The sequence below is a fragment of the Salvia splendens genome, chromosome 1 (genome assembly GCF_004379255.2).
Source record: "Salvia splendens isolate huo1 chromosome 1, SspV2, whole genome shotgun sequence".
Classification (NCBI taxonomy): domain Eukaryota; kingdom Viridiplantae; phylum Streptophyta; class Magnoliopsida; order Lamiales; family Lamiaceae; genus Salvia; species Salvia splendens.
The window spans coordinates 13,956,295-14,028,383 of record NC_056032.1 but is presented as its reverse complement, the minus strand read 5'-3'; the positions used below and the strand labels follow the sequence as shown (position 1 = coordinate 14,028,383).

The 72,089-nt window shown below is 38.6% G+C and overlaps 5 protein-coding genes across 5 annotated transcripts in view; 3 read left to right on the top strand and 2 right to left on the bottom strand.

The window, feature by feature from the left end:
• Positions 1-1,232: 1,232 nt before the first annotated feature.
• On the bottom strand, positions 1,233-2,008 carry LOC121800681. Its single transcript, XM_042200217.1, has 2 exons — positions 1,459-2,008; positions 1,233-1,267 (listed from the first exon to the last, which is right to left on the bottom strand). Exons 1-2 carry the CDS (start codon positions 2,006-2,008, stop codon positions 1,233-1,235), a joined length of 585 nt encoding a protein of 194 aa, XP_042056151.1.
• A 17,282-nt stretch (positions 2,009-19,290) lies between these two features.
• Positions 19,291-23,098, top strand: LOC121743403 (beta-glucosidase BoGH3B-like). Its single transcript, XM_042136706.1, has 10 exons — positions 19,291-19,413; positions 19,505-19,741; positions 19,855-20,059; positions 20,602-20,692; positions 20,779-20,924; positions 21,339-21,582; positions 21,670-21,774; positions 21,865-22,047; positions 22,139-22,343; positions 22,486-23,098. The coding sequence occupies exons 2-10, from the start codon at positions 19,531-19,533 to the stop codon at positions 22,968-22,970; spliced, it is 1,875 nt and encodes a 624-aa protein (XP_041992640.1). The 5' UTR covers positions 19,291-19,413; positions 19,505-19,530; the 3' UTR covers positions 22,971-23,098.
• A 14,928-nt stretch (positions 23,099-38,026) lies between these two features.
• LOC121800600 lies at positions 38,027-38,467 on the top strand. The gene has a single exon (XM_042200154.1). It carries the CDS (start codon positions 38,027-38,029, stop codon positions 38,465-38,467), a length of 441 nt encoding a protein of 146 aa, XP_042056088.1.
• A 29,291-nt stretch (positions 38,468-67,758) lies between these two features.
• On the top strand, positions 67,759-69,594 carry LOC121796318 (DNA-directed RNA polymerase II subunit 4). The gene is made up of 6 exons (XM_042195156.1): positions 67,759-67,933; positions 68,194-68,302; positions 68,563-68,640; positions 68,918-68,951; positions 69,030-69,098; positions 69,352-69,594. The coding sequence occupies exons 1-6, from the start codon at positions 67,885-67,887 to the stop codon at positions 69,427-69,429; spliced, it is 417 nt and encodes a 138-aa protein (XP_042051090.1). The 5' UTR covers positions 67,759-67,884; the 3' UTR covers positions 69,430-69,594.
• Positions 69,595-70,101: 507 nt separating this feature from the next.
• Positions 70,102-72,089, bottom strand: part of LOC121800509 (succinate dehydrogenase subunit 6, mitochondrial-like) — a 2,299-nt gene continuing 311 nt past the window's right edge. The window contains exons 2-4 of the mRNA XM_042200099.1: positions 71,881-71,987; positions 71,179-71,281; positions 70,102-70,514 (exon numbers count right to left, since the gene is read on the bottom strand). Of these exons, the coding sequence (XP_042056033.1) occupies positions 70,372-70,514; positions 71,179-71,281; positions 71,881-71,987 (353 nt within the window). The 3' untranslated portion in view covers positions 70,102-70,371. The remainder of the gene's footprint in view (positions 70,515-71,178; positions 71,282-71,880; positions 71,988-72,089) is intronic.

Genomic DNA, 72,089 nt, shown 5'->3' with positions numbered 1-72,089 from the left:
GGGAGGGGGTGGCAGGGGCCCTGAACCACTAGCGGACGATGTCTATCGGCCGGTTGTGGATACGCAGTCTACTGATACTCCTTCCACTTATGTTCCGGATACTCAGTTCAACGGCATAGAAACTTTCTCTTTTGAGGAGTTGGGGATATCTCCAGTCAGGCAGACGCCCGATGATGTGGGCGGGGGCAGGGGGAAGGGACGTGGCAAGGGCAAGGGGAAAGCCCCAGGGTCTTCCTCACGAACGGTGGCAGAGGAGGAGGATGAGGAGGAGACGGGAAAGAGGACGATCTGGAGCCAGTGGGAAAACGTCGCGCTTGCGAAGGCTTGGGTTGCAATAGTCGATGATCCCTATGTCGGTGCCAACCAGCATATTGACAGACTGTGGCATCGGATCGCTGAAGCCTACCACACACACAAACCGGCTGGGGCGAAGCGTCGCGTTCCCGAACAGTGCCGGAAACAGTGGGAGCGGTTGAGGCCTAAGCTTAGTCGATTTGCTGGCCTCTACCAAAACAACCTTCGCCAGGCAAGCAGCGGTATGTCCGAGGAGGATGTCCGGAACCGTGCCTTTGCTCAGTACCCTGACAGAGCCTTGAAACTCAAACAATTCGACCAGTGGGAGGCCTTTCTCGTGGTGAAGGATTCCCCAAAGTTTTGTGGGGGAGTCGAATCGGGCTGGGCGAAGCGGACGAAGATCAACGCTTCCGGTGAATACAGCAGCAGTTCTGGTTCGCACGAGCTCCCGGAAGCCGACGAAGTGTCCCCGCTACCGCAATCAGACTCTCGCCGTCGTCGTCGCCCGGTTGGGCAAAAGGCTGCGCAGCGGAGGGCTAGGGGAACCAGCAGCGGTAGCGGGTCGTTCGAGGTCGAATCGGAGGCCCCTGCTCCCCAAGAAAATATCGACCGCCTCGCCCGCGCGCAGTTAACGACAAGCTTGGTCCGGACCATGCATAGGTGGCATAGCACGACCGATCCGCTGTACAAGAGGATGCTGAAGGATGTCATCGATGGATGTCGGCGCGATTTGGGGATGCCCCCCATTGGAGATGATGGCGCCGAGATTAGCGGAGGGGAAAACGGGGGGGCACGGGCGACGGTGACGGCACGGGCGACGGGGGCGGCACGGGCGACGAGGACAGCGCGGAGTGAGCCGGGGATGTTGGATTATGTATTTTTCATTTTTTGAATGACTATGTATTTTGCTTTTTTTCTAACTATGTTTTTTTTATGTTTTATGAATATGTATTTTTGCTCGTATTTTTCTTTCCTGTATTCCGTGTCAAAATTATATTTTCATTTTTACGTAATTAAATTATTGTGATTTTTTTTATTGCGGGATGTCCTAGTGGGAAGGGCGGATTGTGCAGGGGATGTCCTAGTGACGTGACAGTGGGATGGGAAGTTCTAGTGACGTGGCAGGAGGTGTTTTTGGGATGTCCTAGTGGGATGTCCGCCCACTGGAGATGCTCTTATGAAACTCCCCTGCGTAGAAATCGTCATTGCTGTAAAACTCAACACCTTCCCGAACAATCTTCCTACTCTCCAATTCCTCCGATTCCGCCTCGCCGATGAACCATTGCACAGGCTTCGAGTGAGTTCTCGAAGCGAAATGCAAAAATCCTAACCTCTTCCCATACTCATCGCAGATTTGCTTGAAGAAATTGACATTCCTGCTCACTAAACATTTGTTTCTCGAGAGCAAACACAGAAAAATCTTGACGAAAATTAAAGCTGAGAGCAGACTCTCCGAGGTGGCTAAATCGTTCGAAGTGAAGAAGGCGAAGAGCGCGTAGAGGAGGAGGAAGGCGGCGGCCACAGGCGCCGCCACACCGGAGCGAACCGGTGATGGAAGCGGCCTGCTGTGGGGCTTCTGCTCCTCGAGATCCTCCGCGTCGGAATCGGGCGCGATCTCGCTCACCGAAGACAAGTTGTGGATGGATGAGCGGATGGTTGTGGATGAGCTGAGGAGTGAGGAATTCGTTCGAGTGAGCTTCGTCTGACCGTCCATTTTCTGATGAAATTCACTCTCCAGTTTCATCCTCGGAGTTTGATTTTTTTCTCCGACGTCGAACTAAAGCAGCCTCGAAAGGCGTATCGTCATTTGCTCCAGCACCGGTTTCATTTCCGGTGACGGAACCAGTGCAGAATGTTAGCAATTTTAATTTTTTATTTTGAGAGATGGGATGGGAGAGAAGAAGAGAGAGTAAATTTCTTTATTTTTTTAGTTAATTATGGATTAATATTCTAATTTTGTCAAAATTTGCTCAATCGTCCATTGAATATTAGTTTTTAACGGAACCATCCAAAATGGACTGATTTCGGCCAGAGTCGAAATATTTGTGATAAAAAATTTAAAAGATAATGTTTGGCATTTACTCTTTTAATAATACAATAGTATTAGATTTTATCTTCAACAACTTGATTTTCTATTCACACAGGAGTATAATCTTTGTTGAGAGAGTTGGGTTTAAATACGGTAGTCTCCATCACTTTCATTTTCCACTCAAGACTTGCAATTTCTGAAAGAAAAAATATTCGAAAACAGAACCTATGGCAGAACCTAAAAAGTGCGATGGTGAAGAGAGCGTAACGCTAGATCTTCTGAAGAAGAAAATGGATGATTTTGCAAAAGCAAGAGACTGGGAACAATACCACAGCCCAAAAATTCTGCTTCTCGCTCTAGTAAAATCCACTCACACCCACTCTTTTATATTGTGGGTCTCGATCGTTACATTTTTTATTTAATTAACGTCATGGAACTTTTGTTGTTTAATTTGCTCTTCGATATTTTGCCTTTTTAGAGCATCTCCAATAGGTTAGGATAAACGTCAAATAGCCTTCACACTGCCACATCAGCTTCTCACATCAACTGGACATCAAATAGCCCTCACATAGCCTTCACACTACCTATCCACATCACTAATAACAATTATATAATTTAATTTACACTCGTATCAACATACGGAATTTAATTTACGAGACAAATACGGAAAATTCGAATAATAATATTAAAATTTAAAAAGTACATTAATTTTTTTAAAAAAAGTACAATAATTAAAAAAATTACATTTAAAAAATTACATAAATTTGCATAAAAACTAACGCCTTGCAATCCTCCGCGCCCACAACTCTTCAACTAAATCCTTTTGCAGTCGAATATGAGCCTCCGTCTGACGCATGTCGGCATGTGCTTGGAGGAGGGCTTCTTCATCGTGCGGTACCCCCACCTCGTACGTTGGCGGTGGTGACGCCGTGGCTTGGACCTGCTTCATTATCGTCGGTGGCTCAATCAGTCAGTTGTACACCTTCATCTTCGACGATCATGTTGTGCATGATAATACAGGCGTACATTATATCAGCAATGCAGTCGACATGCTACAAACGCGTTGGTCCCTTAACTGCAGCCCATCGAGCTTGAAGCACACCAAATGCGCGCTCCACGTCCTTTTGAAAAACAAAAAAAAAATTTTAAATCCGACGCCGGTTTGGCGCCGATCCGGGACACACAATGGCGCCCGTGAGGATCGGTGTCGGAACCGGCGTCAGCGCGGGAATCGGCATGGCGACGCCGATTTCGCCGACGCCGGTTCCAATGGTTCGGCGTCAAACCGGCGTCGGCGAAAAATCGGCGTCGCGGTGGTGACGCCGGTTATTGGAGATGCTCTAACATCCCCTATCGGAGCATTTCGTGGGACACATAAACGGTAAAATTGAATCATCGGCTACAATATTTGTTACACTAAAGTCGAAAAGTGTGGCTTTAAATATATTATGACTTTGCTCAACATTATTATTCTTTGTACTCCCTCCGTCTCAATAAATATGCAACATTTGCTTTTTGGCACGGGATTTTATGTAGTGTTGTTTTGTGAGTTAATGAATAGAAAGTAAAGTAAGAGAGAAGAAAAAGTAGAGAGATTATTGTTTTCATTTTTAGAAACGTTTCATTTTTAATGGGACAGAACAAAAAGGAAAACGTTTCATTTCTAATGGGACAGAGGGAGTATCTCCTAAATATGAAATTGCTTCGTTTTGTGTATTTTTTTTATGGAGCTGTCAAAAATAAACATTCAATCCAAACTAATGTCTTTGACAGTGTTATTATAATAAATCGTGATTGATTAGAAAGAATTAATTAAAATTCAAAAATTCTTCGGTTGTTTTATGATTTTCTTCTAGAACCTTATGTTTTGAACATTCTTATCCCCTGGAAATGAAATTGGTCTGTTTTTGTTCTTTATTTACGGAGCCGTAAAAGATAAATGGTTAATCCAAATTAAATTTATGTTAGTGTAATTCAGCCTAACAAGTGGTCAACCCGGTCTACCCATTGAATCATGAATGGATAGTTTTGTTGGTTCGTTTACCGGTCTGATTTTTAAAACATTGCTATCAACCAACAATATCAACGGAGAAGAAACGAAGTGAGTGTGAGTGTGTGTTTTATCATTAGTGTGTTAGACCATCCACTACGCTGTCTCTATACCGTCCTTTAAGTACTATTTAACCACTATTTGAGGGCCCCACTGTACTTTATTCATCCATCCCTTAACTAAGGGACGGAACCTGCAACGCTCCGTCCCTTAACCGTCCCTTATTCCGTCCCTTAATTACTATTCATTCAATTTCATTTTTATTTTTTTTCCAACCCAATTCAATTAAAACAAACACACTTCATTAAAATTAAAATAACATTACAGCATAAAATAAAAATACAACTTAAAATTTTTTTAAAAAAATATAATTAAAATCTTAAAAAAATAAAAATGACATAATTTAAAATACAATTTTATATGGACATCCTTGAATGTTTTATGTTTCACTTTCGATGTGGGACAAAATCATTCTTGGATGTCTCTATAAAAGAGAAACAACCAAGAATGATTTTGTCCCACATCGAAAGTGAAACATAAAACATTTAAGGATGTCTCTATAAAAGAAGAACAACCAAGAATGATTTTATCCCACATCAAAAGTGAAACATAAAACATTCAAGGTTGTCTCTATAAAAGAGAAGCAACCATGAATTATTTTGTCCCACATCGAAAGTGGAACATAAAACATTCAAAGTTGTCTCTATAAAAGAGAAGCAACCAATAATGACTTTGTCCCACATCGAAAGTGGAACATAAAACATTCAAGGTTGTCTCTATAAAAGAGAAGCAACCAAGAATGACTTTGTCCCATATCGAAAGTGGAATATAAAACATTCAAGGTTGTCTCTATAAAAGAGAAGCAACCAAGAATGAGTTTCATAAATTCGCAAGCCCATCAAATATATGTGGGCTATTACGAATTTCTTGTATTTATTTATTTGTAAAAATTGTTTTTAAATATAAAAACAATTTTTATAAATAAAAAGTATTTTTTTTAAAATTCGATTTTTTAAAAAAAAATTGATTTATTGCGTCAGCACGTGACGACGCCCACTCGCGGGCCGGCGAGTGGGCGTCACGCATGACGCCGGGTCGCGCCACGTCGCCTAGGCGCGTGGCGAGACGGCCCATCGCTTGTCTCGGCGACACGGGACGCGGGACGGGACGGGACGGGACGGCGAGCTGCAACGCGTCGCGCGACGGACCCGTCTCTCCGGGACGGGTCGCGGGACGCCGGCGCGACGCGTAGTGGATGCTCTTACCAAATGACATCGTTTTGTCCACACATATTTTTGAAGACACACAACCTCGATTTTGCACATATTAAAAAGTTGAGATGATTGCGAATTTTTCAAACTTGGTGATTTATAGTTCTATTTTTTAAAAATGCGATATCAAGGAATTTAATCAAACTTAGTCATTTACTTCCTCATTTCCACAAGAATATGCACTTTTGGTTGGGCATGATTTAAAAACATAATCGATAAAGTAAGAGAAAGATAGAAATAAAAAGTAACTAAAGTATTATCGGTGGAAAATGAGTCTTATCTCATTAGAAAGAAAGGAGTTTTCAAAATTAGAAAGTGCATACTCTTGTGAGACGGACTAAAAAGGAAACAGCGCATACTCTTTTGGGATGGAGGGAGTATTTTGTTAACTGTTATCATCGTTTTGTCCACGTAGATATTCGGGTTGACACATTCACATCTATTTTCCCCAAAATAATAAATAATCTCTCTCTCCTCGAATAGGAGTCTCGTTTTTCTATTTTAGTCCGTCCGTGAATATGGGTCCCTATTCATTTTTACAATAAATGAAGTGGGACTCTCCATTAACTTTTTCCATTCATTTTTTTTACATTTATTAAAACTCGTACTTGAAATAAATGATACTCCTAACGGTAGACTGAAGATGTATCAAGTTATTGTGAATTTTTCAAGTTTAATGATTTATTGTTTTGTTTTTGAAAAGTATAAGACCAATCAGATTTTTTTAAATGTGTGATTTATTTGACGATTTTTCCTTTAAAAAGGTAAAGTATTTTTAACGTAGTATATAGGCGTATAATTATTGGTGAAGACATAGAAAATGAAATTCTTAACTCAAGTAAATACGAAAAATTATTATAAAATAGGTTTGAGTACTAAATAATTGAAGAATTTTCTTTATTATAAACACGATCATAAAGCATTTTATACATACTACTACTCCCTTTTAATGAGTTGTAAAGATTAACCGTTGATTCGGAAATCTGCATTTACATAAATGAGATTTTGGGGTATCCGAATCCAAATCTGGTTTTTATTTACTCGAAATGTTTTTGGATACCCTGAACATCCAACTTGAGTATCAGCATGAGCCAAGCCGACGCTCCAGTGGGGACTTCGGTACCGGTCCTAGTAGTCCATGGGCGGACCCATGTATACAATGGGTAGGGCTAAAGCCTTTACTAGAATTGTATTTTGAGTTTTTTTCTTTCATAAATTTTTATAATTTATCCAAATTTAAGATAAATTATCATGTAAAAGCTCTTATAAAATATTTAAAACACTCAAAGATATACTTTAAAATAAAATTTAGAAATCACAGCCCTTATAGTTATTTATTTCTGCGTCCGCCCCTGTAGTAGTCCCACAATAGACGCCCCTGCCTGTGTTTGTGCTACACGTTTTTTAAATGAAGAAGGAAGGAGGAGGGGAAGAGGAAAGGGAGAAGAAGACAACGGAAAAGGAGAGAAGTAGAAAGTTACTCCTTCCTTCCGTGAAATGTTATCTAGTTTTACAATTTTAGTCCGTCGGTAAAAAGTTATACACTTTACTTTTTTTACTATTTTTAGTAAATAAACTCCACTTCTCACTAACTCTTTACCTTCCACTACTTTTAATAAATGGATACCAATTTTCCGATACTTGGGGTCCACTATTTACTTTATGTGCATTTAAGAATTGGAAGAATACCATACTCCATACATTACTATATTATTTAGTTTTGGATTCTTTCAATCTACTTGCTCTATTTTTTTCTTTTATAAAAACTTTTTCATCGATCTTCAAACGGAGTATAATTTTTTTTTCTTTCCTTTTCTGTTTAATTTTTAAACTTCAATTTCATTAATCTTATGTAAGAAAAATGCTTCAAATAGCTTTAGATGGAGAAAGTATGATATAATAATGATTTTATATTTAACGGATTATTTTGCATATCTCATATTATCTCAATTTATGTTTATCTATTTTAAACATAAAATGTTAGTAGTTGTTTAAGTAATAAAAATTTGCTCAAAATCTAATTAATTTATTTGAAAGTAGAATACAAAAATCATGGATTTTAATTTTTTTATTAGAATACATTTTTTTCTTTTTCTTATTTTAATAAAATGCAATCATTTTAAAAATTACCAATAAATGACATTTTGTAATCAGATGTGATAATTGGGAAATATTGAAAGTTTCTGATTAAATATTATATGAAATTTTACTAATTTTATAATTTGAATGAATATTTTCTTATATAAATTTGTATTTAAAATTCATTATGTATTTTTGTTTTCATGATTTTATAAATTTGTAAATATATGTTATATTATTCTCGCGTCTCATATAGATAGAGATTTTGGAGACGACATAAATTTTAATGCTAAATTGATAAAATATGAAAGAAATAGAAAGAAAAAATTATTGAAGTGTTGTTAGTTGAGAATGAGGTCCACATCATAATAAAAAAAATTAACAAAAAATGGAAGTAGACTATTTTTGCGAGACAAATCAAAATGAAAAAAAAGAGACTATTTTTGTAAGACGGAGAAAGTATTTTTTACAATATCAACATCAATTTATTCAAATTTATAGTTCCGTCCGTACCTGAAACCCAAATTAAAAAAAATACACTAATAAGCACAAATCAACTACTTCAATTAAACAACCCGTCTATCAGAGCATCCACTATAGGGGCGGCGCGCCGGCCACCCCGGAAACGCCAAGGACGCGGCTATCTATAGTGGGCGGGGTGTCCACCCGGTAGCGGACAAAATTTTCAGGGCGGTAGGGCGATCGGTGACTAGGCGCCGAGGACGCGCCTACCGCGGTGCGCCGCGCCGGCCGGCGAGCCGGCCTATAGCGCGGCGGTGAGCGGCGCACCGGTTAGGGGCGGACGATTTTTTTTTCATTTTTTTTTAAAATTTAATTTAATTTACCTATAAATACACCTCATTCCCTTCATTATTTTCACACTATTCCAACTCTTCACTCAACATTTCTCTTACTAAAATTTGTGGATTCCATTGGTAATAAAAATGGACGATTTGTGGAATGAAGCGTGGAATTCTCTGATTCAAGAGGTGCAGAACAAGCCGACGAAGAGGATGCGGCGCGCGCGGCGGAATTGGCGGAGGCCGCGATCCCTCGTGAGATTATTGCTCGTCGGACCATCCAACGAGACCATAGCGGAGAGCACCAGTGGCTAATGGCGGACTACTTTGTGGATAACCCCCGTTATCCACCCGAGATTTTCCGTCGGCTTTTCAGAATGTCGCAACGGCTCTTCACCCATATAGCGACGAATTTGGCGGAGCGGTACATGTGCTTCACCCTCCGGAGTGATTGCACTGACCGGATCTGGCTGTCTGGCTGTCTACTTTTCAGAAATGCACCACTACAATTAGGCAGCTTGCCTATGTCGGACCGGCTGATATGTTCGACGAATACCTACAGATGGGTGAGACGACTAGCCTAACGGAGCTCAGGCAGTTTTTAAGGGGATCCGGGAAATCTTTGGCCCGGAGTTCCTACGAAAGCCAACCTCTGATGAGTGCTAGAGACTACTAGATATGCACGGTTTGGTGCACGGTTTCCCAAGGATGTTAGGGACCATCGATTACATGCATTGGGAGTGGAAAAACTGCCCGGTGGCGTGGAAAGACCAGTTCACTACTGGTTTCAAAAGCAAAGGTCCATCGATGATTCTGGAAGCCGTTGCTGACTACCGCTTGCGGATATGGCATGCGTATTTCGGTGTTGCAGGTTCGAACAACGACATCAACGTTCTACAGTCATCGCCTCTCTTCAATGATGAGTGCTGGGGGGAGGGTCCAGAAATCAGCTTCGTAGCCAACGGAACGCAGTACAACAGGGGGGGTACTATTTGGCAGATGGGATATACCCTCGTTGGCCCGTATTCGTCAAGACAGTTCGCCAACGGTTGGACCGAAGAAATAATATTTTGACCGAAAACAAGAGGCTGCTCGGAAGGATGTTGAGCGAGCTTTTGGTGTGCTCCAAGCGCGATGGGCCATTATACAGTGCCCGACACGAGTTTGGCACGAAGATGATGTCTCGAATATTATGGTTAACATGTATCATATTGCACTATATGATAATAGAAGATGAAGGCTTTGCTGTGGAGCGCTGGGCACCGGAAGATGGTGCAAGTTCAAGTCACGGTGTTGCCTCCGTGCTGATACAGATGGGTGTACCACGTAATAATGAATATTTCCTCCAACGTTTCACTGATATGTGCAGGAGCACAACATATACCACACTCCAGGCCGATTTGATTGAAGAGGTATGGGCACGTAGGGGAGGGGGCGCAACGTGAAGAAGTGGTGTGATTTTCCGTAGATTAAATTTTCGTTGTATAATTTTTCTATTACTTTAATACGACGAAATTTAGTATTCAACTTTAATTTATTTAATTATAGCTGTTTTTTTTTTCTAATTATGTGTTGTCCGATAATTTTTATTATAATTGAATTAAAATATATAAAAAATAAAATAAAATGAAAATTGGCTAAAAAAAGTGTCCACTATAGCCGCGGACACTTTTTTTTTGGCGCAGACAAATAAAAAGTGGCTATGGACAAAAAAAGTGATGGGGCTATTGGAAGTGTCCACCTTATAGTGGATGCTCTCAGCAAAACATATGCACATGCAGATTTAAACATATTGTACAACCCTAAATACAATGGATCTTCATCCTACATGTTACTCTGTCCATTTTCCAATAGGAGTCCATGTTAATCCGTCTTCCATTAGTAATACGTGTTCATTGCAAAACTGGACAACATTTCACGGACGGAGGGAGTAATAGGCTTCTCATTCCACTAACACCATTTCACTTTTTTTTAATTATCAAACTAATACTTCTCCTTCCCACAAAAATAGAAATTTTATTCATTTTCGTATGATCTATAAAAATAACACACTTCTATTTTTGGTAAGTCTTTTCTTTTTAATGAGATGTGCCTCATTTTTCACTAACAATACTCCAATTACTTTTTCTTTCTACCTCTCTCTTACTTTACTTGTGTATTAAAACATGTCCTCCCAAAAGTTTTTTATTTTTATGGGCCGGAGGGAGTATCATTTTTCACCAACTTTCTTTACATTTTTATTTTTTTTTGGTTTGACCACGCGTGTGCCGAACCCACCTTAGGCGAATTCGACTAATCCTGCTCGACTAGGTTTGCGGATAAAGGCCGAAAGTATAATTGTATTACGATATATCATATCGAAATCCGATGTACCAAAGTTTGATACTCTCTCCGTCTCATAATAGATGTCACTATTTCCTTTTTAGTTTTTTTTTCAAAGACGCCCTTGTGGGCGGGGGGTTTAGGCAGACCCCCAACCCGTAAATAAAATCAAAATATAATGTTCCAAAACATGATCATTAGCCCAAAAGTGACTAAGATCCAAAGCAAGAACATGAAAAAACAGACCGGGGATCCCACAAGCTGGGATCCTCAATGCTATCAAGGGAAAAAATAGGGCTAAATAAACAAAAGGAAGCAGTATAACTGAGATAAATCTAACTATCATGAGAACAAGATTAACCCACATCTCTACGTCGAAAACGGAAGTTAGGATATCCCAACTGGTCCATCCTAACTAGCGCCTTGAGATACCGAGGCGCAGAGATTGGGTCATAATAAGTAAGGGCAGGGGTCTGAGCCCCCCTACCTGCCAGAAAGTCGGCAACCCGGTTCCCTTCTCTGTAGATATGTGAGAACCGAACATGCCGCTGAGCAGTCATACGCCGGATCAAAGCCATGTGATGTCTAATACCCGCAGAGCCTAGTCGTCCAGATGACAACAAGGTAACCAGAGCTGCTGAGTCAAGCTCAATCCAAATGTGGGTCGAAAGCTCCATCGCCATCCCCAAACCCCGAATCAGAGCCAACAGCTCCGCCTCAAAGCTCGATGATGCGGTAATCGGAGAGCAGAAGCCCGTAGAAGGCCTCCATCCGGGCCTCGAACCAATCCTCCCTCCCCCGCCTCCAGCGTCGATGCAGAGAAGGCACCATCAGTGTTCAACTTCACCCACGGGGCATCAGGGGGATGCCATAAGACCATGAGTGACCGCAGTCAGGCATGAAATCAACCGACGGCGAGCATCCCCTCCAATGTGTCGGGGTGATCCTGCCGGCTAGAACAAACACGTGCAGGTGATGAGTGACCTGCCAAATAACATGTGAGTGACTGAAACTTTTTCCTTTTTAGTTTTTTTACAAAAGATGTCACATTTCCTTTTTTTGAAAAAAAGTCTCTCACATTAACATATAGCATTTTCTCTCACCATTCAACACACAAAACAACATATCCTAAAATCTCTTGTCATTATCGAAGTGTGTTATCTATTATGGGACGGAGGGAGTACAACATACTAAAAAGGTGGTACGATAACAATATTAGAATTGACCATACTGAAAATTTGATATAGCGAATTGCAGTATATCGAAACTTTTGGATAAAACAAATATTTGATATTCACTCATACCAAAATTTCAATACGATATATACACAGTATGATATATTACTAACCCACCCTTAGATATTTATGCTTTGCTTATGTAGATCAGCAATAAAGGTTTAAGTCAACTACAATCATCATAAGTTCATAACCACAATTAATTGATCATTAATCTTATTTTTCACAGAATCTCAATCTGTATTCAATTAATTACTTGATAATTTCTTAATTACATTAATTTAGATTTTTAAAGATAAATTATGTAATTTGGAAGTCAAAATACTTTATATTAAAACCAATGACTTTTGTAAATAATAGTATAAATTTTTAAACAAAATATGAATTTTGGTTTTCACGTCAAACACAAATCTGACGTGAAATAAATGAGATAATTGAAAATATATCAAAGCAATGATATAATTAACTATTTTTTTAAATTATGGGATTAATAAGCATTTTACCAAATTTAATGACTTCATGACATTTTGCACATAATATTTATAGATCTTAATCAACATCGTTTCACTAGAGAAGTCAAACAAGATAGTTTTCATTGGAAACGTTCCGTAATATTTGAATTTTTAGGAAATATTAAGTCAAAATACTTTGTTTTAATTTGTATTTTATATTTTTCATATTAAAAAATTATTTACTTTTGTGTACTATATACAAATTTGTAAAAAAAAATTGAATTTTAGCTTAATGTCATACGCAATTTCTCGAAAGATAAATAATGAGACAACTAAAAAATATTAAAATAATATTATCTTCATAACATTCAAACGAACATAATATGATAAAGAATAAGCAGAGATGATTATTCTATTTTTGAAAAGAATGTAAATTAGAGTGAGATATTTAAAAATAAAAATGTATTATTTAGAGTAAGACAAATAGAATATTATAATTAATTATGTTTTCTAAAATTGCAGGATTAACAAGCAATTTATCAAATTTGATGGCCTTTTGACAAATTGCCATAATTTTTACAGATCTACTCAGAATGAGCCAAATGGAGTAGAATATTAATTAATTTTTTTTCTAAAATTGAAGGAATGACAAGCAATTTATCAAATTTGGTGACTGTATGACAATTTGCCATAATTTTATAGATCTTAATCAGCGTCGTTGCACTAGAGAAGTCAACAATGGCATAGTTCCATTGGCAACGGTCCACAATTTTTGAATTTAGTGATAACGTATAACTATTCCAATTAAACAATCTAATGAATCAATCATTTAACACAAATTTATTAATTCAATACTCCATTAAACATCAATTAAGTTGAAATCTCAAACAAAAAGATCCGTTGCAATCTCATCGGTCCCACTTTCCAATCAGTACTGCCCAGTTGTCTGAAAATGAACTCAATCTCACCTTGAAACGCGTAAAGACACAGGATAAAAAATGTCAGAACACATTTTGGTGAATTAATATTTTTGAAAATTGTACTGAAACCAATTCAAAACTGTTATAGTTTGCCAAGTTAATACTCACTCCTTTCCATGGTAACGAAAATGTTTCTTTTCGTCACGGAGATTAAGAAAAATTGTGTTAGGTGAGTTAAGTAAATAGAAAATAAAGTGGAAAATGAAGAAGGTAGAGAGATAAAAAGAGAAAAAAGTAAGAAAGAGATGTGGTGACTTATACTAAAAACAGAAATGACTCTATTACTATGGAACGTACCAAAATAACAAAATGACTCTATTAATATGGAACAGATGGAGTAATATATAATTAAAATAGAGAAAAGGATGAAGTTGTTTAATTTTGGGAAGAACATAACAAATAAGAATATTGGCTCCTAATATCATTGAATTTTTAAAAAATTAAATTTTTCCTATAAACTTTAAAATTGACAATTAATATCACAAACTTTATCCGAATTTGTTATTTTCCATCGACAAAAATATCCCTAACAAATATGATAAAAGAGGATTTTTTTTGTAAATAGAGAAAATATGAAAAATTGTAATATAAATTTTATTTTTATATATTTATAATATAATATAAGTAAAATAAATTAGTAGAATATAAACCTTACTAATTAAAATTCTTAAAAGTAAATGATGCTTGTAGTGATTGATGGATAAAAAAGAAATTTATGTCATCCATTAGTAGATGTGTAAATGATTATGAATAGAAAAAAATTGTGAAATATTAAGAACATGAGCAACGGTAAGTCAAAGAAGGCTCGAGCTCATCTCACTGAGAAGAGAGGGGAGGAGTAGCATTGCAAGCGTCACCTCCTGAAAAACTGCTAGTAGTGAGGAAGATGGTGGGGTGGGGTGGGCAACTCGCCATGCGCCCCCACGTGGCCTCTTTTGATTGGGCAATGAAGACCACTCGCCCCTTGTGAGTGAGCTTCTTTTGGTCGATTAAATCGATTATAATTATAAAAATTAATTTTTAATTATAAAAAAATGATTTTATTTATTTTGTAAAATCTAATGTTAAAATAAAATAAAACTATAATTTCGTAATCATCCATTCTTAATGTTGGATTTGTGAATTATTGAAAATTAAAAGAGTATGTTATTGCATTGCTTAAGAGAACCTTTATCGATAGATTTTCAACTTAAATTTTCCTTGTGATTTCGATGTGCAATTGGTTCTTTTATAAATATGTTTTCAACTCCAACATTTATTGTGATTTTAACGTGTGACAATTGGTTTTACATTTAAGAGAGTTATTATTTCTTTATACTATATGAATTTATTTGATTATAACACAAAACTAATGCTTAGTCTAGTGCAACATGTGCCTCAGATAAATCCTAGAGTTTGTGGTTTCAAGCCTCAAAGGTAAACCCGAACATTTTGTTTCTAATTTTGATTTTTATTATATTTTTTTTCATTTTATTATATATTTTCCTTTTATTCTTTTCTTTTGTATACCTTTGTTATTATGTGGATTTAATGAATCTCATATTTTAATTAAATATAAAATAATTTAAATAAATTCATAATGAATAACTTAAAATAAAAAATAACGTTGTGTAAGAGATAAATAATTAAGAGAATAGATATTGAAGATATGATAATTTATGGAGTACGTGTTTTCTCTTGAGTAAGAGATCCATTGATGGTTGACGTGAAAAGATGACGGAGAGATACCGTTGTGGATGCTCTAATCTCACTTTGTAGTAGCAATTTTAAGATTAATTGTGCATAAACTCATGAATAATATATCATTTTTTATTTATCCCACATTATTTAAAATTTAAATGATAAATCATAAAATTTACAAAATTACTAATTGTCCCATTTGTTGAAATTTGTTTTATTTAACCTTTTTCTTTATTAGTTATTAGTCTTCAATTATACCGTCAAAATCTTGTACATGTACACCAATTTAGAATCAAAGGGAATATATTATAGTAATAAAAATCTTAGTATGACTATATAAATTATGAAATGTATCACTCTTATAAGATTTGTAGATATTTTGTTTATTTTTTATATATCACTAGAATAACATTATCTAAATTGTAATAGTTTATAAATCATTTAAATACTCACGTGTAATTATTATAAATAATCCATAAACAAATTGTATTATAAATATTTATATAAACCGGTGAAATCTATTGTAAACCATCCATAAAAAAAAGTCGCATATACCATAAAAGTAATGGTGTTCTCAATTAAATTTCTTATCCAAAGTTAGATAAGTCACTTTAGGGCACCCGCAACGCTGTGCCGTTGCGGTTCCTATGCCGTTCCGACGGAACGGTTCCGCGGCGGCACGCGTTACGGAGTGCGTTCCGTCGCCGTTCCGTGCCGTCGCCATTCCTATGCCGTGCCGCGTTCCGTTCCGGAGGAACGCGGAACGGAACGTTCCGCCACGCGCCGAGGCGACGTGGCGGCCTCCCATTCGACGTGTGAAGCCTACTCGCTGCCCCGCGAGTGGGCTTCGTCCGGTAACGCAATAATTCATTTTTTTTAAATTCGAATTTAATAAAAAAAATTTTTTTGCAACGGTAATGAGACCGTTTTTTATATCCGTTTTTTATTTTTTTTAATTTTTATTTTATTTATTTACTCTACAAATACTCCTATTTCATACTCATTTCAATCACAAACACACATCTATTCCTCTCTATTTCCACCCCAATTTTCATCTCAAATCAACTCTATTTTCCTTCTCCCAAATTTAATCAAACTAATGGATCCTTATGAACAAATGCGCCAAATATTGGAACAATCACTTGAAGAAGATCGACGACGGGAGGCGGAAGAAGCCGCGCCGCCCCAACGACGCTCCCGTACGTACATCCATCGTAACCGGGAGGAAGCCGCCGCAAGGTTAGTACGCGACTACTTCTGCAATAACCCGGTTTGGGGAGATACGTACTTCCGTCGCCGTTTCCGCATGGAGAAACCGTTACTTTGGCAGCCCGGGAAGAGTTCTTCCAGGAAGGGTTCGACGCGGTCGGCCGTCCCAGCCACACGACGCTGCAGAAATGTACTGCAGCAATCCGTCAGCTTGCGACTGGACAAACGACCGACATGTTCGACGAATAACTCCACATCGGAGACAGCACTGGGCGAATGTGCTTGCTCAAATTCTGCCAAGGCGTCCGGGCAACCTTCACCGACGAATTTCTCCGGAGGCCAAGCACGACCGATTGTCAGTTCCTGCTCAACCTTCACGAAACTAGTGCCCACACCCAACTCCAACATGATCTAATTGAGCACATTTGTGCAAATTTTGGCAGATGAAATTATTAAAATTGTATACTTTTATTTTTTTAGGATTTTAATTGTGTGCTTTTTATTTTTTTAAGTTTAAGTTGTAATTTTTTTTAATGTTGTGTGTTTTTTAATAAAGTGTGTTTGTTTTTTAATAAAGTGTGTTTATTTAAATTGAATTGGGTTGGAAATAAAAAAAAATGAAATTGAATGAATAATAATTTAAGGAACGGTTAAGGAACGGAGGGTTGCAGGTTCCGTTCCTTAGTTAAGGAATGGAGTAAAAAAGTACAGTGGGGCCCTCAAATAGTGGTTTAAGGAATGATATATGAACGGTATAGGAACAGCGTTGTGGATGGCCTTATAGTTTATAATCTTCAATTAATTTCCTTTGAGAAATTGTTAGAGCATGCGCAGCGGTGGCATCCGTCGCCACCGCCGTCCGCGCCGCTGGCACGGACGCCATCCGCCGCCGCTGCGCTCACGCCGCTGGCACGGCGCTGCTCGATGTATCGAGCACGTCCGTGCCAGCGGACGCACACGTGGCGCGCTCCCATTCGTCAACGGCATAGCCGTTGTGTTTAAATATTTTTTATTTTTTTTTAAAATCGGTATTTAATTATAAATAATGCTAAAAAATAAAAAAATATTTTCCAAATCCCAAAATATGGCCGTTTTTTTCCCTTTTTTTCTGAATTTTTTTGATATTTTTTTATTTTTTTCCCCAAAATCATCTATAAATACACACATTCATCAGTCATTTATCACATCAATTCATCTCTCATTCATAATTCTTATACAAACTATCAACACATTCAACCTTCACTCAAAACATCAAATGGATTTCACTCATCTCATGGCGGAAGCGGAGCGCGAAGAACAAGAATACTACGAACAACATCGTGCCGCTTACGAAGCACATGTCGCGGCGAATACCCCCGCTCATCCTCCTCAACGCACTAGATCAAATCGCCGCTACATCCATCGTGACCGGGAGGGAGCCCACGAAAGGCTCGTTGCCGACTACTTTGCTGACCATCCGCGGTTTCCGGCAGATTACTTCAGGCGCCGTTTTCGCATGTCAAAGCGCTTGTTCATGCGAATTGTCAACACATTGTCCGCACGTGTTGAATACTTTCAAACAGGTGTAGATGCAGCCGACCGGCAAAGTATCACGGCGTTGCAGAAGTGTACTTGTGCCATCCGACAACTCGCTACTGGGCAAACGGCCGACATCTTCGACGAGTATTTGCATATCGGTGAGTCCACTGGAATCCTTTGTTTAAAGAATTTTTGCGAGGGCGTTCGTTCTGCTTTTGGGGATGAATTCCTTCGGGCACCCACCACCGATGATTGCCAACGGTTGCTTCGTCTTCACGAATCAGTCCATGGCTTTCCCGGAATGCTTGGTAGCATTGACTGCATGCATTGGAGGTGGAAGAATTGCCCGACTGCTTGGAGGGGCAACACTTAAGCGGTCACAAAGGCGGCGGCCCAACACTTATCCTTGAGGCGGTCGCCGACTATCGCCTATGGATTTGTCATGCATATTTCGGCGTTGCCGGATCAACAACGACTTGAACGTGCTCTATTCTTCACCACTCTTCAATGATGTGATGAATGGTGTAGCACCGGCGATCGACTTCACCATCAACGGAAATACATACCGCATGGGTTATTATCTCGCCGATGGTATCTACCCACGGTGGTCGACGTTCGTGAAGACGCTCCACAACCCGCACGAGTTCTTTTTGCGCAGCGTCAAGAGTCAGCGCAGAAGGACGTCGAAAGAGCCTTCGGGGTCCTTCAAGCTCGATTCAACATTGTGAAGGCCCCGGCTCGGCTGTGGTACGTGAATAATATCGCCGAAATCATGTTCACGTGTATTATATTACACAACATGATTATAGCCGACGAAGGGCCGAGGGCGGCTAGCTTCTACGACGAGGACGAAGCCGGAAGCTCAACAGCGAGGTCTCCCCCACGCCGAGGCGAGCATACGACGGTTGGCCAGAGGATCGAGACAAGACACACAATGCGCGATACTCGAATCCACAATCAACTACAAGAAGACCTAATCAACCACATGTGGGCGAAATTCGGCAACGAGTAGCGGTTTTTTTAATTTTTAGGATTTTAATTATGTAATTTTTAATTTTTAGGATTTTAATTATGTAATTTTTCATTTTTAGGATTTTAATTATGTAATGTTTAATTTTATTTGTCATTTGTAATATTTATTGTGGTTTTTAAATGAATTTTAATATTATGGAAATGTTATTGTTTAATTGAATTTTAAATTAATTGTGCTCGTCCTTGCGGAAGAGCACAGTTGTGGGTGTTGTGCTCTTGACAGAGAGCAGACATGAATAGTACCGCCCGGGCCCACAACCGTGCCGCTGGCAAGAGCAGGGTTGTGGATGCTATTAGCACTACATCAAGTACATCTTTCTCTATCCACAACGTGCGAGTGCCGAATCTGCAAAAGTAATCCACCCACTCCCCTACCCATCCCCGCATCCCCAAACCCTTCCCTATATATACAGCCATAGATACACTTCCGTTAGAAATATAGCTCAGCTCTCACACATTCTTGTAAGTGTAGTTCTTATGTAGCAATTTTAGTGAGTGTATTGTTTATATGCTAATGTGAGTTTTAATCCCTTGTTCGTTTCAATGAAAGCAGCAGGAGCAGCAGCAGCAGCTTTGGGAATGAACAAAATGAGGGTGTTTTTGGTGCTTCTTTGTTTGTGGGCTGCTGTTTCTGAAGCAGAGTATCTCAAATACAAAGACCCCAAACAGCCCTTAAATACAAGAATCAAAGATTTGATGAATAGAATGACTCTTGAAGAGAAGATTGGGCAAATGACACAAATTGAAAGGAAAGTAGCCTCCCCTGATGTTATGAAGCAGTATTTCATAGGTATAATGATGCATTTTTATATTCGTCAAGATCCCATCTCTATTTGCCTCATTTTTTTACAACATTGAAAAGAGTTCTTTTTTTTAAATTTTTTTTTAATTTTTGTTGTCCAGGGAGTGTGTTGAGTGGTGGAGGAAGTGTTCCTGCGCCCAAGGCTTCTGCTGCAGATTGGATGGAAATGGTGAATAATATTCAAAAGGGGTCTCTTTCAACTCGGCTGGGGATACCTATGATTTATGGGATTGATGCTGTTCATGGCAACAACAATGTCTATAAAGCTACCATTTTCCCTCACAATGTTGGCCTTGGTGTCACCAGGTATACATATATAGATACATAGATAGATAGATACAAGTGCTTTGTCTTTGTGTGTGAAATTGTGTGTTTTTGGTTAAAAGTCTTGGTGGATAACTTGCTCAATATGTCTTTCAATTTATGCGCGTCTCTTGGAAAAAGCTAGCGTGCTATGCCTAATTTCAATTAAAGTAATTATTGCCACTCAATTTTCCCCACTTCATTGTGTCATTAGTTGAAATATCATCTTACTCTTATCTGAAACAGTTTAATTCAATTTAGTTAAATTGATCTTTGGCAGGAATTTACAAAAAGTTTGATGTGTTCAAAATACTTTTCATCTCAGTAAAAATGGCAATTAAATCTAGGGAATGTGATATTTTTATCTGACTGTTTGATTATGCCATATTTGACTCATTAAGACTCAAATGTACTGTTATGAGGATTGGATCTATGCCATTTTTGAACTATGTTGAACTGTCTTGATAAACAAAAGACGTTGAGACTATTGTACAGTTCAAGATTTATTTTTTTCTACATCACTAATTGTTGGTAACTGCAAATAGGGATAAACAACTTGTAAAGAGGATTGGAGCTGCTACTGCACTAGAAGTTAGGGCCACCGGAATTCAATACGCCTTCGCACCCTGCATAGCTGTAAACGAGTTTCACTCCTCTATTTTCCACTGTTTCTGTATAACTTCTTTGCGTTTCTTGATGTGTGGCCATTTGTAACTTAATAGGTCTGCCGGGATCCAAGATGGGGCCGTTGCTATGAGAGCTACAGCGATGATCACACGATTGTTCAGAGCATGACCGAGATCATCCCCGGTTTGCAGGGTGATCTCCCAGCTAACTCTAAGAAGGGCGTTCCATTTGTTGCTGGAAAGTAAGTTTCCTTTTCTCATAGTATTTTAATCAATAATGCATTTGTTATTTATATTTCCTAGAAGAAAATCTGTTTGGGAGTAGGTTTTTGCTTTGATCTAATTCACATGGTCTGTCCTGATAATTTTCTGCTGTTTTGTCTTTTTCCCATTTTCTAATCAATTGAATAATGTTTGTTAGCATCAGTTACGGTAGCTGAATGAATGTGATGTATGAAATTCTTTCATCATTCACTATCCACACTTTGAAAACAACTGGCTCTCATGATGTCGAAGCAGTTGAACTTAGTGAACAAATTATTATGTCCTATTGTGAAAATTTGACCAAGAAGCTTTTGTAGGATCATTTTAATAGGTAGAGCCAAAATTTAAAAAAAGAAATAATGAACTGACCAAACTTGACCATCTTTTCATAGGGAAAAAGTTGCAGCTTGTGCAAAGCATTTCGTGGGAGATGGAGGCACGACAAGGGGATTAGACGAAAACAACACCGTCATTGACTCTAAAGGACTGTTTAGCATCCACATGCCTGCCTACCATGATTCTGTCAGTAAAGGCGTTTCCACAGTTATGGTCTCTTACTCGAGCTGGAATGGCAAGAAGATGCATGCTAACGGCAATCTCATCAATGGCTACCTCAAGGACAAACTGAAATTTCGGGTAAGTACTAACATTTGAATCTGATCAACTTATCCTTGAATCATGATGAAACGGTTTCTAATCATCAACTGCCATTGCTCTTTGTAGGGCTTTGTTATATCAGATTGGGAGGGCATTGATAGGATCACGAGTCCACCTCACCAGAACTACACTTATTCTGTTCAAGCCGGTGTTCTTGCTGGAATCGACATGGTTAGTTTTACATCCAAACCATGAAACGAAGAAAACCCTCCATTTCAAACACAGTCTACCCAATCTTACATGTTTCTTGATCTTTTGCAGATTATGGTACCTGAGAATTTCCTAGAGTTCATCAACAGTCTGACCTCGCTTGTGAAAAGCAATGCGATCCCCATGACCAGGATCGATGATGCTGTCCGTAGAATACTAAGGGTGAAGTTTGTCATGGGCCTATTTGAGGATCCCCTAGCCGATCCCTCCCTAGCAAAACATCTTGGAAGCCAGGTTTGTTTTTTATTAGCTCATTTATATTCATCACACCTCCAAAGTAGTTCCTATTTTTGCCTTTAGTGAAGCGTTTTTTTTATCATTACAGGAACATAGGGAGCTTGCAAGGGAAGCTGTAAGAAAAACACTTGTCTTGTTGAAGAATGGCAAGGGCCCGAAGAGTCCATTGCTTCCCCTTCCGAAGAAAGCACCAAAAATTCTAGTTGCCGGCTCTCATGCTGATAACTTAGGATTCCAATGTGGAGGCTGGACTATTGAGTGGCAGGGTGTTCATGGCAACGACCTCACAGAAGGTAAGTTGTTAAAGTGAGGTCATTTGGGGTTTATGTTTAAGGTTTAGGGATGCAATGATCACAAAGCACAATACAAACCTATTGAGATTTCAAAACACACACAAATATATATGTTGGTCTAACTATGTAATTGTGTTTACAGGAACTACAATCCTGGCTGCCATCAAGAAGACGGTAGACCCTTCAACACAGGTGGTGTTCTCGGAGAATCCAGATGCAAGCTTTGTGAAGAGGGGAGGATTCTCCCATGCCATCGTTGTAGTAGGGGAGGTCCCCTATGCAGAGATGTTTGGGGACAGCATGAACCTAACCATAGCAGACCCTGGTCCAAGCACCATAAAGAGTGTGTGTGGATCGATGAAATGTGTGGTGGTGGTTGTCTCCGGGAGGCCTGTAGTGATAGAGCCCTATGTTAACCAAATAGATGCTTTAGTGGCGGCGTGGCTGCCGGGCAGCGAAGGGCAAGGGGTGGCTGATGTGCTGTTTGGTGACTATGGATTCAGTGGAAAGCTTGCAAGGAATTGGTTCAAATCTGTGGATCAACTTCCTATGAATGTTGGAGATGCACATTATGATCCTCTTTTTCCATTTGGATTTGGGCTTGCAACTCCACCTAGGAATGCCTGAGGATCAGAGAGTTAAGTAATTTGTTAATGATTGTATTTTGTGTGTTACATTTGTGAAGAGGAAAATGCCTCATGCTGGATTGTCACTCTTCCTTCATATTTTGAGCTATATATTGAATATTTATTTAATTATTGCAACCATGATTTAAAAACAGGGGCATCTTTGTTTGATCGAGTTATCAAGACCTTTGAGTCTAGTGTGATAATCCCGTCATTAACACAATGAATAAGGCGGCGGAGGATCCCCTACTGTCCATGAAAGCACAGCATATGGTGCTGTGGACAAAACGCACAAATATAGGCATGAAACGCAGCCCCATTTCCTTTTCTCTACTTTTTTTTAATATTTTCATTCTTATTTAACATTAACATTATTATATAATTTTGAATACTAAAATACATTGTAAAATCTAATTATCAAAATATTAACTATGATTATCAATTTGTAATAAAATGACTATCTCGAAAATATGTTATCCTTATTATTTTATTTTTATATTTAATTGATGATTTCATCAATATGTAATTAGGAAATATATTTATCATTCAATATTATATTATTTCGAGTTCATCATTTTATTTCAGAAATGATAACATAATATATATATATAATTGAATTTCTACAATGTTTTTCGTATATAAAACTGTTAAATAAGAATGAAAATATTAAAAAAAAGGTAGAGAAAAGGAAATAGGGCTGCGTTTCATGCCTATATTTGTGCGTTTTGTCCACAGCACCATATGCTGTGCTTTCATGGACAGCAGGGGATCCTCCCCCGAATAAGAATCTTACTTGTCAGTTGTTCGATTCCTGCATGTTGATAAGATTGTTGAATTCACAACTATCGTGATCTACATGTATTCTAATTCGTTGCATGAACTATTCTTAGTACAATTGCTCTGCAGAAAAGAGCTAGAAAATCTCCTAAAGAATTTTAGGTATTCTATAATCAGATGTGACATTTCTGTTCTCTCACGTTCTCCACCATGGAGAGGTATAAGTAGGTAAAAGGCTAAGTATATAAATAGCCTCTTAGAGATGTAGGATTGTTGGACTAACGAATTAATTTGTAGCACAGTTACAATTATCTATTCCATATTAATTTCATTCTAGCTCAATTCCTTTCATGCACGTAAACCTAATCTATCATGCCATAGTCAATGGCTGAGCCCATAGGAGGTACGCCTAAAACATGAAAGCCTTTTGAAAACTATAAGGCCATCCGCATCGCGTCTCGATACGGTCTCGTCTCAAAGTATTGTTGGACTAACGAATTAATTTGTAGCACAATTACAATTATCTAATCCATATTAATATCATTCTAGCTCAATTCCTTTCATGCACGTAAACCTAATCTATCATGCCACAGTCAATGGCTGAGCCCATAGGAGGTACGCCTAAAACATGAAAGCCTTTTGAAAACTATAAGGCCATCCGCATCGCGTCTCGATACGGTCTCATCTCAAAGTATTGTTGGACTAACGAATTAATTTGTAGCACAATTACAATTATCTAATCCATATTAATTTCATTTTAGCTCAATTCCTTTCATGCACATAAACCTAATCTATCATGCCACAGTCAATGGCTGAGCCCATAGGAGGTACGCCTAAAACATGAAAGCCTTTTGAAAACTATAAGGCCATTCGTATCGCGTCTCGATGCGGTCTCGGTCTCGTCTCTTCGAGACGAGATCGCATCGAGACAGCGATGCAATCCTCCATCTCGTCCCTTGTCTTCGAGACCGAGACCGCATCGAGACAGCGATGCAATCCTCCATCTCGTCCCTTGTCCCGTCCCGGAGGGAGAGCTGGCGCGCCAGCGCCACGTGGCGAGCGCTGGCGCTAGGTGTGACGCCGACTCGCCGGCCCGCGAATGGGCGTCGTCATGCTGACGCAATAAATACTTTTTTAAATAAATTCAATTTTCAGAAAAAAAAAATTAAAAAACGGTAATATTACGGTTGAACGGTAAATTTTTTATTTATTTATTCAATAAATACTCCTCTTTCATTCTCATTCTACACACAAACACACATCTATTCTTCTCAAATCATCTCTCTTTCCTCTCCAATTTCTGTCAAAATGTCCGGCGACCGAAACTCTAGTGGCTCCGGCGGCTATGACTTGAACACGTTTGGCGACAGGGGGCATGTACAATGTCTTGGTGCTTCCGGTTCCGGTTCGTCGACGCCGGCGGCTTACCAAACACCATATTTTGATGTGGATGCATACTCTAGTCCCTCCACCCTGGGTTATGGGCAATCGCAGGGATTATCCCAAATTAGGGAGAATTTTCCAGATGAACCCACTCCAGAAGGAGCACGAGGCGTTGGAAGCTCCGGGGTCGCGTATTCGACGCCGAGGAGGAGGAGGAGGAGGATGTAGGCCGTCATCCATTCAGCCGCAAGGATACGATGACTCTGTTCAAGGCTTGGCTCAGTGCCTCGTACGATCCCATCGTCGGGAATCAATAAACCTGCAAGTGTTTTTGGGAAAAGGTCACCGACGCCTACTACGAGAATAAGCCAAAGGGGGCCAGCCGCCGCACCTTGAAGATGCTCCGCAGTCATTTTGACCGAGTCGACAGAGATGTCAAAAAATTTTGTGGGATCTACAAGAATGAAGCGGCGAATTACCAAAGCGGAGCCAGTGGAGCCGACATTCTAAGATCGACTTTGCGAGTCTTTAAAGACGACAACAATAAAGAATTCAAACATGTCGATGTTTGGGAGTCGGTCAAAGACGTTGAAAGGTGGGCTGGCAGTGTCCAGTCCAGCACGGGCTCGAGCTCGAAACGCACGAAGCACACGGCGAGTGGCCAATACTCGTCTAGTGAGGGCGGGTCAGACAACGCCTCACAAGAGGTTAAGGGCACGACCACCGATGCAGGGGGCTCACGCCGTCGGCCGTAAGGGACCAAGGCGGCGAAGGTGGCTAGAGGGAGGAGGGGCCGAGGCGAATCAAGCCAGGCGGGCTCGGGCTCGAACACCCTAATGTCCATGTACTTGGTCGCCACGATGGCTGACACTTCCCGCATGATGCCTCCCCAATATCAAGCTCATCTTGCCGGAATTGAGTATATGACAAGACAAATTGGTATTCCGCCTCCAAGTAGCTTGAGTGCACCGCCACCTCCTTCGGGGGATGATTCGCCGGCAGAGTAGTTTTTATAATTTATATAAAATTGTATTTTATATTATGTATTTTAATTTTTTTAGGATTTTAATTATGTGTTTTTTTTTATTTTTTTAGGATTTTGAATTGTAATTTTATTTTATTTAATGAAGTGTGATTTTATTAATTGAATTTGTTGGAAATAAAAATAAAAAATGAAATTGAATGAATAGTTAAGGGATGAGATGGTTTAGAGATGGAGGGATGCATGTGCTGTCTCTTAGTTAAGAGATGAGGTGAAAAGTATAGTGAGGGCACATGAATAGTGAATAGATTAGACAGTTAAAGAGACGGGGATACAGATGACCTAAGCATAAGTTGACATAAATTCAACAACAAAATTTTCTTCTTTGCACACTTGATGGACCACCACTAAATTAAAATCAGACATAGAACCATAGAAACTCCAAAGAAATTATCACTCTCTACCTCGAGTCAGAATACTTAAAACATTTACAAGCATAAAACCATGAAAAGCATGCACCATATATCGGCCAACAAAATGGAACATACACAAATATTAACCATAATACCATACCGCAAATCTCCCCTAACATTGTGGATAAGACCACCCCAGAAGCATCTCCGAAACCTCCATCCAAAAAAGCGTGTTTGATCAATTTCAAAGTGCCCAACTTTGGAGACCTCCAACCCACATAAATAGGCGTTCTAACCAACCCAAGGTAGCACCAAACATCATTCTAGCCTATATAAAAGTTAGTGGAATATGAAATATGGACTTTGAGAATGACATGAGTTTTAATGCAAAATTAGTAAAGTTAAAGATAGATAGAAAGAAAAGGTAATTGAAGTATTTTGTTAGTGGAGAATAGGGTTGGGGAAAAATACTGAAATACCGTCCTTATCGTATCAAAAAAATACCGAAAATACCAAATTTTCGATATACCATGATTTTCGGTACGGTATGATACCTTACCGAAAGATTTCGTCAAGGTAACAGTATGAATTTTCACTGCGGTATACCGCGACATACCGAAATTCGGTATATACTGTAAATTAAGGTATATACCGTAAAGTATAAATATAATTATATATAAAACATATTTTATATATTTTTAAATTATAAAATCTATTGTGAAATATAAATATAATTATATATAAATTATACTCCCCCAGTCCCATTAAATATGCAACATTTGGAATTCGGCACGGATTTTTATGTAGTGTTGTTTTGTGAGTTAATGAAGAGAGAGTAAAGTAAGAGAGATGAAAAAGTAGAGATAGAGTTGTTTCCATTTTAGGAAATGTTTCATTTTTAATGGGATAATCGAAAGAGGAAAACGGTTCATTTTTAATGGGACGGATGAAGCATTTAATATACTTATTAAATTATACTTAAAATATAAAGAATATTCTAAAAGCTCAAATATTATATTTTCATTGATGTTGAAAGTCAGGTATACCGAAAATGAGGTAAGGTATCGATATGGAAATTTGTCATACCGAAAATAAGGTATACCGAAGTTTGGTATAACGAAAATTTTGGTAAGGTAAAAGTATGATTTTTTCGCATACCGATTTTTCGGTAGGTTATACAGTATGGTGATTTCGGTAATGTATAAAATACATATTCAATCCAAATAGTCTTACAAGCAAGTTGAAACAGTACTCTATACCATGTCGGCTCCAACAGCGGGATCAACTCCGGCAGCAGAAGTGAAGGAACCAGCGGAGAGGCAGCGTGAGTGGAGGGACTGGCTCCGGCATCAGGAGTGGAGGGACGTGCTCTGGCAGCGGGATCGGAGGGACCAGTCGGCACCTGCGGTGGAAATGAGTGGCCCAGGGGCTCGATCGGTCGGCGGGATGGCTACTAGTATGTCTTCATCGAGGATCTTATACACCAGGGCTGCCGTCTTCTTAATCCATGTCGTCGTTGTTAGAGTCTTTCCGAATGAGCCTCATCCTTCTAAATTGCATCGGTGAATAACCCCCACTAAATCGGAGTAAGGAAGGGTACAACTTAAAACCCGGTTTTTACTAACAAGTGTTGCAAATCTAGATCCACAGGAATCACCAAGTCTACAAAATTGGGTACGTAGAAACCTATGAACAAGACTCCAATGGAGTAAAATGTGAACGATGAAGAAAGAAGCGTCCTCTTTCTCCTGATCTCTCTTATGACATCATCGGCTGTTGACTTGATATCATCAAATGTCCAATGTAGTTCGATAATATGCGGGCTGATGTCGGCGTGGTGGGCATGTATGTCTTCCAAGCCTTTGATGGCATACACAACAAGTTGCGCACAAAGTAGGTTGCAGTTTTCTTTGTTGGCTCTCCCCTCAATCACGGACCTCGCCTTCTTGGAAATTTCATCCAGGAAGTTCAATTTATCTTCCAAAACTACTTGTGGGGTTGGCAGAGCAGTGGCATCGTCGTACTTGAGGTGAAAGTCCAACTGTTGAGCCGCAATGTACACACGCTGATTAAGGCGTGCAACGAGCGCTAGTCGAGGTCAGTAGCAAAAAGGGAATAATACCATCTATGTACACAAATTCAATTCCCAATTTTAACACAAATATGAAAAAAAAAGTTTTCAACAAGGCTACGTACTAGATGCTAATAATATTGTCAATTAGCGGAGTAGTAGAACATACATTTACTATTTTTTGATTGTTTGAACTTATAATAATGCAGAGTAGTAGAATTAATGTAATGAACTTCGACAAATAAGGGAAAGCTCTAATCTTGACTTATCACATATAAAGGTAAAGCTAGAGGGTAAAGCTCTAGCAAGAGAATTGAGATTGTCATGCAAAAGTACATTATACCGAACTTCGGTACGGTATACCGGAAATGAGGTATGATATCGGTATGGAATTTTGTCCTACCGATAATAAGGTATACCGAAGTTCGGTATACTGAAAAATTTTGGAAAGGTAAATGTATAATTTTTTTGCATACCGAATTTACGATAAGGTATATAGTATGATGGTTTCGGTAAGGTATACCGTACCTACCCACCTCCAGTGAAGAATGGAGCCTGCCACATAGAAGGGAAAAAAGGGACGAACCAAAATAGAAAATTAGACTATTTTTATGGGAGGATGGAGTATTAATTTTAAGGTTACTATTAGACTTAAAATTATGATAATATGTCATTTTTTATGTGTCCCGCATTTTTCATTACACTCTCTTTGTCTCATTAGTATTAATTTATATTTATTTTTGGTCATCTCATTATAGCGGAGTCTTTTTTTATGGCAAAATCCTACAAAGTTAATTTCTCTTATTTTATTCTCTCATTATTTATCTATTTTATTTTCATTCCATTTAATTTATTAAGTATTTACTCCTTAATTTCTATGCTCAAAAGATTGACTCTAAATGAATATATGGAATATACAGCAAATTGTAATATAGTGATATTAATAATATTTTTTTATGTTATGTTAAATCTACATAGTAAATACTCTCTGTCCCATTAAATATGAATCATTTATTTTTCGGCATGAAATTTTATGTAGTGTTATTTTGCTAAATAAAAGAAGAAAATAATTAAATAAGAGAGAGAATAGAGTAGAGACAATATTGCGTATATTAAGAAATGTGTCACTTTTAGTGACACAAACCAAATTGAAAAAAATGTCACATTAAATTAATAAATCCGATAAATATAAAAAAAATATTTTTTAATACATTTTTTCTGCTTTTCCCATTTAAGATTAATATTAATTACATAGGTCAATCTTTAAGAAAAGTTAAAATCAACTACAATCATCATACACACGCATATAATTCAATTAATTAATCCTCAATATGTATTTTTCTTAGAATCATAATATTGTTAGGAAAATAATAATGTACACTGCAATATTTATTATTACTTTTTTGGACGAATTACCATAAAATTATTCGTAGTCTTAATATTTTTTTAGAAATTACTAATAAATTAATCCCTCCATATTTCACTAGGTTGGTGTATTTTTTTTGGCATGGAGATTAATAAATAAATATTTTTTGATAAGTTACTGATAAGGCTAATTTCATGCATCGGTCTAGGGGTTTTATTTCGTGAAATTACTGGGTCTAACGCACGATTTAAGCCAGGTGTGTGAAGGTTTTCGCTAGATCCAGGAAAAGAAGAGGACGCTTGCATGGTCCTAGGAAACTGGCGAAAAAGTGGACATTATGAAGGAAATTGCTTGACGGAGGAAGCCTCGGAGTTGAAGGGTAGAATAGGGATTTCTACGAAGACTCTAGAAGGCTATGTCCGCATCTATAAAAGGAAGAAGCATGCAAGCTGGAGGGATCTTCTGGGTGGAGACCTTGCTAACAGCCTGTAGCTTAGTCCATTCTCTTCACACTCTTGGGTTCTTTCGGTGGGAAATTCAGGGCACACTAGGGGGTTCGCCTCTAGCTTTCATACATTTTCGATCTGGTTGTAACACCGTCCTTCTTTAGGGCGAAGAAACAATTTATTTTCCGCTTTCGTTTCTGCTGAATTCGCCGAGCTTCGCTGTTCGAAGCTCGGACCTCTTTTGTTTCTGGATATTTCTTACTTTTATGCAAGTTTCGTTTTCGTTTACGTCGATCGTGATGGTTCCTGTTGTTTGATTGTGTTTACTTGAATTCTGGAGTTGGATTGTTGGAGTTGGTTGATTTCTAGATTATTGCAGGTTAATGGTTGAATATGGGAGAATGAAGCTGGTTTGTGAATGAATCGGGGTTTTGTCTGGTTAATGTTGTGGAGTTGTTCGTGATTGTTGGAATTTGGCGGTGATCGGAGCAGATCTGTTAGAATCGGAGTTATGGAGTTGATTTTGTTGATTGTTGAGTTTGGATTGCTTGGATCCAAAGTGGATTAAGCGTCCGACGTGATTCTGAGCAGGAGTGTTTAATTTTATGTCGCGCTTACGTGTTTTCATTTCATTTCGCCTAGTTTACGTAGATCTGGGTATTTCCGATTCGTAGCAAGTTTCCGGCGTCCAAATTTCTATATTCTGTTCGAATCCAGGAGTATGCTCTGTTTTCTGCATTTACGCGTCTGAGTTGGTTAGGAAATTGCATGGGTTGGTTGTCTGCAGCATTTACCGTACTTGCTATTTCTGGAAACATGGTCCCCACTGTTAGTTGCTTTCTGTTTAGCTAGATTAGGTAATTGTTTACTTAGTCTAGGGAGTAATTGTGTCTTTCGGATTTGATGTCTGATTCCAGTAAGTTTTCTGTGTCCTAGGTCTAGCGTTTACATTTCTTGCCTAGATCTAGTGATAGTTAAAATCTCAACCCCTTTGCGTGGCAGCAGCCGTTTGTTTCCATAGTCTCTTAGCACTACTTTGCGAATCCATCTCTGTGGGATCGACCCCACTTCCCTATACTAATTCATAGTATTCGGGTTGAGGGATTTATTTTTGAAGGGGAGTCGAGTGTGTCCAACGACAAAAACACTGTAGTTCTCTTGAGTTCCTGGACCCAGTGATCCAGTGGATTTAAGGAGCGTTGTGTCTGGACCGAGCTTAGCATTAATTCTCATATGTGCACACTTGCTTACTCCTGAGTCTAGTCATTCGATATTAGAGTCGAGTGAGAGGACTACCACTTCAGTTACATATAGTGAGAATAAAATAGGAGATATAATGAAGTAGGAAGGCTGTGAGAGAATAAAGTAACATAGATAGAAATGTGTTGTATTTTATTAAAAAAAATTAAATGACCTAATGTAATGTAATAATCCAAAAATTAATATGTTCCACTAACGGAACATAAGAGTACAATATTTCCGACTCCATTCGTTCATAAAAATAGTCACATCATTCCATTTCCTTCCGTCCACCTAAATTAGTCTCGTACTAAAAATAAAAAATTAATCTCAATTCATTACTCATTTTTTATTTTTCTCTATCAATTTTATTCATGTTTTCTCTTTCTCTCCAATTTACCCTCTTCATCTCTCATTTTTTTTTCCTATTTCGCATTAAAATTCGTATCATCCATTAATAAAAACTCTTTTTTATGAAAATTACTACTGATAATCATGAATTTTTTTCAATTCTAGGCTATCATACTACAACTTTTAAAAAATAGAATGTAGTTTTGACATTTTTTAATCATCTCACTCATTTAGATTTCGAGGAACATTATTATTTGAAAGTCAAATTACTTTAGCTTAAATCTTAATTGATTTCCTTTGCCAAAGTTTGACAAATTTTATCCTATGCAATAAAAGTACAAATATTAATGATGGATTTCATTTCATAAGAAACTAAAAAAATGTACTATCAGTCTATCACTCTATTATGAATAGATTAGGATGAAAAGTCAAAGGTAGTACTCCATAGGATGAAAAGTCAAAGGTAGTACTCCATCGGTCTCTCTGTAGGTGAGTCGTACTCCCTCCATCCCATAATAAATGTCACACTTTCCTTTTTAGTTTGTCCCACAAAAGATGTCACATTTCCTTTGTTTAGAAAAAGCTTCCTCTCACATTAATATAAATATATTATTTTCTCTCTCAACCTAACACACAAAACAACATCACCTAGGCGCGCCTTAGGGCGCCCCACTGCAGGTGGGGGGGAAGGAGGATAAAACTGATGACGTGGCGCGCCATAGGGCGCGCCTTAGGGCGCGCCTTAGGGCGCCCCACTACTGATGCCCTTATGATCCTCTTTTCCCATTTGTATTTGGGCTTACAACTCAACCTAGACATCATGCCCGAGGGTCAGAGAGTTAAATAAGTTTATGATTGTATTTTGTGCATTCCAATATAGATTTGGGATCAACTGCCTATGAATGCCTCAGGCTGGATTATACAACATATTTTGAGCTATCTCACTCACTATTTATTAAATTATTGCAACCATTTGTATTTGGGCTTACAACTCAACCTATACATCATGCCTGAGGGTCAGAGAGTTAAATAAGTTGTTTATGATTGTATTTTGTGCATTCCAATATAGATTTGGGATCAACTGCCTATGAATGCCTCAGGCTGGATTATACTCCCTCCGTCCCGGGCTACTCGCTCATTTCCTTTTCGGCTCGGAGATTAAGGAATAAGTGTATAGGAAAGTCAAAAATGAGGGCTGTAGGTGAAATTTTTTACTAAAAATGGAAAGAGTGCAAGTAACTTGGGACGCCCAAAAAGGAAATAAGTGCGAGTAGTGCGGGACGGAGGGAGTACAACATATTTTGAGCTATCTCACTCACTATTTATTAAATTATTGCAACCATGTTATAAGATTCGAAGTATCAAATTACCATTAAACATAAAAAAGGGGTCATTTTTGTTTGATCAAATGCAATAACCAAGACCTTCAACGCTATGTTACTTTTTCAAAGTAGTTTCAAAATTATAAGTTACATTTTCTCTCTTTCATTAATGAACAATTATTGTATTAATAAATTCACTTTTATATCTGTGTGAATGTTGTTTTATAGTAATACTTTATTTTTGTTAACTATAAACTTTTGATATACATATTTTAATTTAATTTCAAATTTATTATTAGAAATAATGTTAGTGTTGTATTATTTGTTAGTTTACTCACATTATTAATATTATTTTGTATATAAATTCTAAAATGATAAATTAATACTCTTTATGTATATGCACTTTTGATTTGACACAAATTTAAATGCATCATGGTTAAAATAATAGAGAGGTAGAAAGAAAAAGTAATTAAATTATTGTTAGTGGAGCCTGGATCGCATCTCTTTAGAGAGAAAATAGTTTCTAAAATTAAAAAGTCCATACTTTTATGGAACGAACTAAAAAGAAAATAATGCATATTATTGTAAGACGGAGGGAGTGTAAAATTAATATTTATCCAGTGCATTGAGTGTTACACATATTAATTATACTAGTTTTTTACATCGTATGTGTCTCGTATATTCATGTAACCAATGGGTGGGAAAAAATACTACTGAAATACCAAAATGCCGCACTTACCATACCAAAAAATACAAAAAAATACCAGCTTTTTGGTATACCGTAATTTTTGGTAGGATATTACTCCCTCCGTCCGCGAATAGGAGTCCCGTTTTTCCATTTTAGTCCATCCGTGAATAGGAGTCCTGGTTCACTTTTACCATAAATGGTAATAGGGTTTCACCTTCCACTAACTCATTTTACTCACATTTAATTTAAAACTAATATATACAAGTGTAACCCCTATTCCATAACTTTTTTCCACCCACTTTTCTTAACATTTCTTAAAAATGCGGTATACCATAATAACGATAAGGTAATGCTATTAAAAATTAATCATACCGAATTTTCAGTATATATAGTTTCGATATACCAAATATTCGGTACAGTATACCGTACCGACCCAACCTTGTGCAAAATAGCAATAAGAGAAAGATAAAAAAAGTTTAGGCTGGCATTAAATACTCCTAGACATGCCCACCGGTTCCAGTTCCGAACCGGAACCGTGGCCTTTTTCCCGAACCGGAACCGTCGGAATTCGGGTCGCGGTCCGGTTCCGGTTCAAGATATTTCGAACCGGAACCGTCACCGAACCGGCGGTTCCGGACGGTTCGGAACCGGCGGTTAACCGGCTGAACCGCCGGTTCAGGCACGTTTTTCAAGGCATGTGATGGGGCAGACCGGCGGCAGCTTTTTAGCTAAAAAACCGGCCGGTTCCGGCAGTTTTTCGGTCGTGAACCGCCTGTTAACCGGCGGTTAACCGCCGGTTCAGGGGGTTCCGGTTGCGGCGCGAGAAACGAGGTGACATGACGCAGCTTTTGCAGACGGTTTCGTTGACCGAACCGGCGGTTTCATCCCGGAAACCGGCGGTTTTGCCCTGAAACCGACGGTTCCGGCGGTTTTCCGCCAAAAACCGCCGGTTTTGCCGATTTTTCAATTTTTTTTTTCAAATTTCAAATTCGAATTCTTCCATTCCCCCCCCCATTTTTATCTATAAATACCCCCCTCTATCTTCATTTACATTCACCCGCTTGTTGGGACCACAGCATGGATTTATTTCGATTATTCCACGCTTTCAAAAATGCCACTGTTGAGTTATCCGGTGTTTATTATCCTACTTCTGTGCGCGTTTTGGAGCATTGCATGTATGTGGCAATTTGGACTAGAGCGACTAGTGAATTAGATATATATTTGGAATCGCGCTCTATTTTTCAAGATGCAGGTCCTCCTACTCAACAAATTGACGTCCTAAATTGGTGGGGAACACATGACAAAGAGTTTCCGATACTCTCCATCATGGCTAAGGAGATATTCGCCGTTCCCGCTTCCACCGTCGCCGTTGAACAAGCTTTTAGTGTCGGCGGTTGTGTCCTAGACGACAAAAGGAGCAATCTCTCCGCCAAGAACATGGAAGCCACTATGTTACTTGACGATTGGGCAAAGGCGGACATGAGAGCACAAGAGCCGGATTTCGACTTCCGTGTAGAGAGTGATGGTGAAGAATTTTCTTCCGATGGCGATGACGAGGTCAGAAGCGAGGGCACTCAACATTAGCAATGAGTCGACGGGGGGCGGTGAACGGCGAGCACAACCGACCAAAAAGGTAAGCAAGGTAAGAGAACTACGTGGGCTTTGATTCCTCAATAAAATTGTGGATACGTAGGCACCTCAACTTAAATTTGAAAAGTTTAACTTCGAAAGTTTAAGTTGAGCTCAAGCCCTTTTCAATTATTTTTTTTCCCCCCATTTCATGTTTTTTTATTTGTAATTGTAATGTATCGTTGTTGCGGCTAAGTTGTACTTGAAGATCATTAAAATATATTCCCCATTTGATAAGTATCTTATTGGTGAAAAAGTGGATATCTTTGGGGCAAATGGTACTGGAACACAAATTTATATATGATCTTGAAGTATCATCCAGATTCCATATATAAATTTGTGTTCCAGTACCATCTGCCTCAAAGATACCCACTTTTTTACCAATAAGATATTTATCAAATGGGGAATATATTTTAATGATCTTCAAGTACAATTCTTCTCGGAATCAACCATTTTTTCATGCAAAATGTTGCCCATTTTCTAAGCAAACACATATCAGCACGCCATATACACATTGCTGCATTTCTAATAGGGGCAATTTGATCTTCCAAAGCAATCAATGCATCTCGAACACACATAGTCAGAACATTATTCAAGCATCTATCATGGAAAAAATCAGAACAAACTATCTATTAGTGCTAATTTTTTCCATGCTTGAATAATATTCTGACTATGTGTGTTCGAGATGCATTGATTGCTTTGGAAGATCAAATTGCCCCTATTAGAAATGCAGCAATGTGTATATGGCGTGGTGATATATGTTTGCTTAGAAAATGGGCAACATTTTGCAAGAAAAAATGGTTGATCCTAAGGTAAGAGAACTACGTGGGCTTTGATTCCTCAATAAAATTGTGGATACGTAGGCAACTCAACTTAAATTTGAAAAGTTTAACTTTGAAAGTTTAAGTTGATCCCAAGCCCTTTTCAATTTTTCCTTTTTCCCCCCAATTCATGTTTTTTTTATTTACCTTCCGAGTCCCACGAGGCGACGACACTTGTAAATTATATTATATTGTTGTATGTTGTTGTATTGTATACTTATGTATTGTAAATTGTAATGTATCGTTGTCCGTTACAACTCAAAATCAATAAAATTTATTTCATTTTCTCCTTATTCGTCTTATTTGTGCTTGAATTATGCATTGTCTTGTTCCGATTTATTGTATAAAGCCAAATTTCAAAATTTTTTAAAAAATAATAATAATTGAACCGGCGAAACCGCCGGTTCGAAAACCGGAACCGCCAAAACCGCCGAAAAACCGGCGGTTCCGAACCGGAACCGGAACCGCCGGTTTTCGAACCGGAACCGGAACCGGAACCGGAACCGTGAAATAGCCTCACGGTTCGGTTCCGGTTCCGCCATCGACCGAACCGGAACCGGCGGTTCCGAACCGGAACCGCCAGTTCGTGAACCATGGGCATGTTTAAATACTCCCTCCGTTTTATAGTAGTAGAGTCATTTTGCCATTTTGGTACGTTTCATAATAGTACAGTCATTTCATTTTTTAATAAAAGTCAACACATTTATTCTCAGTTACTTTATTCTCTCTTCATCTCTCTACCTTTTTCATTGCCTATTTTATTCCTCCTTTACTTAACTCACTTAACACAATTTTTCTTAATCTCCGTGCCAAAAAGAAATGTCTCTACTACTATGGAACGAAGAGAGTAGTTGGGAAAAAAGAATTCTCTCGTAATTGAATATAAAAAGGCGTTATTAAAATTCAGTCATTAATGACGTGTTTAGCACTCAGTCTCCAAACCTGATCTTCATTCATTTGTCAACTAAAACACCAAAATTAGATGTATTGATTGATATATGTCACTATCATTGTATTATTACTTGCAAGTTAAATTTGGGTTTGCTATTTCATGAAATAAACAGTACTCAATTCCAAAATCAATTTAATACGTGACACTATTTAAAACTTTATATTCATTTAATTGGTCTACCCCTCGATACATCGTCATCGATTTAGGCTACACGTTAGTTAACGTCCGACCATCATTAATATTAATGAATGAAAATGTTTGAAAAAATAAAGAAATTATCATACTAGTAGGTAGTGGTGTAGTACAATCTTATTTCATAATTTAAAGTGGAGTATTTATTATGTTTAGTGGTGCGTTACCGTCGGAATAAAAGCTGAAATAATATGATTAATTAACCCGCATAAATCAGGCTACCTCCATTTTATAAAATTATTGTTGTTCTGACCAAATTAAATTAAAACACGGCGTCAAAAATAAATTGGTTTCCTCCCTTTGGAATTCACATTCATATTTCCAATCTCTCTATTCACTTTCTCAGCAAGTTTAATCAGTCATCTGAGATTTGCATCTTTTAATTGCAAAGTCGGCATCAATCCTTGTGGATAATTATTCCGTTAATGTCGAGAGTCGCGGCAGTGGAATCGGCGGGGGCAACGCGGAGGCAGCCGCTGCTGACGACTTCGTCGGAGACGTGGAGAGATTGCGGAGTGAGAAGGAGCAAGCGGACGAGCAGGGTGGGGGAGACGGCGGGGGAGTGCGCGGCGGTGTGCTGCTGCTGCCCGTGCACAATGGTGCACCTCCTGATCCTCGCCGTGTTCCGCGTCCCGAGGGGTCTGTGGAGGAAGAAGAAGCGAAAGATGCTGCTGAGGAAGAAGCGCCGGAATTCGGAGGAGGAGGCGGCGGCGAATCAGCTGAGATCGAACTCGCTCGTGTTCCGCGGCGGCGACGAGGACTGGGGGATTGAAAACGACGTCGTTGACTGGGATAATGATGGGATGTGGGACCGCTTCTACGGCGCAGGCTTTTGGAGGAGTTCATCGCAAAGAAGCGACGAATGAGTGATTCATGTTTGTTTGTGGCCATTTTTTTTTCCTTTTTCTCTTTTGTTTTTGGGTACATTTCAATTTTTTTAGGGGATCCTTTTTTTTTTTCATTTTAATTGGCAGTGTGGTGTGTGGAGGTAGGGTTTAAGAATTGAAATGTGAATTCTTCACCCAACTTCTTAAATTTTGAGGTAATCAATACTTGTACACAAATTATTTTGTGCTCATTTGATCTTCCTGATTTCTCATCAATAAAGATTCTTGGCTTTTTCTCTTGAATTTAATTAAAAACTTGAGGATAATATTTCCGATGAATTTGCAATGCATTTTTTCAAAGTGCCTTAGTTAATCATGATGGTAACTTGTAGGCATGGTCCAATTAAGTGTTACTTTAATACTCTATCCGTTTCATGTTAATTGAATTATTTTTTTATTTTGAAAATTTTAAATATAACTGGGTCATTTTTATATTTGCTAAAAAGTAGTAACACTCCGTCCGTTGTTCCATGTTAATTAAATTATTTTTTTATTCTGAAAATTTTTAAGATAATTGAGTTATTTTTATTTTTGTCAAAAAATAACCCTCTTTCTTACTTTATTCTCTCTTTATCTTTTTTACAGCTGATGGGGTACGAACTAAACAAGCCCAACAGCAGTGACGGCCCATCAGCCCAAAGCCCAAGGAAGAGTATGAGTTCGGCATTACCAAAGAGTTCGGAGGAGTTCGGCATTACCAAAGAGTTCGGCCTCAGCCTACAGCTCGGTAAAAGCCAACCAATCAAGCTCTGCTCTCAGGTCGGCATCAAGCTCTACTCTCAGATCGGCAACCAAAGCAGTTCGGTCTCAGTATTCGACCGAACAAGGAGTTAGTGGACCCATGCAGGATTTCCACAACTTCCAATACACCCACTACCACGTGGCGTCAACTCAGGCCACGATCTTAGGCCATGACCTACACGACCTCCACGACCTAGAGTGATGATGTAAGCCACGATCTTAGTTCAATGTATAAATAGAACTTAGATCTGATAGAAAAGGGTTAGAATCTCTCTAGAGAAATAATCATATAACAAGTCTGTGTTGTAAGCTGTAATTCGCAGATCAAGCAATACAAACCTGCCCCCATTTCTCCCCGTGGACGTAGATTTACCTCAGTAAATCGAACCACGTAAAATTCTCTGTGTCGTAATTTATTTTTACGAGCATTTATCATCATCAAAAATTCGCGGAATCATCACTGGCGCCGTCTGTGGGAAATCGAAGAACAAAATTTGTGATAAAGCGAATTTTTGATCCATTTTTTCCACCCAAAAAATGCATACCAGATCGCAGAGTACCCGTATTCCTGCCCGTGAGAACCAGGAGGAAGCCAATCCATCCCATAGGTCCGGAAAACAGCCTAGGGATAAATCCACCACCAGTTCTCATGGCGAAGGAACAGGCCGCCCCAAAAATCGTCCCACTGAGTCTTCCCAGCAGCCTGATTTGAATGAGGCTGTCAAGCTGTTCTTGGCTGAGAAGCAGGATGAGTTCTTAGCCTTCCTGCAAAAGAGCCAAGAGCCGAAGACGAAAACGGTAGATTCTCCTTCCTCATCCAGACATGAAAGTCACTACCGCAGTAGTGCCGTGTCTTCCAGGAAGAAGAATCCTCAACCCCGACACATTCCTGTTCCTCCTCGGTACCGGAATCACAGGAGATCTCCATCTCCTCCATACCGAAGAGATGTCGGGTTCGCCATGTACGGAGCATTGAAGACTCCGTTCTCGGACGATATCACCCGAACTCCCCTTCCACAGAACTACCGAACTCCGTCGATAACCTATGACGGACTCGTGGATCCTCATGACTTCCTGGGACGCTATCAGTATAATATGGCGAACCAAGGTCTCAATGAGGTCCATATGTGCAAGCTGTTCCCCGAGCTGCTCATCGGGAACGCCAGAAGGTGGTTCGACAGCCTTCCTCAAGGCAGCATTAGATCCTACCGAGATCTGATGGATGCTTTCCACAGGAGGTTCTTTCAGAAAGCGGAAGCCCGGAATACTTCGGCTCAGCTGCTTTCTATACGTCAAGGTCGCGACGAAAAGATCAGCGACTTCCTGACGAGATTCCATAAGGAATGCCTACAAGTAGATAATCTCAATGATCTACTTGTCATTTCGGCATTCCAAAATGGAATCCTGCCCGGAGCTCTCTACAGAAAGCTCGTGGAATGCAGTCCGCAAACAGCTCAAGAGATGTGGGACATTGCGGACCAGTTCTCCCGAGCCGATGAGGCAGACCGTCGAATACGGTCTTTAGACAGCTCATCTAGAGGAGACGAAAAGAAGCCCGATCATAGCGATCAGAGGCTTCCTCGCCGAACACCTTCCCCACCAAAGGAGGGATAGCGGTCATACGAGGTGATCGAAAAAGAGCAAGTGTGTTCGCAGATTGCGCTTAAAAGTGCCGAGCAATCAGTTCGGCACCATCAAGCATAGCAATCACAGCAGCCGGAGTCAGAAGCAGGCGAAATGACCGAAGTCACACCGGAGCCGAACTCAATGGTGTACGGCATTGAAGCCGTGATTCCGGTTTAGATCGGCATACCCAGTCCCCGAACTCAATTTCTCCTCAGAAATGAATGGTGACGGACTGAGAGCCGAACTAGATCTTGCCGAAGAAAGAAGAGAATTGGCCTGCATAAAAGCAGCCAAGTACAAGGAGCAAGTAGCCCGGTATTACAACCAAAGGGTGAAGAAGCTGCAATTTCAAGTGGGAGATCTCGTCTTGAGAAACAACGAAGTAAGCCGAGCAGTAAAGCTGGGTGAGCTCGAACCCACAGGGGAAGGTCCATATCGGGTGTCAGAAGTCCTCGGCAAAGGGTCTTACAAATTGACTCACGTGTCAGGAGCACAAGTACCCCGAACATGGTACGTTTCCAACCTCAAAAAGTTTCATTTGTAAGAGACAGTCCGGTCAGTCAGTCTTATGTGTTTTCTTTGTTTTTTACTTGTTCTTGTCTCTACGTGCGTTGTGTCTATGTGAGTGTCGTCTCTTACAAATATAACTGAGGTATCTCGTTCTTCAAAGGCTGATCCCCTTTTTAGAACATACAAGCCAACGATTGTGCGTCAAAGCTTCTAAAGAGGATACAAGACCACAATTCAGCTTAAACAAGCAGTTCGTCTGAAACGAGCTGCAACAAGCCCACGATTGTGTGTCAAAGCTTCTAAAGAGGATACAAGACCACAATTCTGCTTAAGAATCAAGCACTTCGTCTGAAACGAACTGCAACAAAAGTCCGATTCTCGCGATAAAACTTGCCTGAATTAGGACAAGGGAAAGTCCAATCCACGCGATAAAACTCGCCGAATTAGGACGACCAAGTTCGGTCAAAGCAGTTTACCTCATAAGACCGAGGACGACCATGTCTAGTCAAAGAGGTTTACTGCATAAGACCACTTCGGTTAACTGGGAAAGTCCGATCCACGCGATAAAACTCGCCGAATTAGGACAAGGGAAAGTTCGATCCCGGCAACAAAAATCGCCAAATTAGAACACAGACCAAAGACGAGTCCGGTCAAAAGATGTTTATTTCATCAGACCAAAGACGAGTCCGGTCAAAAGATGTTTATTTCATCAGACCAAAGACGAGTCCGGTCAAAAGATGTTTATTTCATCAGACCAAAGACGAGTCCGGTCAAAAGATGTTTATTTCATCAGACCAAAGACGAGTCCGGTCAAAGATGTTTATTTCATCAGACCAAAGACGAGTCCGGTCAAAGATGTTTATTTCATCAGACCAAAGACGAGTTCGGTCAAAGATGTTTATTTCATCAGACCAAAGACGAGTTCGGTCAAAGATGTTTATTTCATCAGACCAAAGACGAGTCCGGTCAAAGATGTTTGTTTCATCAGACCAAAGACGAGTCCGGTCAAAGATGTTCATTTCATCAGACCAAAGACGAGTCCGGTCAAAGATGTTTATTTCATCAGACCAAAGACGAGTCCGGTCAAAGATGTTTATTTCATCAGACCAAAGACGAGTCCGGTCAAAGATGTTTATTTCATCAGACCAAAGACAAGTCCGGTCAAAGAAGTTCACTTCATAAGACCGAGGACAAGTATGATGAAATTTTTTCGCGAAGCTGTAAATACAGTGTTAAAAGCGAAAACAAAATTTCATTTTTCAAATCTTGTTCGGCACACAACTCCGCTACCCTACGAGATGGCGTTACGCTATTACAAAGGACTATTCTACTGTCCAGGGTTGCTAAAGTTGAGCCATCTATTCACAAAATCCTCGTGAAGCTGAGTTCGGGCGTTCCAGGCAGCCGCAGAATAAGCAGGTCGACGAGATGCTCTAATCGACCTGCCACCTCTTCTCTGAGCCCGGGAAGCCCTAGCACCTCGGCGGCGAAGAGTCTCTTCACGAAGCATTTGCCGATCTTGCTCACTCATAACCACAGCTCCTCTGCGAACTTCAGTCCGTCCTCGACTTGACGTCTCCGGTTGTCCCTGAGTTCGTTGCTGACTTGGAGTAGGGTTTTGAGCAAGTGAATCAGAGGTTTGAGCTGGAGTACTAGCATCTGTTGGCGGGAAATGCCGGAGGAATCTCTCAATTGAGGGACGCCGGGCAAGAACAATGTCGTACCGAGAAGCCCAGCGCCGCAATGATTTCACGACTTGTTGGCAAGCCGAGCTCTCCAGCGCATTGTTCCTCCGGAGTACATTATACTCCTCCCACAGTTCGTCAACTCGTTCCTGAACTTCTGATATGGTCATTCCCCCGCGCACACGGATGTAATCCTCGTACGCAGTCCTCTCAGCAATGGTCGTATTCAGCTCGGCCTCCAGATCATTCTTATCGGACTCTAAGTCCTTATTATCGGCCTCCAGCTTCACTAAACGAGCCAGAAGCTCGTCATTCTTCGTCTGATCGGCTATAGCTCTTTTCTCAGCTTCGTCTAAAGCCGAAGAGTACAGCCGTTTCCAGTGAAGTATCTCCAGCTCCTTGAGAGTTAAGAATACAAAGCAGCTACGTCAGTTCGGCATTTCAGCTTACCGAGCAGGTAGTAAACCACAACAGGAGTAAGAGAGTACGAAAGGCTAAACGAAGACACAAGAGCAGAAAGAAGAATTTTTTCATTCATAAGAAAAAAATTTTTCTATACAAGGAGGGCTTCAAGGCCATTTTACATAAAGGAAGAAACTAAACTAAGAGAAGGGAGACGAAATCATACTTCGCTAGCTTCGTCTCCGCCTTCTCGGTGAGGTTCAGCTTCCTTCTCCTTATCTGCTTCAGCTTCAGCCTCTGCCTCCTTGCTCTCCCCAGCCTGCTCGGCGCCACCGTAGCCGATCTGCTGCGCCTCCTGATCGGCTTCCTTCTCCGGATGCCCGGCCCGCTCGTCTTCGGCCTCCCGCTCCAGCGGCTCGGCCTCACCCTCTCCGTTGTAAGTCGAAGCGGGTGAAACGGGTCCCACGGAGGCAAAGATAGCCTCCAGGTTCTCGTCCCGATCAGCTCGACAACTCCGGACCCGGTCTGCAGAAAGCAGGACCGAGGATGAAGCGAGCTCCTCAAGGAGCGGCAGATTCTGAAGCCGAGCTGCTATCTCTCGGCTGTACAGAGGCAGCACGACGTCGGCCCCCTGCTCGCCCTTATCGGCAATTAGCCTTACCAGACTACCGACAAAGGCCGAGAACTGGCTGCTCAAAAAGAGTTTCTCCGTGTAAACACGGAGACCCTCTCCTTGGGCAACCACGGCGGCAGCATCACTCCGTTTCGTCTGCTCTCGCTGGATGACGAGCTGGTTTTTGGCAAACTGAGCTTCATCCTGGGCCGAAATCCTAGCAGCTCTGGCTTTCTCAAAGTTTGCCTCAGCCTGCTCGGCCCGGTGACAAGCAGCCGCCAATTTCCTCTGCATCTCAGCATAGTCGTTGGACGCTTTGGAGAGTTCGACTGCGACGAGCTTGGAGAGCATATCGTTCCTCTGAAAATGGATAAGGAAAAAAGTCAACAGAGGGCACCAAAAATACAGGACAGAAGCCAAGCCAAAGAATCAAGAAGACAATTCACCTCGGCGAAGTCCGTGGGCCATAAAAATGGCTCACAGATATGCTCCGAAGGAGGCGCCAAGACCACGTCTTTCTCTGGCGCTCTCGGGGGCTTCTGGGCCTTCCCCTTCCTACTTGCCGAAGTCGACTCCGGCTTCTTTGGACCCGAAGAGGTCTTTTGCCTCTTCGGATTCTTCTCGGCATCAGGCGCCGAGCTGGTAGCCTTCTCTCTCTCCGGCTCCTGGGACTCCGAAGATTTTCGGGTAGCCTTGTTCAGCATGAACACTGCCAAAAAGCAAGAAAACAAGGTTAGTTTTCTTCGTTAAAGCAGTAGAGCATAAAGATAAAGAGAATTCCTCACCCTCGGCCTCTTCGTCCGAAGACGAGATATTGAACACGAGGTCGCCCTTGACGAGCTCAGTTTCCGAATACTGTTTCCTAATCATAGGAATCTTATTGAGCTCGCCCTCGAGCTCGGCCAACGGTTCTAACCGAGGATGGGGAATCACGGACTTCGGCCTTCTCCAAGGAAAGCCCGGAGCCGAAGTCCTATTATAAAAAAAGAAACGGTTTTGCCATTTCGGCCACTTGGTTTTGCAGAAGGCCCTAAAAGGCTGTAAAGGGATCAAGTAAAACCAAGATCCTTTCCTTTTAAACTGGAAAAAATTAAGGATTGCCCTCAGAGACAGATCCTTATCTAGCCTACGCAGTTCGGCAGCAAAAGCCGATAAGTGCCTCCAAGAGTTCGGAGTCACCTGACCTAAAGGGAGTTGAAAAAAATCAAGAAGCTCTACAAAAGGTGGGGGAAGAGGAAAACGAAGCCCGCATTCTAAGCAGGCTTCGTAAACGGTGGCATAACCCTCCGGCGGGTCGTTAGCCCTATGATCATCGTCGGGAACCACCGCCTTCCCCCCAGGTAAAAAATATTTCTCGTGAAGGGATATCACAGTATCCTTACTCAAGATACTGTGAAAATACTCTACGGTCTTCTCCCCGGATTCTTTCCGGCTAGAAGACCCCTTATCCCCTTTCCTACCGCTACCCGACACCGAAGAAGAAGAAGAAGACATTTTTCTTACTTTTTGAAAGTGAAGAAAGTCTGAAGAAGCTCTTGAAAGCGGAAGAAAATTTCTCGAGAAAGAGAGAGTATAGAAGACGCAACAGCAAAGGTGTTCAAATGAGGAAGAAAGAGCATATTTATCAGATTCGGCGAAGATTTCAAAATCGTCGCACCGTTTCGAATCCCACCTTTTCAGGATTCAACGGCCGGATTTTACTGTCGCATTTAATGCAGTCACATGCAAGGCACGTCCCCTGACGTCAGCCTCCCCCGTACCTTTATCCAGAGTGCCGAAGTGACTCGCTTCGCCGAAGTGATTCACTTCGTCTTTCGGGGGGGGTAGTGATGGGGTACGAACTAAACAAGCCCAACAGCAGTGACGGCCCATCAGCCCAAAGCCCAAGGAAGAGTATGAGTTCGGCATTACCAAAGAGTTCGGAGGAGTTCGGCATTACCAAAGAGTTCGGCCTCAGCCTACAGCTCGGTAAAAGCCAACCAATCAAGCTCTGCTCTCAGGTCGGCATCAAGCTCTACTCTCAGATCGGCAACCAAAGCAGTTCGGTCTCAGTATTCGACCGAACAAGGAGTTAGTGGACCCATGCAGGATTTCCACAACTTCCAATACACCCACTACCACGTGGCGTCAACTCAGGCCACGATCTTAGGCCATGACCTACACGACCTCCACGACCTAGAGTGATGATGTAAGCCACGATCTTAGTTCAATGTATAAATAGAACTTAGATCTGATAGAAAAGGGTTAGAATCTCTCTAGAGAAATAATCATATAGCAAGTCTGTGTTGTAAGCTGTAATTCGCAGATCAAGCAATACAAACCTGCCCCCATTTCTCCCCGTGGACGTAGATTTACCTCAGTAAATCGAACCACGTAAAATTCTCTGTGTCGTAATTTATTTTTACGAGCATTTATCATCATCAAAAATTCGCGGAATCATCAACAGCCTTACTTTATTAACTACCAAAAATGTGGTTTATAGGTACCAAAAACTATACAAAATAAAGATCCATGTATCATTTATGTGCGAAAATGAAAGATCAGATATCATTTATGTAGTTCACTATCTTTTTTACAGTCTTACTTTATTCACTGTCCACTTAACACACTATTCTTAATTTTCATGGCAAAAAGAAGCGTCTCTATTAACAAGGAACGGAGGGAGTACTCGTTTTCTGTATGATTATTTAATCGAATTTGAATTCGGTCAAACTTTGGTGAAACTCTGCATTCTATTTGAACAATTTTTTATGAAAAATGTAATAAAAAATTATTAATGCAGTGTCCCAAAAGTATATTAATGTCATCTGGCACAAGGTACATTATCCAGAAATAACTCCATTCCATTTTCCTCAAGAAAATATTCCATCTACTTATTTTCGATTTGCTATTGCAGCAATTCTTAATCCCGGCATTTCTTACTCCACCGCGAATGTAGTGCAAGAGAAAATACGCAATTCAAGTTAGACGGTTCTTAGATAAACTTTGTTGTTTGTACATTCACAATCTTGTAAAAATAATGCATGAATGTTCTTAGATTATTTAAAATGTTTTTTGGCATTTTTTTCAACTTTTTTTGAACATTTATGTCGCTATGGCCATGGAGGAATTTTCACATTTCATATTATAAATAACATATCGGATACTTAGCAATATCATTTGGTATGTATAAATATGTTAGCATTTAATTTTTCTAGTTATACTTGATTAGCAAATCTTGGTGCATGTACAGTTCTTGAATTTGGCATCATGTCTCTTTGAATTAAATTGGAATAATGATATGTGTTATACTTCCTTCGTGTCACAAAGATACGCACTATACTATTTGGAAATATTAAAAAAATGCATATCTTATTTACCAAAATTTTTTCTTTATTTTTCTCAGTAATTTACAAATGTGTCACATACTAATATGGTTCACTATCTTTTATATCCACCCATCAGTTAGATACACTCTACTTGTGTAATATTTTTCGACTTGCAATATACTCTTCCTAATATTTTAATAAATGACTCCCTCCGTCCTCAAAGAGTATGAACTTTGGGTTCGTGACAAACATGGATTTTGCATGTTTTTGAGGACTATATTTAACTCATTTTAAATGTCAATTATGCAAATTATGTTCTTAGATTGCATATGTTATACATTTGGTATTTTGACGCATTTGTTGATAAATGATGGAAAAAGATAAAAAAAATGTGCAAAAATGGCCAAGGTGCAGCAGCCTCAGTTCAAGCCGAGTTTCCCGGCAGTGTTGAAGTCCAATCAGTGATTAATACATACCATTCTCTTCATCTTCAAAAGAGCTTCGCGTGGATATCTTGCACGTCTCAATCGTAGTTTTTTGCAGAAAGTTATGACTATTCTACGAACATTGCACAGTGCAGTCAAAGCTGGCGGAATTTAGGCGGTAATTCAAGGAAGTCGATTGGAGAATAGCTCGTGATTGTGTTTTTGGATCCTAAAATTCTACACTCTATCGCCTGTTTTGTATTTTATTTTTTTATGCTTTCTTTTATTTGTTTATTTATTTCTGTCTAGTTTAATAAATCAAACCAAAACCTCTGTGTCTCTAAATAGTATATGACACTTAGTATATGATAGTCAGTTGCAATCTTATTCCATGTGTTCGATATCTCGGTACTGACCTTTAGCTATACTAGATCTACCATGTATACTTGCAGGTATTTTTAGTGCTAATAAATAGTGCATCAAGTTTTTGGCGTCGTTGTTGGGGAATATTATTGCTTTAAGCTGATATTGTAGAACGGTTGATAATACTAATTTGGAATGTAATATTATGTATAGTTTTATTTAATTTTTATTTAATTTTTATTATTTGTTTTACTAGGGCTACAATCTAAGGAGAGCACTGAGGAGAGCACGGAGCACAACAATGGATTATTCTACGCTCCAATAAGCTCCGCCGAGCTCGAATGAGGGTTGCTATTTGAGGAAAGCACGAATCACAACAATGGATTACTCTACGCTCCGGTGCAAGATACAATCATATGCTACAACACTTGATATGCTCCGTAGAGCGTGGGTGAGATATAAAGTTAAATGATAATAGCTCTCTGATTTTTGTTTATTTTTTTATAGTTTCTAGTTTAGTTCTTTTTTTCCCTCCTCCATAGAGCTGAAGTTTTACTCCGTAGAGCTTAAGCTTAATTCTTTTTTTTTCTTTGTTTACTGTTTTTTTTCAATTCGTTTTTATACAAAAGAAAATCTTTTTTTTTCATTTCCTTTTCTTTTAGTTTTTTTTATTGTTAAAAAAAATTATTTTTTTTCTTTTTCTTTTCTTTTAGTTTTGTTTAAAAATTTGGAAAAAAAACCTCCTTCCCTTATTTATAATTTATTTTCTCCACACAAGTCACACACACTCTTCAAATTCACATCACTTAATCAAATTTTTAGATTCTACCAATTATTCATGTGCTTGACTGTCAATCAACACAAGGTACGTTCTTTTTTAAATTCTGAGCTTTGATCTTGAATTCTTTCATTGAATGACCTTGTTGTTGATATATATATTGGGAGTTTGGATAGGAGTTTGATGGGTAATGATTTAATTGGGATTTATTCATGGTGAATTTGTGAGCATTGGATTTTTGTAAGAAATAATTGTTGGGTGTGCTTGAGTATGTTTGATCTTTGGTGGATGAAAATTGAATATCACTTTGGCTTGATTTTCAATACACATAGTTCATATTCATAGTATTGCGAGACTATTTTATCTTGTATGAATTGTTTTTAGGAGCTTCAATTGTTTTGCGTGATTTGATCTATTGTTGAAATTTTTTGCAATTAATTGGGGGATAGAAAAGATGATGGGGGATTGAAAAATGATCATGTTAAGGTAGACAATTTGATTTGCATATTTTAGGCCTTGATTTGATTCAAGTTTGGGGGATTATCACATATTATGTATTGTACTCTACTACAATTTTCTTCATTCTATGCTCACATTGCGAAATTGTAGGTACAAAAGGTATCCTAAAGAATGTCCCGAGAATGGGGTACAATTTATGAGTTTCAAAGAATGTCAAGCTAAAGACGTTAACCAAGTGCTTGTTGGGAGGCAACCCAACATTGTTATCATTTTTTTTCTTTTTTTTAATTTTAATTTTTAGTTTAATTTGTTTTCTTAGTTACTCACGTCTCTACCGACTTTTCAAACTTATTCATAACGTAGTTTTGAATAAGTTTGGGGGGATGAAGTGGTGGACCGTGAATTTAGTTGTTTTTGTTTGTTTTTTTTTTTATTTTAAAAACCTGATGTGAATCTTGTCATGAGCATAATATAGAAAATTTAGAAATACTTATGTTTAGGGACATCAGACCGAGTTGCCTATGATAAAAATTTCGTTTATGTGTTGGCTGAGTTGGCTTGATACATTAATTTGATAGTTTTGTGAAAATGTGCATAATTAATGAATCGCTTGCTTGCCTTGAATCGTGCCTATAGCTTGTGAGATTTGGGCCATAATTTTCTTTCTTGTGTGATTTATCTGCATTCGTGTATTTGTTTATAGAACTTGCTCCTAATCTGCCTAAGTCTACATAGTGTTTAAGAGGACGTTAGGCCATCCTTCTTAGCTATTCCCTCCGTCCCATTGAAGATGAACCACTTTCCTTTTTGGTTTGTCCCAACCAAGATAGGCCATTACCAAAAATGGAAACACATTTATCTTTACTTTATCCCCTCTCTCTTACTTTAGAGCATCTCCAATGCATGGATGTCCCATTCGGACATCCACTAGAACTTCCCAAAAACACCTCCTGCCACGTCACTAGGACTTCCCATCCCACTGCCACGTCACTAGTACATCCCCTTCCCAATCCGCCCTTCCCATTAAGACTTCCCGCAATAAAAAAATCACAATTATTTATAAACGTAACGGAATTATAATTTTGACACGGAATACGGGAAAATTGCGAATGCTTCATTAAAAAAATTACAAAAAAAAAGAAAAAAAATTACATAATACTCCATCCGTCCTGCACTACTCGCACTTATTTCCTTTTTGGGCGTCCCAAGTTACTTGCACTCTTTCCATTTTTAGTAAAAATTTTCACCTACAGCCGTAATTTTTGACTTTCCTATACACTCATTCCTTAATCTTCGTGCCGAAAAGGAAAGGAGCGAGTAGCCCGGGACGGAGGGAGTAAAAAAGAAAAAAATTACATAATAAAAATAACATAATACGGGAAAATTTAGACTCGGCTCATTCCGCGTTGTCCTCGTCGCCTTTGCCGCCCTCGCCGTCGCCCGTGCCGGCCCCGTCGTCCCCGCCGCTAATCTCGGCGCCATCATCTCCAATGGGTGGCATCCCCAAATCGCGCCGACATCCATCGATGACATCCTTCAACATCCTTTTGTACACAGGATCTGTCGTGCTATGCCACCTATGCATGGTCCGGACCAAACTAGTCGTTATCTGCGCGCGGGCGAGACGATCGTACTCTTTTGGGGGAGCAGGGGCCTCCGATTGGACCTCGAACGACCCGCTACCGCTGCTGTTTCCCCTAGCCTTCCGCTGCGCAGCCTTTTGCCCAATCGGGCGACGTCGCCGGCGGGAGTCTGATTGAGGTAGCGGGGACATTTCCTCGGCTTCTGGGAGCTCGTGCGAACCAGCACTGCTGCTGTATTCACCGGAAGCGTTGATCTTCGTCCGCTTCTGCCAGCCCGATTCGACACCCCCACAAAACTTTTAGGAATCCTTCACCACGAGATAGGCCTCCCACTGGCCGAAATCTTTGTACTTCAAGGATCTGTCGGGGTACTGCACCAAGGCACGGTTCTTCACATCCTCCTTGGACATACCGCTGGTTGCCTGGCGGAGATTATTTTGGTAGAGGCCGGCAAATCGATTGGTAGGCTTCAGCGACGCAATGCCACAGTCTGTCAATATGCTGGTTAGCACCGACATAGGGATCCTCGACTATTGAAACCCAAGCCTTCGAAAGCGCGACGTTTTCCCACACGCTCCAGACCGTCCTCTTTCCCGTCTCCTCATCATCCTCATCCTCAGCCACCGTTCGCGAGGAAGAGCCCGTGGCTTTCCCCTTGCCCTTGCCCCTGCCACGGCCCTTGCCCCTGCCCCTTGCCCCTGTCCCCACATCATCGGGAGTCTCCCTGACTGAAGATAGCCCCAACTCCTCAAAAGAGAAAGTTTTCACGCCGGTGAACTGAGTCTGCGGAACAAAACTGGAGGGGGTATCAGTAGACAACATATCGATAACCGGCCGATAGACATCGTCCGCTAGTGGTTCAGGGCCCCTGCCACTCCCTCCCCCAGGCATGGTCTGCATCATCCCCGACATCATCCCTGTCATTATCCCACCCATCCCCATCATATTTGGGGTCATGCCCCCCATCCCCATCCCCATCCCCATCCCCATCATATTTGGGGTCATGCCCCCCCATCCCCGCTGCCCTGGGCATCATACCACCCATCCAATTGTACATATTGCAGTAAGGGGACATCATACCACTCATCCCACCCATACCACCCATCCTACCCATTCCACCCATCCCCGACATTGCCGGAACCGTTGTCGCATTTCCGCTAGAGTTTCCCTCCAGTTCGGCGGGAAACATCGGAGTCTGCGACTCGCTCGTGGCGGGGGAGTTCCTGTCGTTCTCCATTAAGTAGAAATGAAATTTGTAGTAAAAGAAGAGAGAAACTTGTTAATACAAGTGGTGCGAATGAAATGAAGTTCAACGAGCCGTATATATAGAGTTTTAAAAAAAATTAAATAAAATACCGGACGTCCGACCCACGCCACAATGGCGGACGTCCGCCCGCCCGTCGCCCGCACGTCTGAGGACATCCGACGTTCTTACGGGACGTCCGTATCCGACTTGCCAAGCCACAATGGCGGACGTCCCGATCGCCCGTCGCGGATGTCCGACCGGACGTCCGCCATTGGAGATGCTCTTACTCTCTCTCCACTTAACACACAAAATAAAGTTGTATAAAATCCTGTGCCGCCCAAGAAAAAGGTCATCTTCATTGGGACAGAGAAAGTACTTTATATATCCAAATTTATGACTTTATTCAAAATATTTTTCCCTAGCTAGCCACTTTGAGCCTTTAAAGTCTTTTTCTTTGGAAGCTAAATAGAGGGGAAATATCCTTACACTCTTGGTGAATTTTAGTTTATATTTTGTGAAAAGAGTTGGAGAGATAAGGTAGAAAGGATAGTGTGTTTAAATGTGAAAGTTGCATAGACATATGCGGTATGAAAAAGAAATTTGGTTGTGCATAAAAGGAAAAAAAATAAGAGAAAGGGTGTACAAAAGAAAAAAATGAAAAGAAAAAGAAAAAAAAATTAAAGGAATTTGGAAGTGAGAAGAAATTTAGACAGAGTCTAGAATTTACTGAGATTCGAATTGTTGGTGGGGTGCTAAGTTTGATGTAGTAGAAATTGATCATGTTTCTATGTTTTGGTTTAGTCACTTTTTAGCCTTTTTTTTCTCACCTTACCAAAGAGCCTACATTATAACCTAAAATAAAGACTTTTCGAATTTTTTTATTTTAATCACATAAAGTAGAGGGATTAGAGTTCGAGCAAGCCTATGGTAAACTTTGCAATGATCTGAGAGCATACACTTTTTCCAATATACACTTTGAGAGTGAGTAATAAACACACTTCTAAACATTTGTGAGTGCATGTACTTCAAGGTGATCAACGAGCTAGTAATGAAAATACACTAATAAGCTTTGCTTGGTTTGATTTGTATTTTTGTCAAACTCTTTATTTCTTGTTACAATTTATGAGGCAACTACGAAGTCTAGTTCTTAGCATTTGTGTTTCTTTATTATCTTTTCTCTTATTTTGTTTGAGGACAAACAAATAATTAAGTTTGGGGGAGTTCACAAACACGGATTTTGCATGTTTTTGAGGACTATATTTGACTCATTTTAAATGCCAATCATGAAAATTATATTCTTAGATTGCATATGTTATATATTTGGTATTTTTGACGTGTTTGTTGATAAATGATAGAAAAAGACGGAAAAATGTGCTAAAAGGGCCAAGGTGCAGCAGCCTCAGTTCAAGCCAAGTTTTCCGGCAATGTTGAAGTCCAATCAGTGATTAATGCATACCATTCTCTTCATCTTCAAAAGATCTTCGCGTGGATATCTTGCACGTCTCAATCGGAGTTCTGTGCAGAAAGTTATGACTATTCTACGAACATTGCGCAGTGTAGTCAAAGATGGCGGAATATAGGCAGTAATTCAAGGAAGTCGATTGGAGAATAGCTCGTGATTGTGTTTTTGGATCCTAAAATTCTACACTCTATCGCCTGTTTTGTATTTTATTTTTTTATACTTTCTTTTATTTGTTTATTTATTTCTGTCTAGTTTAATAAATCAAACCAAAACCTATGTGTCTCTAAATAGTATATGACACTTAGTATATGATAGTCAGTTGCAATCTTATTCCATGTGTTCGATATCCCGGTACTGACCTTTAGCTATACTAGATCTACCATGTATACTTGCAGATAATTTTAGTGTTAATAAATAGTGCATCAGTTCGACACGAGTTTTAATACATTATTGATAAAATAAGAGAGATAGATAGATGAAGTTTTTTAAGTATTGTTAGTGGAGAATGAGTCTCACCTCATTAAAGAGAAGAGAGTTTCCTAAATAAAATGTTCATACTCTTTAGGGACGGACGAAAAAGAAAATAGTGCATACTCTTCGGAGACGGGGGAGTATCAAAATGTGCACATAATATTTGAGTGGAAGTATAAATAGTACTGTGAATTGAATTTATCGGTATTTCCTGAAAAAAAATGTCATGGCATTTTCTATTTACAACTTATACCACCATTAAAGACTAATAATAATGTGGGTCTCACTATCACTAACACTACTTAAATACCATTCTCCTCATCTCTCTTATATTACCAATTTTGTCTTAATTCTCGTGCCATACCATTGCACATATTTTTATGAGACGGAGGGAGTATATAAAAGACGTCTATCTTAGAACAAATTTAATAATTAGAATTCGACCAAACTTCACGATTTAAAACCCTATACTTTATGTCTCCTTTTTCTCTCTATTATTTTTCTCCTTTACTCTCTCTAATATTTTTATCTAACTAATTATATTTTCTTTATTCAACAAAAAAAATATATAATAGAGTCAACTAATCATGTCAACTTTTTAAAACAAATTAAGATTTTATAATTTTTTTTGTGAAAATTATTTAAGTATTTTATATTCTTTTATATTGAGTATTATAGTTAGTTCATGAAGTTTTGTCAAATTCTAGTTAATTACTTTTTTATATATGATTCAATTATATAGTGATATTAAAAACCAAATTATTTCAATAAAATAAAAAAATAACTAAAAACAAAAGAAAATTTTTTACTTTTTTATTTTTTTTGAAATACGTAAAAAGTAAACCCACCCTTTTTAAATAAATTTTTTTAATAAGTCAAGTTTGACTCGTTATATTTTTTATTAACTATAGTTAACATAATTAAATATAGTAGAGAGAGTGCAGGAATAAATTTTGGAAATAAACTACTCCCTCCATCCCAATAAATATGCAACATTTGGTTTCCAGCACGGCATTTTATGCAGTGTTGTTTTGTGAGTTAATGAAGAGAGAGTAAAGTAAGAGAGAAGAAAAAATAGAGATAGTGTTGTTTCCATTGTAGGGAACATTTCATTTTTATTGGGACAACCCAAAAAAGGAAAACGTTTCATTTCTAATGGGACAAAGGGAGTACTTGTCAACTAATAAGTACTAGAGAGAGATATTATTAGGAAATGTTAACACATGCAAGATTTTATACTAGAAATATATTTTCTTTTCATAAAAATATCCACATATCAATTTTGTAGTGGTGTATTAAGAAATGTAGTACTCCATATAAAGTATTAGGTGATTGTTATGGACTCAATTCTCACATTAGTTGTGAGAACAACTGGTGTGAGTTATATAAACTAAATGGACTCTCTCTCCTAATAGGTTAGTCTTTTGAGATGAGTTCTCCTGTTTGGTTTGTGTCAATTGGTGCTTTCATTAAGAGCCCAAACAGCTCGGAGTGGTGGCTGTAAGAATATTTATATTCTTATATGACCTATGTGTACATCGGTTTAATTATAAGGATCAAGTTTATATTAAATGATAAGGATTCTAATATAAAAGACGATCCCGTGATGGATTGGTTTCGATTAAAGAATTAGAATTCGGGTGTATTGATAACCCTCTTCTCTTACCTCTAATTATGTAATATAATAGTGTATATTTATATGTATACTAACAGTTTGATTACCATATATATATATTTATTATACTTATAATATTATATATGTATGAAAGGTAATGATTACGTATATATATAATTATAAATTGGTCGTGCATGTGTGACGTATGTTATAGTATGTAATGAATACTAATAACATGCAGTTATGTTGTAATTTGATAACTAACAACTCCAATAGACACGTCTGTTGATTGAGAAGTTCGGTTAGTGCATAATTAAAGCATATGTGCGAATAGATGCAAACTTTCAGAAAGACGTCTAATTGCTATATATATGCGTGTGGTTTGCATGTAAAGAGTACAAAATATGACAACAGTTACATGCACAGAAAAGTATCACGGCATTATAGATGTACACATTATATAATGAAGTATTTGATTCTTCGTCCATCAAAAGAATCATTAAATGCTTGAGGTCAAAGAGGGGATAACATCAATCATGGAGAATCCAGTCAATGTGAGGACAAACATCAAATGGTGGATTCAACCTCTACATCAAATGAAGAAACCATGGATGGGGGTTGGTGATTTTATCTCCACTTATAGTATAAATGTATGGTTGAATTAATTCAAATCTAGAATAGATTTCATTATCGAAATCATTAAAGTATTGAGATATGGCTTACAGTTGGTATCAGAGCCAATCTAGATTTGGTTAATTCACCATTTATGTGATTTCAAAATCGAAATTTGAATGGCCTTGGATATTTTCGATTTTGGTTAATATGCTTCCGCTTGTGTGTTGGGTAATTGTTTTATGAAATGTTAAAAACAATATAAGGATATTCTACCAATTAAAGATTTCAATATTTAAATAATATATAACTTGTTTATCACTAAAGTGGTCTTGTTATATTGCATTTATTTATTGAAAATGATAAATGTTAATTAATTGATCATGATTATAGAGATGCTATAAATGACATAAGAGTTTGATTGATCAATTATTTTATTATCTATATACTGGGAGATCACCCAAAGGTGGATCATTGTATATAGTTAATAAATACGAAATGGATTAATCATTTATTCATGTGTCATTTAGTATGTATACCCAAAGGCAACATGCTTATTTGATATATGTTTAGTTTGATTAATTGTTAAAGTATATACTTAGCATTGCTGAAAGTACATGTGCTTAAGTATCACCCAAAGGTTACTTGAATGCATGTTATTTAAAGTTTTATTACTGTTTATGAATCTGTGTTAAAGAACTCAAGCACATATAGATAAGCATGTATAAATGTTGCAGCTTTATAAAATTTGTATGCATGTGCTAACTCTGTCATTAAATTAATGGGCAAAATTATGGAGAATGGTCTGAATAGATCCGGCTAACGCTGGGTGTAAAGATATTGGACCATGTCATAATAACGAAAGAGGAATACTCAACCATTATAGATGTCACTCTGTAAATAAAAATCTCAATGTGAGACTTGAGAGTGATCAAACAGGTTGACCCTTATGAGAATGACGATGGCAGAAAATTTAAAATCATCTTTGCCCATGACAGAAATGCAAGGGAATTCATTAAGAAAATTAAAGAGTGTTTTCAATCAGGTTTGGCTGATAAGTCAATTGTAGGAAGCATAATGCATGAGCTGACTATAAAGAAGTTTGACTGGTCTCAGCAAATTACGATCATGTGACAAACATGTTTTACTTGGCAGTAAAATTAACGACCTTGAGAATGGAGGTTCTTGAGCAATTCTCAGCCCAATTTATCATGAACTCCCTATATGTTGAATTTAGCCAGTTCCAGGTGAATTATTAAACCATTAAAGATAAATGGGACGTTTAAAGAATCAAAGGCTATGTTAGTTTAAAAGGAAGGGAGATTAAAGAAGATAAATTATAAAATTGCGAATCTCATAGTTCTTGGAGGTGTTGTCACCAGTAAAGAAAACCAAGTAAGAAAGACAAAAAGAAAAGATTAACCTTTTCTAAAAGGTACGGAAAAGTAAATCCATAAGGAAAAGAAGTATTTTATTTGCAAGTAAATAGAACACTTTAGGAAAGTTTTTTCGAAAAGGAAGGCTTGGTTCGATAAGAAAGTTAAACATAACGGTTTTGTTTACTTTGAATTAAATCTTATCGAAAAGCCTAGTAATACTTGGTGGTTAAGTTTTGGTGCTATAATTCATTTGTCTCATATTAAACATGGATTCAGTTCAATCCAATTTATAAAAGGAGTTGAACAATATTTGTTCCTGGAAAACATGACGAAAGCATTGAATAGAGGCATTGAGACTTACATATTGATCTTAGACATCGAATGTCATTTAGATCTTAAAGATTATCTCTATGAGCCTGAATATGCTATAACTCTTGTTTTCGTAAGTAGATTGGATAACTTAAGTTTTAATAACAAGATTGGATATGGTGTATCTACATCGTACCGAAATGATTACTATGATGGTAATGGTACACAATTTGATTCACTTAATAGATACAATCTTGATGCAAAGTTTTCTGAATCCTTATTTAATATTTAAAGTCAAGGCGTTAAGCGTAGTTCGTCAAGTAAAAGTTCAGCATTCTTGTGGTATTAAAGAAAGGTCCTATTTCCGAATAAAGGATTATGAGGTTGGTAAAGTGTGAAAGTTTTCCTCAAAATTGGAATTTAGTATCCTAAGATATGTGTATAGATTGCATTAAAGGGAAGCAAACTAAACACATTATAAGGAAATCAGCTACGAGAAGCACTCAACTTATTATGTTAATACATACTATAAATGTGGTCTTTTGATATTCCTTCTTCGGTTGGTAAGAAATACTTCTATCATCTTTATTGACGATTACTCACATTATAGAATAAATGTCTACTGCATGAAAGATCCAAGTCAGTGAATGTCCTAAAAGTATTCGTCGACAAGATGGATGGCAGTTAGATGGAAAAGTTAAAGTTGTGAGATCGGATAAAGTTGGAGAGTTTATATATTTGTAAAGTTACTCGAAGTAGAGGCGTTTGTGCATGACATACAATGCCCGATACTCTAAAACGGAAAGGTAGAATCGTACTTTAAGGAAAATGGTTAGATTTATGTTAAGTTGTTGTATTTTACCCTATTTATTGTGGATTTATGCTTTAAAGACTACTTATATGCTTAATCATGTTCCTAGTAAGACAGTTCCTAAAACTCTTTTTTGAACTGTAGATGGGAAGGGAACTTAGCTTAAGCATATTCATATTTTGGGGTTGTTGAGCATAAGGAATGTTATATATGATCCACATGAAAAGATTCTTGGTTCAAGGATTGTCAGTGAATTTTTTATTGGCTAACCGGAAAAATTAAAGAGGTATACATTTATTATTCTAACCACAGTACGAGGACAATTTAAACGGAAAATGCTAGGTTCATTGAAAATGGTGAAAACTAGTGCGAGTGGTGAAACCAGTAAGGTGGATATTCAAGTAGTCCACAATAAGGTTCATCCACATTTTGTTGCACCTAAAGTTGTTGTTCTTATTGTATCACAATCAAAAGACACAATATACAACATGATGATGTGTAAACCCCACTAACCGAAAATGAAGTAGATAAACTTGTCACGATTCAAGAAAAGAATAGTTAACCACAATAAATATTGAGACGATCAGTAAGGAAAAGAAAATTTATCGTTTCAAATGACTGTGGTTTACACTATTAAAAGTGAATGTGACATAAGCCGTGATAAATATTTACTCATTCCAACGAGCCATGAAAAGTGACTATTCTTTAAGAATTATTTTGGCTTTGGTGGCTCATTATGATCTTGAGATTTACCAAATGGATGTAAAAACCACCTTTCTGAATGGAGAATTTGTAGAGAAAGTGTATATGGACCAACCTGAAGGATTCTTGACCAGATAACAAGAAAGATTAGTATGTAAGTTGTGTAAGTCATATGGACTAAAACAAGCTTCCTGGGAATGGTGTTTTAAAAGTTTAATGATACCATTGTGTCGTATGATTTTGTAGAGATCATTATTGATCGATGTATCCATGTAAAAATCAGTGGGAGCAAGTTTATAAAGTAAGTCTTATATGTTGATAATATTTTGCTTGTTGCAAATGACATGGGTATGTTACATGATCTTAACAAATAGTATCTCTCTTTAAAGATTGATCCAATTCAGAAGGGAGACAAGTTCGGTAAAATGAAATGTCCTAAAAGTGAATTGGAGCATATGGATTTTGAATTGAATGATATGAGAGAGATATCTTATATGATTGAAATAGAAATATTTTGAATTAGATCACAATGATTGTTGAATTTGTCTCATAAAAGATGTATCAATAAAATTTAGAGAGATATAGAATGAAAAATTGCTCTATAAGGAAAGCTCAAATTCTGAAAGGAGACAATGTCTTAAAATAGAATTGGAGCGTAAGGAAATGGAAAGAATTTCATATGCATCAGTGGTTGGGAGGATGAACTATGTTCAAACATGTAGGCGACCGAATATTACATTATTGTTGGTATGTTGGGTCGATATCAAAGTAATCCTGAAAGGATCACTGGAAAGCTGCAATAAAAGTCCTCAGGTACTTGCAAGGCACCAAAGAGCACATGCTTATGAAAAGGGGATCCGATGACATAAAAGTCATTGGATATTCAGATTCAGACTATGCCGGATGCGTCAATAGTAGAAAATTGACGTTTGGTTATTTGTTCCATTAAGTCGTGGGAGCAATATTATGGAAAAGTGGAAAATAGTTTGTCATTGCTATTTCTACTATGAAAGTTGAATATGACATGCTTTGAGGCCAACGTTCATGAAAAGTGATTGCGAAATTTAATCTTGGGCTTGGGGTTGTTAACATTATAGCCAAGCGCTGAGAATCTATGGGATTATTTTCGCGGATACTTCTTTATAAAGAAAGATAAGTACATGTAAGGTAATAAACACATTAAGTTTAAGTACTTGTCTGCAGAGGAAGAAGTACAGAAACATAAAGTGTCCGTTGAGCATATTAGGACAAGTATAATTGGAGCGGATCCGTTAAATAAAGGATTATCACCCAAATGTTTATTGGCCATGAAAAACATATGTGTATTATAGAGAAAGTCTTGCTATGCAATTATATTGTGCTCATAAGGTGTAAGACACTTGGAATTCAATTAAAGTTGTGTTTCTGTTTATTGAATATGTTATAATTAAAGTATGTGTATACACTTATGGTTTATGGATAACAAATGATGATTGAGAATAAATGTTCTTCTCAATGAAAAGATAAAATATAAAGTTGGAATTGGTCTGTGATACATGGAAGGGATCATATCGCATAATTGAGAAGTTCGGTTAGTGCATAATTAAAGCATAGGTGCGAATAGATGCAAACTTTCAGAAAAGACGTCTAATTGCTATATATATGCGTGTGGTTTGCATGTAAAGAGTACAAAATATGACAACAGTTACATGCACAGAAAAGTATCACGGCATTATAGATATACACATTATATAATGAAGTATTTGATTCTTCTTCCATCAAAAGAATCATTAAAGGCTTGAGGTCAAAGAGGAGATAACATCAATCATGGAGAATCCAATCAATGTGAGGACAAACATCAAATGGTGGATTTAACCTCTACATCAAATGAAGAAAGCATGGATGGAGGTTGGTGATTTTATCTCCACTTATAGTATAAATGTATGGTTGAATTAATTCAAATCTAGAATAGATTTCATTATCGAAATCATTAAAGTATTGAGATATGGCATAGAGTGGCCGGGCAACGAACTCGCCGTGACCAACGAGTACGTTTGGGGCCGACTTGAAGTGGTGACCCACGAAGGGGTGGTCTGGCAAAGAATCCGTCGTGACCAGCGTGGCCGTGACCAACGAGAGCTCAGAGTTGTGGCTGGGCAAAGAACCTGTCGTGACCAATGTGGCTGTGACCAACAAGGACGTTGGCCCTTAAAGAAGGGTCGAATGTTACAGACTCAATTCCCACATTGGTTGTGAGAACAACTAGTGTGAGGTATATAGACTAAATGAGCTCTCTCTCCTAATAAGCTAGCTTTTTTTGGATGAGTTCTCCTGTTTGGTCTGTATTAGTGATCCCTACCGAGTTACAATAATGTTAGTGCATAGTGGGACCCACATTATTATTAATATTTAATGGTGGACCCTAGTGGTATAAGTTGTAAATAAATTAATTTATATGTGTAATGAGTTTGAGAGAACTTTATATAAATAGAAATGAGAGATTTTTATGGAATCGTAGGCTAGAAACGATCGGTTCCTCAAGGAACCGAACCGACTTAGGGTTCGGTTTCAGTTCTAGAATTCTAAACAAACTAGCGTCGGTTAACCAACTATTCGGTTCGGTCGGAACCGAACCGACCATTTCCCCACCCCTAACCCCACTCATGACTATATACAGTGACGGAACCAGAAAATCAAATAAGCCGATGCTGCATTTTGAAAAAAAATAATACTCCCTCTGTTCCATAGTAGTGGAGTCATTTTGCCATTTTAGTACGTTCCATAGTAGTGGAGTCATTTCATTTTTTAGTAAAAGTCAACACATTTCTTCTCACTTACTTTAGTCTCTCTAACTTTATTCTCTTTTCATCTCTTTACATTTTTCCTTTCTTACTTTATTCCTCCTTAGAGTGTCCACAATGGGGGAGCCGCGGCCCGCGGCCCCCCATTGCAGAGGCCGAGAGCCGGGGCCCTAGGGCGAGAGACGTGGCTGAGCCGCGGCCGCGGCCTTCATGCGGCTGAGCCGTGTGAGCCGCGGCCCTCCATTGCATCGAGCCGCGTTTCACGGCTGGGCCGCAGATTATAATTTTTTATTTTTTTTAATTTCGAAATTTTTTTATAAATATACACTCCCATTTTCATTTTTTCACTTCATTCTACACATCCAATCCCTTCATTTTACACTCTCAAACACTACAAAAAATGCAAGGTGGAGATGGTAATTCCCCGGGGTATGGAGACTCGGGATACGGCAACTTCCCCAATCAGACGTGGAGTCCGCACTCGCCCCAATTCCGGGTCCAGCCATCCCAGCAGAGGAACTTGGTTCGCCAACCATCGGGGTTCAGGGACTACCGACCGAATATGGACGCGATCAACAACCCGTCCCAGCAATTCCAATCCTCCCAATTCCAATACTCCCTGTCTCCTCTGTCTGAATCTGATAGATTCACATGGGAATAGTTGATGGGTACACCGGAGACCCCGACATCTGGTAGTGTGGAGATGGAGGCCCCCACCGGGGGTCGCCGAACCGGCGTTGGTGGGGGACGAGGCGGCGGCGATGGGAGTGGGAGGCGAGGCGGCGGCGGCGGTGGAAGGCGAGGCGGTGGCGGTGGGGGCGAAGCGGAGACAGAGAGCCGGCCACTGACGGTGGCCGAGGCGGTGGTGATCGGCGGGGCGAGAAGTACAACGACGACGAATCCTTCGCTGTTGCTCGGGCTTGGGAGGCGGTCACGACGAATCCGGTCATCGGCACGGATCAGACCGACATTTGCTTCTGGAGGCGCGTCCTGACGGTGTACAACAGCTTCAAACCAGAAGGCAGTGCCAGACGTGATGAAGGCCAGATCCGGAAGAAGTTCAGCCGGATCAGTAGAGCTGTGAAGAGGTTCAGGAACATTTACGAGAGACAGCTCCAGAATGCCGAAAGCGGCCGCAGCGAAGCCGACGTACGGTCGTTATCATATCAGTTGTTTAATACTGAAAGCTGGCCCAAGTTCACCTACTGGAATGAATACATGCTTCTCCGAGACTCCCCTCAATTCAAGGCGATCTGCGACGATGAGACCGGTCCTACTGGGAAGCGGACAAAAATCGGGGCCGACGGCACCTACAGCAGTGGTACCGACTCACGTGCATTCGACCTGAATGACGATGTGAGGGATGAGCCCCCCTCGACAATGTCGAGGCGCCAGAGCCTGTAGGGCAAATCCGCCATCCGGGAAGCTAGATCCGCTTCCCAAGTCTCTCGGGCGAGCGCGGCGACACCGCACCCTTCACCACCGACCGCGGCGTTGACTCAAACACTGGAGGTGCAGATGATGAAGCAACTCCAGGATAACTTGTCCTTGTACGAGAAGTCGACGGACTCTATCACCAAGATGATGTACTACGACCTCATTCTTAGGTTGAGGTCGAAGTTTGGCTTCTCCGATGGGTCGGCGACCGGCGAAGCAAGCGGCAGTGGGGCCGGTGTCGGCGGCGGTGGAGGAGGTGAAGAAGATGTGCCGGATTCCGATGACGCCACCGAGTAGTTAGCGGTGGCGTTTTTTTATCTTTTTATGTTGTGTTTTTTAAAAATTTTCGTTTTAGAATTTTCCCCTATAAAAAATACGACGAAAATTTATCTATAATTCGTAACTTTATTAAATTATGTTAGATCCCAAATTATTAGTCTACAAAAATTTAATATAGTTAAATTAAAAAATAACATTAAAAAAGAAAATAAATTAATTTTTTTTTTAAAGGGCCACATTTGGTGGCCCTTGTTATTTTTGTTATAATTCTGACTTTTACCATTGTGAAGGCCACAAGAGAGCCACGAATGGTGGCCGGGCCACATTTGGTGGCCTTTGAAGGCCACCATTGTGGACACTCTTACTTAACTCTCTTAACACAATTTTTCTTAATCTCTGTGCCGAAAAGAAATGCCTCTACTACTATGGAACGGAGTGAGTACTTATTAAAATATCTTAATTTTACATGTAATGTATGTACAACTTTTACGACACACTAGATGATAATTGTTTTCGACGAGTCGCCATATCTTGAAATGACCTAAGAAGATAACAGCAAAATAAAATGCCACATCTTTCTCAACACTATACTCCAACCAAGTATCTCTTTTAAACCATTTCAATTAAAAACTCATTTTCTCCTTACCAAATGAGCTTTTCTTGAAGACATGACCTTTTGGTTGGCAAAGTCCCTTTAAGATATATTATCTTCGAATACGATCCCTAACTTGGACATTATACTCAGCAATAGGGTTGTGTAGTAGTCCCGGATCACCATTTATGTATTCCACATTTCATTCAACACGTTCAACATTAACTTTTTTTAGTTCAAAATTGGATTATGAAATACGGAGTATTATTTAAATAAACTGAAGTTAAATGCCTTGATTTTTTTAGAAAAATAGCAATGCATAACTATAATCGATGACAACAAGATTTCTTAGATTAAATTACTATCTACAACTTACACAATAAAAATAATTTTATACCTGGTTTACCAAACAACCAAGTGGTCCAAAACCAAGTACCAATCAAATTAAGACGTATTAAGGCAAAAAATTTTATAAACATGAGACGAACTACTGCTGCAAATAAGATAATTTTATTTGATAAAATCAATTTTATAATTTTACAAAAGAGTCAACATTTACATACGCAACTATCCATCAAAATTCTTACCTACACTGGCGGATCCAGCTTATAACAAGGGGGTACAACTGTACCCCCAAATAATTGGGTTCATAATGTTATAATTAGATTCATATTTCAAAACACATCAGTGGTGCAGCGGTTGGAGAGGTATTTTATCTACATGGAGAGACCCGAGTTTGACTCCCGTTGAACTCAATTTTCTTTTCATTTGTATTCTGTTTTGTAGTTTTATGATTTTGTTCCCTGTTTGTATACTTTTTAACTTATATTTTATGTTTTGCAGATTAAGTTTTATGATTTTGTTTTCTGTTTTGTATACTTATTTTACTTAGATTTATATTTTGTAGATTATCATTTTATTCTCTAGATTGTTACTTATATTTAAAGATTTTAGTAATTTTTTTGATGTTCTCTCCTTTTAGTACTATTTTGTGGTAGTTTATATATATTATAATTTAATTTAATTTAATTTAATTTAATTTATTTTATATTTTAATGTATTATTTTTTTTATGTTGTATGTTTATTTATCATAAAAATTCGTACCCCCAATTTAAAAAGTATGCATTCGCCACTGCTTACCTGGATGGGCGCAGCTTTAAATCTCTCATGAGGAGCGAATTTGGACCTCCAGGCGTTATTAATGATTTGGGAACGTGAGATCCAATTATCATTTGTGGTAAAAGTAAATTGGAATTCCTACTTACGGATGGTTTAAATGAAAAAATGGAACTCCTATTCACGGACGAAGAGAGTATTATATTAATATTTTTATTATTATGACTCATAATCTTAATAATGACATTAAGATGTTATAATAAATTATTAATTCATAATATTATAATAACAAAAATAATAAAAATTATTGTATTATTAATTATATTACTATTATTATTAATTCTAAATGTGTGGGAATCAAGTCACTTTCTGATTAGTTTGTATGTATGATTAAAATTAAATAAATGTTCAGATAATTTTCTTAGTATGTAGTCAAATATACATGTCTTAAAAAATGATAGAAGAACAGAAACTGCGATATAAGGATTGTTGAAAATTATTGTTCACTAAATATATATATCATCATAAGTACACGGCTACTATTATTAGGGATAGTTAATCGGGCCGGCCCATTGGGTTTCGGGCCAATCCTACTCGGGTTGCGGGTCAATCGGGTGCGGGCTAATCGGATTGTGATATTTTCGGGTTATAGAAGTTCAACCCTAACCCTAAAAGCTCGGGTTTCGGGCTAGCCCAGCGGATTAGTCGGGTTGCAACCGATAAGATTAACGTGCGATCAATCCAATAAATAATGATGAAAATTAGTTATATTCATAAAATGTAAAATATTTAATTATGGTAAATTTGAGATATATGCTTAAACCCAATCCTAAACATGATGAAATACTAATATTTAAGATATTTAGTGAAATTTTAATGCATGTTTTAGAAATTTAAATATTTTTTTAGTGAAATTGATGTTTTTAATTTATTTATTACTAATTATTATATTAGTAAAAATACAATATATAATTTGTATATTTAATACTCCCTCCATCTCAACTAAGTTGAGTCGTATGTCTCTTTGGGATGTCTCCAGTAAACATCCAATCAGTCTTACTTTATTCCATCATCTACTTTAGAGCATCTCCAGTGGGCGGATGTCCCACTCGGACATCCACTAGGACATCCCAAAAACACCTCCTGCCACGTCACTAGGACTTCCCATCCCACTGCCACGTCACTAGGACATCCCCTGCACAATCCGCCCTTCCCATCGCCCTTCCCACTAGAGTTTAAAAAAAAAAATAATAATAATGGCGGACGTCCGCCCGCCCGTCGCCCGCACGTCCGAGGACACCCGACGTCCTCACGGGACGTCCGTATCCGACCTTCGACGCCACAATGGCGGACGTCCCGGTCGCCCGTCGCGGACGTCCGACCGGACGTCCGCCGTTGGAGATGCTCTTACTCTCTCTTTATCTTTCCTACTTTTCAACACAATTTCTTAATCTCTGTGCCCAAAAGTTTTGTCTCAACTTAGTTGGGACGGAGGGACTATAAAACTGAAAGTTATTTTTTTAGTTATCTATATGATGAAATTAATCAATGAAGTGTCGAATTAAGAGTAAAAAAAATAGAATAATAGAAATTTTATTGGGTTTTCGGGTCAGTCCATCGGGTTTTTCGGGTCAGTCCCTAACGGGTTGCAGATTAATCAGGTGCGGGCTAATCGGATTTTAATTTTATTGAACTAGAAATTTTCAGCCCTGACCTATAAATTTGGCAGGCTATTCAGGCCCCTTCATAAATTGCGGGCTACATTGACATCTCTAACTACTATAATTGAAAATGAAGAGTAAGGTTAGAAATAATGGAGGATGACCTAATATATTTCCTACTAAATAAAAAAAAATTAGATATAAGGAATATTAAAAATTAAAATAATGATTAAAACTCTAATTTTCATAATACATCTTTTACTAATATAAAAACAACTAAAACTCCAATTTTCCTAACATATGTCATAGTAATAGTGTTAATTTTGTTATTCGTAATCTCGAATTTATTACCTATTGTTTTTCGGAATCGCGTGTATAAGTAGATTATAGAACCCCTATTCCGATTAGATTTTTGTTAGCAAAATTTAAGATGTCGGCCGAAGAAGAGGAGAACGCCGCTGAGCTCAAAATACCCGATGGTAATTGAATAGTTTTCCCCCAATTTTCATGGTGGAAACGATTTTACTTTATCAAATTCGTCTTCGCCCTGATTTTTACATCTTAGGGTTTCGTTGTGTTTAGGGTTTTGGCGAGGAAGCTAATTATTGATTGTGTTCATGTTTTTCTGTATGAATCCGGCTATTGCGATACAATTTCTGTTGAATCAATTTTGTTGTAACCTCAAGTCTTGTGTGAATGGGATTTGTATGCGAGCTTACTCACTTTTTTTCTTTTTCAGAATTTTTGAAAGCCAAATGTCTTATGAATTGTGAAGTTTCCCTTATACTTGAACATAAATATGAGCAGCTTCAGCAGATGGCTGATGATCCAATGAATCAGATGTCTCAGTAAGTATATTTACTTTGGGATTTTCATGTTAAGCCACTGATTAATGTTTCTTTTAATAAAATGATGTTTATTCATAAATTTGATTGCTTATATGGTTCTTTAGTTGTTTTCTGTATAATGATAATTTCTTGTTTCGTAACTGCTAAATTTGTATTTGCAATCCTTTCATTGACAATTTTGAAGAAATTGTTCATATTTTAACTTCCGATATATAGGAATTTATGTTTGCTGCTAGATCCTGATTGTCTCGCATTTTCAGGGTGTTTGAGAAATCACTCCAATATGTGAAGCGTTTTAGCCGATACAAGAACCCTGATGCTGTCAGACAAGTTCGAGAGTATCCTTTTTGTCGTATATTTGCAGGATCCTGGTTTAGCACATTCATAATTGTTTATGATAGTGTTGTCTAGTTAAACTTCTATGCAATTTGAAATTGCATAAGAGGAAACATGGTCTCTTTTGTTGAGTGAACATATTTGTACCATCTATGTTCAAGAACTGACTATTGAATTTGTATCTTAGCTCGTCATTATTCATTTGTACATGCCATCAGAACTGAAAGATCATAATATCATCTTTCTGTAGACAAGTGTAATTCTTAACACAAGTTACAGAATTCTTAGCAGATATCAGCTTGCTGAGTTCGAGGTAAGTTTCACTTTTACCTGATCAATCTCGTTTGTATGTCTACTCTGAAGAAACCTTTGTAAACTGTGTGTTTTGCAGCTCTGTGTACTTGGGAACCTCTGTCCCGAAACAGTGGAAGAAGCTATAGCTATGGTTCCGTCCATCAAGGTACCCATTATCTCGATTGCAGCTCTTTATGTAAGTTAAGCATGCACTTTTATATTCTAAACTTTCCAACCTAAAAGTGGCATCACCAAATATCCCCCTCCAATTTACTCGTCCATTTCGTTCCATGGATTGCAAGACGTAGGAAAGGAAATGAGCCACCAAACTTTATTTCGTAATGTGAATGTTCTTATAGTAGGAAATTTATCGACATTGATGACTAAGGTTCTACATGAGGGCTTTTCTTTCTTTACAGACGAGAGGAAGAGCGCATGACGATGAGGCAATTGAGAAGATGTTGAACGATCTCTCCTTGATCAAAAAATTTGAGTAGTCATCTTTTTTGTTGTTGTAAGCATATGGCATTAAATTGTGGCCATAAAATACATATTTTAGGGATTGCAATTTACTTATTTCGAATCCAGCTTGAAGTATTTATGTTGTATGCTTTGATAATAGGATTCTGATGAGATTTCAGTATATTATTATCATTCCCTCATATTTCGTTTTTTTCTGTTAATTCTATCTAGGAGCCTTAGAGGCCCTTGGACAAATAAATAAATACTAGTAGTATAATAATAAAGAGAGTTTACATCAGCTCATCAGAAGGTTGAAATTCTATGCATATTCCATGTTTCTGAGTGCGTTAGATATGATTAATGCCCTAAATGACGAAATAAAAAAGGGACTTTCGTGATTGTTGATTCTTTTCCAATTTCCGTTGTGTTCGGATGATTGAGATGGCCTCTAAATTTGCCAATGGAAGGGGGTGTCTGTTTCTCACAATCGAAGCCTACCGAAATACACTCTTATTTCAACCCTTTCCTAATATCAAGACTCTGCTGATTCTTCTTCCATCCTCTTAAAATAGACTTTGGGAATCACAGAAGTTTTAATAAAAAAAATGATTAAGAAAGAAAAAGTGTTTAGTAGTGTCCGTGGAGAATTAGACCCATCTTTATAAGAAAGAGTAGACAAATTTTGTATATAACAAAGTACAGTAAAATGTTAAAAGAAGACTAGAGAGTATTTACATTCTATCCAAAGGTAAGACATGATACATTTATCATCAGAATTTAAAAGCTCAGAACACAGAAAACCCAGGGAACTAAAACAATAAACACTCTTTAAAAATCATTCAATCTCTAGGAGAACCAGCACATTAGTCCTACATGCAAAAACAAAGAACAAACAAGAGAGATAGAGACACAAATCTCATTATTACTGCAACGGGCACTCCATTTGGTGTTTCAACGGGCCATATTAACAACTCTCCTCAGGTTCTCTTCTGCAACCACTCATTGAATTTAACATGTGCTCCTACTGTATCCAGCCTATATAACTGGTACCAGTGGTTAGCAGCCTCAGCTCCCAAGGTGAACCCGACTACTGCTCCAAAAGCAAAAGACAACACAGTACCTGCCAGGATGAATAAGTTTTATGAGATATTTATGTGTTCGGAGAAATACAAGTCCACTGGCACCATTTCTATTCCAACCCCTAACATGTGAGAACAAGTAAAAAATTGAATACATCATTCAAATAATGGAATAGCAGTAACAAAAATAACACAATGTATCGAAGAATGAAAGTGCAACAATATACAAGAAAGAAGCAGCAGATAAGAAGAAAGTTAACCCACATACTTATGCCAAATACACGAGGGATGAAGGTTACTTCAGAAAATTGTGCTTTAGGCCTAGTGATACTGAATAATAAACTAAAAAGAATCAACATTCCATACAAATACACCGCAAATCCAATCAAAGAAATAACAGTACTTCCAATACCATCTGCTCTTCATCGCATAAATTCCCCAGAATCAGCCAATCAAGAAAAAAAATGAATTAATGGTAGATTTTTTACAGACATGTCAACTAGTGGGTAACAAGTGAAAAGTATGCAATACATCACTGATGGAATTCATTTGTGTTGGTTAAGAGTGCCTGGATGAATATTACCAAGTGCCATACTGATTGTGGATAAAACTACTTGCTGGAAGTCCAAACAAACTTGTGTTCATAATGTAGCACAATATCCAAAGTGAAAGAGCCTAGACACATATAACAAAACTAGAACATACCGTGAGGACTCTTTGACCACCTCCAAGCATTTCCACCAGTTGTAATCGCTCCAACAGCAGCACCTACATAAGCAAAGTTAGCTGCTCCCTCTGCAGCCTTCAGCTGCAACATGAGGCAAACAAGAGGCAAGAAACCAGTATCAGATCATGATAGGGTTACGAGGGAAAAGTTCATCTATCAAGCCTTGAAAATGGAAACCAAAAACCATCTAATATCTTGGGATAATAATCCAGAATTGCAGATATATAATATCCAAAAAGCCCCGTTCCCAATCAAATTGTCTAATAATTCCAGATATAATGTAATGAGAAATTTCAGTTTCCAAGCAATAAAGACAACCAGAACAGAATAATAATTCCACATAAGGCCAAACAAATTACCATCAAACTTCGACCTAATCTAAAAATTCTAAGAAATAGTGGATGCCTCATTCGCATTTCACAACAACTATCTTCAGAGATTTTACTGAATTCATATAAAGCATCAATCTCCAAGATAAAGTGATGAAACATCGAGAAACGCATGAACAAACTTACAAATATAACAATTAACCAGTAATCTAATACATGAGACCTCACAGAACACAAAAAGCCGATCAAAATCAATTAAACATCTACAAGCATCGCAATACGAAGAATCAGAAGGAGTTCAAAATCAACAAAATTAAAAACACGCAGATTGTGAGATAAATCTGAACATACCGCAGGTCCGTGGACGGGATCAGATGTGATGAACTGCAGTACGGCGGCGCTACTCCGATGGGACAAAGGTGGGGTTAAAATTTTTGGAATAATCGTCGAGATGAAAACTCATCTTCACAGAATGCCACAAGCTTCTTCCTGATTCCTCGATTTCGCTCATTTTCCTCTCCGCTGCAGCGATCGATTGTTTTGGCTTTTGGGGATTTTAG

Coding starts and splice junctions, on each gene's coding strand:
- LOC121800600 (XM_042200154.1), top strand. CDS start 38,027: ATGTCGAGAGTCGCGGCAGTGGAATCGGCGGGGGCAACGCGGAGGCAG.
- LOC121796318 (XM_042195156.1), top strand. CDS start 67,885: ATGTCGGCCGAAGAAGAGGAGAACGCCGCTGAGCTCAAAATACCCGAT. Junction 68,303..68,562: donor CCAATGAATCAGATGTCTCA/GTAAGTATATTT, acceptor TCGCATTTTCAG/GGTGTTTGAGAAATCACTCC. Junction 69,099..69,351: donor CTATGGTTCCGTCCATCAAG/GTACCCATTATC, acceptor CTTTCTTTACAG/ACGAGAGGAAGAGCGCATGA.
- LOC121800681 (XM_042200217.1), bottom strand. CDS start 2,008: ATGGACGGTCAGACGAAGCTCACTCGAACGAATTCCTCACTCCTCAGC. Junction 1,268..1,458: donor GTTTCATAAGAGCATCTCCA/GTGGGCGGACAT, acceptor CACGGAATACAG/GAAAGAAAAATACGAGCAAA.
- LOC121743403 (XM_042136706.1), top strand. CDS start 19,531: ATGAACAAAATGAGGGTGTTTTTGGTGCTTCTTTGTTTGTGGGCTGCT. Junction 21,583..21,669: donor AGGACAAACTGAAATTTCGG/GTAAGTACTAAC, acceptor TGCTCTTTGTAG/GGCTTTGTTATATCAGATTG. Junction 22,048..22,138: donor CAAAACATCTTGGAAGCCAG/GTTTGTTTTTTA, acceptor TTATCATTACAG/GAACATAGGGAGCTTGCAAG.